This window comes from Protopterus annectens, chromosome 5.part0 (genome assembly GCF_019279795.1).
Source record: "Protopterus annectens isolate FY-2018-M chromosome 5.part0, PAN1.0, whole genome shotgun sequence".
Classification (NCBI taxonomy): Eukaryota; Metazoa; Chordata; order Ceratodontiformes; family Protopteridae; genus Protopterus; species Protopterus annectens.
The window spans coordinates 1,397,948,340-1,398,020,428 of NC_056735.1; positions in this window are offsets into that span (position 1 = coordinate 1,397,948,340).

Consider the following 72,089-nt stretch of genomic DNA (forward strand, 5'->3'; position numbering starts at 1 on the left):
TCCAGCAGTAAGCCATAGTAATTGTTTGGATGTAATATCTGTCGCCATCTGAAAGATGGACATGGCATGAATGTGGGCCCAGACCTACAAACAGTACACAGGTGAAAGTACCCTAGACAGACAGTGCATAAATTGTTACTGTCAAGTGGACACACGCTTGGAACTGTATATGCAGGTTAGCAGCACATTAGTTGGGTTTGTATTATGTAATACTGATGTCATCTGGCCAAACACTGGCAGACCACAAAAGTCACAGGTATGAAGTATTGAAAAACTGCTGATGTCCCTGCACAAGCCAGCATAAGTGGAATGCCCCAAATATATCTGTGAGTCAGCTGCAAGTAGCTTCCATAGAACACATGCACCCAGCTCACCCCACCATCAGCCACAGGTACCTCACAGGTCTTATCCCTGCTGTTGGGAATGAGTACAATATGACCCTCCACCTCTGTATGGAAAGAGCCACAGAATGCAGCATGCTGAAGAGGTGTTCCATGCAGGTGTGTCCATAGCTGTAAGCATCACCCTGCCAGCATCCACACCACTGGATCAGTAATGACAGAAACTATTGACATTAATACCTTGCACACCTACCCTGTCACTCCAGGGGAATATAGTGGCTTGCAGCCTGGAACTGTAGGAGTGACACAATGCAATGGCCTGCTACAGATGGCCTGCATCACTACCAAATGCCCTACAGTCCTCTGTCAAAGGCTTGTGTCTCACCCATGCTATATGTTATCTCATGGACTCCCAAATAACAACATAACACAGTCCACAGAACCCAAATTCAAGGCCATGTCGACAAATCCCAGTAACATGTCCACCATGTCATACTGCATGAACTGTGGACCTACCCCAAAATATGGCTGGGATGAAATGATAACTACAGGGAACTTATCAGATAATGTTTGCATAATGTTTGGAAGAGGATAGAATAACGGGGGGGGGGGTTTGGAGCATGGACGCCATGGAGTGTGTGAAATCTGAAACTCAGCCATGTGCACATACTATCCCTGCCTACAAACACAGGAATGGATGGCTACAAACATGCTTGTAAACCATAATGTGAAGGGGTAATGACCAGAAATATGAGCCCTGCCTCTGGGTAACCTGTGTGAATCTGTACAGCTGTGACGTATGGCCCACAGCAGGATATGGCCATACTGTCACATCGATGTCAGTACAATCACAGGATCCTTAGCCACCACTGTTCCATGGTGCTGAACCATTTAAACAGACCCATCAGCAAGTGTCTGCAGCTTCCCCTCCAGAATGTCTGCAGACCACAATACTGGACACACCTTCATTCACCCTGTGTTCCCCAGGAAATAACTGCAAGCAAATATACCTGACAGTAGTTGACATAAAACATCACAGTGTAAAATAGTACATATGTCTGAATATCTCTGCTAACACCAAAACCATGTAGCAGAAACAGCACAGACACAATTACCTACAGTAACCCTCTATCCTTTGCCCATTTTGAAACCCATATTGTCAACAAATCTACAGATATCCTGCAGAAACAGGTTGCTAGCTGTAGGTGTAGAACACAAAAGCCTGCACTGGAGTACAACCTACCTGGAATGGATTCACACATTCAATACAGAACGTCATACTGGGCAGGCTCCCACACTTGGAGAAACGCAGCCCATGTCTGACAACAAAATAATGAAAGGTCATACTGGGCATGCTCCCACACTTATATGAAGCCCATGTCTGGCAAGAACATATACATATCTGGCAGTCACAGATGTTTGTTCACACACTCCACATTGCACACCAGTCATGCTTTGCACACACATTGGATAGGAATACACTCATATAGTCAAGGACAACACACTATAATAGGCCAAACTTACACATACATAGATGTGTGGAAGAGAGTGACAGACAGTGACAAAGAGCCTCCCATCATGAGGCCTGTCCCACCCATCACACATCCAATTGGCTAAAACCACATAATGTGCAAATGTGAATCATTGTAGACATTTGCCTCTGGTATCCCTCAGCACTATAGTGTCTGAGGTGCTTGTGATAACTATGTAACATGACTGCAAAAGTTATTATTCATCTAGCAGTTGTATACATGTACCTGTTAAATTTAAACCTGTGTGTGACTGAGTATTGTGTGTCTGCTTCCGGATAAATGGTTTATGGCCCATGCACACACACTGCACTCCCCATTGCCCGACTTTGGCAAACCTCCTGGTGTAATTCACCTTAAAATATACCTTTAGTGAAAAGAGTAACCCTATAAGCTCAGTGGCTCATGCTATAACTGTGTAAGGCTATAGTGTGATGTATTAGTTAGGTGTTCTAATCCCAGACATGGCTACTGTCAGGCTGTGTATGTGTGTGTGGTTGGTTGCGTGTGTGTGTGAGGGGATCAATGCTTTTGTGGCCATTCACAGTCACTACACTTCCCATTGCCCTACTTTGGTAGGCCTGCTAATGTCATTCACTTTGAAATACATCTTTGGGGAAGGAGTAGCCTGGTAAGCTCCGAGGCACATGCTACAAATGTGTAATGCTGTAATGTAATGTGGTAGTTAGGTAGGAGTTGTAATCCGAGACATGGCAACTGTGAAACTTTGTGTGTGTTTGTATGTGTAGGTATCAATGCTTTTGAGGCCATTCATGGTCAATACAATTTCCATTGCCCTACGTTGGCAGGTCTGCTGATGTCATTCGCTTTGAAATACACCTTTGGGGAAAGAGTAGCCATGGTGGGTCCTATAACTGTGTAATGCTGTAGTGTGATGTACTAATTAGGTAGGAGTTCTAATCCCAGATATGGCAAATGTGAAACTCTGTGTGTTTGGTTGTGTGTGTGTGTGTGTGTGTGTGTGTGTGTGTGTGTGTGTGTGTGTGTGTGTGTGTGTGTGTGTGTAGGGATTAATGCTTTTGTGGCCATTCACAGTCACTAGGCACTCCTAAAAATGAAGAACATTGATATCTGTGCAGTAACAGAGACCTGATCCAAGGATCCAGAGAACACCCCTGCAATACCAGGTACAGCTCTTACCACACCTGTCAACAACCAAACCAGGACCAAAACACTAAAGGTGGAGGAGTGTCCATATTCACCAAGGATATTCACACCACCAGGCTACTTTGCCTAAAATTCTCCTGGTGCAACTAACACTAGATAAAACTTCAATCCAAATTTTATAACTTGCTACACATCTCACACCATGCCCCAAGATTCCCACTACACCTTTCTAAACATATTGGAAAATATAAAGATACAACCAAACACCCTAATACTGGGTGATTTCAACTAAACTACCATTAACTGGGATAACTACTCATGTACCAACACCTGTGCCCAATGGTTCTGGGAAGTCATAATTCCCAATGCCTTTGATCACCTAACCCATAGTCCCACTAGGGGGCTCCAATATCCTAGACCTGGTCATTACCAACATGGGAAATTGATGCTCCACACCTATGGTCACAACATTGGTGGTCAGTTGCGACCATAATCTAATCACCCTTGACATCCACATCATTACCTCACACCTCAGTACAGAAACCTCTGTAAAATACATCTCCAAAGCCAACTTCATGCTACACAAGTCAGACGTGACAAACTTCATGACATCCATGCTAAGTGGAACTGAAAGGTCGACTGTGAATCCTACACTAAGGCACTGTATGAGCACATCTACTCATGCATGAATCATGCCATCCCAAATAGAACCAAGATGCTCCTCTCTAAGAAAAGGAAGCCAATATGTTGGTCCCCTGTCATAAACAAACTTTACAACAAAAGGAAGAAACTGTTGCAGAAAAGAGGAAATTCAAAGGATGCACAAAAGTCCCTTACCAGCTTCAGTAAGAAGCTGAGATCCATCATAAACTCCTCTAAAGCTAGTTACAAAAATAATATAGCCAAAGATTCCAAAGACAACCACAAGCCGTTCTATAGCTATGTCAGGAATATAAATGGCAATGCTCAGATCTGCTCTGAGCTACAACAGGATGGCATTAAATATACTGATCCCAAGGATATTGCCAATACCCTGGCAAATTGATTCAGTGCCAACTGCACCCCCTCCCACCCCCTAAAGGGGCCATCTCAATACTGCAAGACTGCCAGATTCCAGTAATAACAGCCACACAGGTAAAAAACTCACTCTACAGACCTAAAAAAAACAGCATCCATGGGCCCAGACAACATCCCGGGATGTGTACTACATGAACTACAGAATGAATTGGCACCTCACCTATGTGCCATTTGTAATCATAGCCACACCTCAGGCTTCATGCCCACTGAGTGGTGCACAGTTGCAATTATCCCAGTCCACAAGGGGGATCCACCTTGGATCCTGGAAAATACCGCTCCATCAGTCTGATGAGCCTGATCTGCAAGGCCATGGAACATATTATCATGGAACTTATAAACAAAGACATTGGCAATCTGCAAACACTGGTCCCCACCCAGGTTGGGTTTGTGAAGGGCTGATTATGTCTGCTGAACCTAACTGACATCTTTGAATCAGTCTCCAGAGCTGTGGACAAGGGTAAGGTAGTCCACACAGCCTATCCTGACATCAGGAAGGCCTTTGACATCATCCTCCAGTCTGGAATCATAGATAAATGTACTAAGCTGGCCATTAATCCCTATGTCACTTGATGGGTTGCAAATGGCTTATTGACAGAACCCACACTGTAAAAGTAGGCGACTTTAAATCCAGCTCCAGACAAGTGACACTTGGAGTACCTCAGGGTTCAGTTCTGGCACCCTCTTGTTTGGCATATACTGCTCAGAAGTACAGACCAACACTAAGGGACTCTGGCTAACAAAGGTCGCAGATGACTGCAAACTGGGAGCCAATATTGAATCCCCAAATGATGTGGCTATTCTATAAAAGGGCCTTACAGAAACAGATGCTTGGTGCAAGAGCCATGGGCTCAAGCTCAATGCTAAGAAATGTATAGTTATCCCCTTTAGGAAGAAACAAGTACCTGTGAAGTACTGCATAGGTGGCAGTACACTAAACACTGAAACTGTGATAAGATACTTAGGGACACAGGTGGACAGTGGTCTCACCTTTGATAACCACATCACCACAACAGTCAGGAAATCTGCCTATGTGGCACACCTCATCGCTAAGGGCTTTTCATCCAGAAAAAGGAGGTCATTGTCCCACTGTAGTCATCTCTCAGTAGACCCAGTATAGAATATAATGCCTCATTTGGTATGCACCTCTCAAGACATCTGCAACAACTAGAAAGGCTGCAAAAATACCTCACTAAAAGAATAAAAGGCCTAACACAGATGCCCTATACTGACCCTCTGAAAATCATCCAGCTATACTCTGTCAAATATCGTCTACTCAGAGGTGATCTCTGCTTAACATACAAGGCCATGTCAAACCCAGAGCTGTTGGACATGCTACACGTAAAGAAATCCCAATCCCTCAGAGCCACATGCTCCAGGGATCCAAACCTTGTCATCACAATGAACAAAGCATGCTGGAGGGATGGGTTCCTGACCCAGAGACTCCCCAGACTCTGGAATAGACTGCCCATGCATGTCAAGCAGAGTGCCCCTTTGGCCCTCTTCAAAAGGAACTTTGATGATTGGATGGGAGATAGGAAATTCACCTTAGGGATCACGTCAGTCACCCTGCTAGACAGGGGGTCCAGGGAAGTAAATATCATGGGAAGAAATAGCCAGGGAATTGTCATAACTAGGCTTGTATATGCACTAGAGTCAATAGCCTAGTACCAACCTATGAACCTATGAACCTATGAACCTATGAACTACACTTTCCATTGCCCTACTTTGGCAAGCCTGCTAATGTCATTCACTTTGAAATACACCTTTGGGGAACAAGTAGCCCAGTAAGCTCCATGGTGCATGCTATAACTGTGTTATGCTATAGTGTGATACACTAGTTAGGTAGGAGTTCTAATCCCAGACATGGCAACTATGAATCTCTGTGTGTGTGTGTTTGTTTGTCTGTGTAGGGAAAAATGCTTTTGAGGCCATTCACAGTCAGTACAATTTCCATTGCCCTACTTTGGCAAGCCTGCTGATGTCATTCATCTTGAAATACACCTTTGGGAAAAGAGTAGCCCAGTAAGCTCTGTTGAGCATGCTATAACTGTGCAATGCTATAGTGTGATGTACTAGTTAGGTAGGAGTTCTTATCACAGACATGGCAGCTGTGAGATTATGTGTGTGTTTGTCATCAGTATCCTGTGTGGAGGTAGCTGTGATTGTGTAATAAAAGGACTAATTGTGGAGTGGGTTTTGCAAATTTCGCATATGGTAGGCCTATTATATGTCACAATGTCCACCTTACAAGGACAACAGATGTCAAACAGCAGAAAGGCTGCTGTAGACAATCCATACCCCTACATGTGACATCATGAATTGGGGAATAATATAAGCAACCCTTGTATTACTCAGAGAACACTCTCCTCCCATGTCTTATACACAAACATACTTGGCTAAGCAACAACTACTATGTAGGTAGTTCCTTGCATATTGACAACAGATAGTAACTATGGTGTGAGTGCAGTAGACTACAGAGGACATGGCACCCTGTCCCATCCCTACAATAGGCAAATCATTTCATGCAGTGGTCCTTTGCTATGTTCCCCACTGGACACCTGCAACAACTGTAGATTCATCAAATGTAACCCACAAAGGAAATGCCATGCCTTATACACATGTCCTGTATGGACAGATGCCACTAACACCAGTGTATACCTGTATCATGCTGTCAATATAGGTGCAGGGTCAGCCTGGTTTCCATTGCCAGGTCTCACAACACAAGGTCAGGAATGGCACATCAAATTATAACAATCTGTCCACACAACATGCCCCAGACACCCCAGGTACATTTCCACATGTCATAGAACATGCATGTGGGATGTGTGTACATCCCAAACACCATCCATGTTATGGAATATAGAATACATACATGGCAAGCATTGCACAGCACTGGCCACCCACAATAGTAACCCAGATGAGTGGATGGCAAATACAATACCCACCTGTGTCGGCCAATCCAGAGATTACATCCCTGAGCCACACTGCAGACCATTGTCATATTGCCTGATGCCAAGGTATACCCTTTGCTTAGCCTTGTTCAGTCTTCTGGCACAGTCAGAAACTACACACCTGTGAAGCAATGCACCCATGCAAGTCAGTGCTGGCAAACTTGTGTCTGTGTGTGTGTGTGTGGAGATCAATGATTTGGATGCCATTCATACTCACTACACCTCCCATTGCCCTACGGAAGCATGCCCTTTGATGTCAGACACCTTGACATACCCTTTGCCCATATATCAGCCTGATAACAGCTGTGATGCATGTAATACCTGCGTAATACTGTAGTGTATCAAACTAGTTAGTTAAGAATTCTAATCCTGACCCTGCCACCTGTGATAATGTGTGTGAGTCCCTGAGAGGGTGTGGCTGTGTCATCCTTGACACCTGCTCTTGTGGACAGGCACATGTACTACACTTACCTTATCCCTCCTTTATCATTGCTGCTGATGTCACTCACCATCAAATATACCACTGGACAGTTCTCCAACATGTAAGCTTTATGGTGCATGCAATAACTGCATAGAAATGTAATAGCAATACATAGTCAGGCAGGTGTTTAAAACCCCATACTGGTAAGTGTGTGACACAAACATGCTTCACTTTTACACTATTACTCCCTCCCTGTCTTACTTTGTCTCTGTCCATGTCTCTCACTCCCTCTCTGGTGGATGTGGAGAAGTACACCTGCTTTGCTTAGGCAGCAGCTTGTGTTATGTAAGTGATGCTCATGATCAGCTGATGGCCTGTGCATGAAGTGCAGTCCCTCACTAGCTGATTGCATGTGAAACAGCTGTGGTAACATTCCCATAGTCAATTACATGTAAACACACTTTTATAACTAGGAACATCATGTGGGTGTTGGCCCTTTTCATTCACTGTGAGCAGGACTTCATATTGGTGTTTGGCAAACAGTATCACAGATGGTAGTGGGATATACCTCTAACAACATACACTGTGGAGACAGGCCAGCAAACAGGAGGGGGATGTTCCAGACATGACTACAGAATATGTCTTTTTCTTCTGCATTTGAAGTAATGTTGGTTTAACAGGGTTTGTGTGGATATGGCTGGTATACATGATTTAATACCTGTCATGACAGTGTTATGTGGTTGAGGAAACTCCCACCTGTACGGCTATCTGCAGACTGGCCAGTGTTTGAAGTCTTATGTATGTTGTGTTACTCAGAGATTACCTATCTTTAGAACTGCAGAAGCATGGTCTGAGGATTGCAGTCAGTACATGGTGACAGCCATGAGTGTTACTGACTTCATATCCCTCATAGGACATATGTCACAACAAACCCTGTTACACCAGTAAATGTATGAGGTTATCACAGCAACATGTAAATATTGGCCCTGTGTTTGTGCCTCCAGCCACAACTCCGTCAACCTTTGTACATATGTCATGCAGTAAGAGGTGCATATGTTCAGTACACCATTATTTATTGACATCATACTTGATAACAAGACACTGAGATAGCAGACTGCTAGACATGTTATGTATAGTAGGGGTTATATTTGAGGACAAAATCTGGACATTCTGTCATAGTGTGTACAGTAGTAAGATCTGTGCACTTATGGTGATTGTCGACAGTGTGTGTATGCAAAAATGTACCTTGGCCTGTGTACAGACTGTGGTAGATGTCATTGTTCTTGGTCCTGTTCTATCTGATGTTGCATGCTGCTCCAGTGTATGGTACCCTATTGGCTTACATGTTTGTAGGGCCAAACACACATGTACCATGCCATGGTCAGGCATCAGAATACACTGTATTGGCCCAGTATATGCGGGGTTAGTGTGTGAGTGGCACATATGAGGATGGTGTTGATCAGACAGTCCATATAGTATAATATTAAGCACGTTTACCATATGTGGCTGTGGCTGTGTACACATTGGTTGTGGGTATGCGCTTTCACACAGGTGCCATTTACTCTGTGCTGTGACATGCCTGTACAGTCTGCTATATTTGCAGGTATATGTGCATTCCCCCATAAGAAATTTAGGCCAGTGTTGTGGCAGTATGCCTGTAGTTTGCACAGTACTTTGTGACATGCCTAGCAGCTCAGTGTACTTACCAAGTGTGATGTTATGTCCAGATATTTGTCAGATGTACTGCTGCCGGGCCACCATAACTGTCATGTATTTCTGACAAAGCAGTAGGATGCTGTACAGATGTATGTCACTAACTAGTGGATAGTATGGGGGGCATGTGACCTCTGCTCCACCAGTTATTAAGTGTCAGGATAGACAGGCGTGTGTGAATGCATAAACTGTGTGAACATATATATTCCAGTATTTACGTGATATACACATTTACATAGCTGTTAACATCCACATTGTCAGGCCTGGTCCACACATCTTGCACTAAGGGGTTCTCTGTATACCTCTGGATGGCCAGAGTGTGTCAGACTGTCCAAATTTATTGGTCATATCTCTGCTATATTCCACATGACCATTATTATGATATCGGTGGTACTGTAAGCCAACCAACAATATGAAAAAAACCACTGGTAATGAAGAAAATCCACAGCTAGAAAGTTAACAGGAACCAGGCAACGGCTGATGAGTTAAACTTTTATTGGAACATCCAAAGTTCAGGAAAGTGAACCAAACATCCGATTTTCAGATAAATAAATCAAGCGCTTTCGCCCGGGCTTTCCCAGGCTTTATCAAGATAAAAACACCTATAATTTTACTTCTTTATATACATCATTGCTAATTGATTAATTGTATAATTAATACTTTTAAATGACCATTACCATTTAAAGTGCTGAGTACAATTTTTGCAATGTTAAACCATAAAGACTATTTTCAAAAGTTGTTTTAAAATAGAATTGCTGTACTTGATTTACTACAAATTTGTTAAATATGTATAAAAACCAAATTGAAAATATAAATACAAAATGTTAAAAAATGTATATTTGATATAAAATATATACTAGCTAATATAACATACTAGGGTACTGTGCATTAATCTAATCACTAAAACTCAAACAATACATCTGTCACTCAAACTTTTATGTTATGTATAGTGTGTTATTTCAAAATCATTATAAACAATACTTTAACATAACCAATATAAAACACCTATTGGTAGTTGTTAAAAAGTAACAATTAGAATAAATAAATAAATAATTTATTTCATTGAATATCAACTATAAAAAATGCCACCCTAACAACGAAGAAATTTATGTAATAAATAATAAACATTAAATCTGTTTGGAGATGTCACTAGATAGATTATACATCACAATAATGAAAACAATTAAAAGATTCCTATAACGTTGCTCTTCTAAATTTGAGAACACTGCTAATGCTTATACAATCATTAAGCCCTGGTAGTTTTGAAGCATTTAATTTTATTTGCCAGAGCAATTCCCTGTACTCAAGGGTTGTTTCCCAATCACCCCCTCTTATGTTGCTATTAACTTGTTCTAGTACTAGGAATTTAAAAGACATTTCTTTGCACGTCCTTGAATGTTTATAAAAAGCATTAGTTTCTTTTTTGTTCTTGATCTCATAAAGATGTTCGTAAACCCTTCTCTTCAGTGTTCTCTCTGTCTTGCCCACATAAAAGCAAAAACAATGTTGGCAGAACCCCAGGTACACCACACCTTTACTATTGCAATTGACGTGACCTGGTGGAAATAAACTAGTTTTTCTAGACTTCAAAAATAATCCTTTCTTGTTGATCATATAAGAACATTGTTTGCAGGCATTACATTTATAAGTACTCTTTAATGGTTGAATATTGTGGACATTAGTCATGTTATCTTTTTCAAACAGATCTTTAAGATTATTATTCCTTCTTCTTATAAATTGTGGTACACTTGGAATAATTTTATTAATATCATCGTCGTTAGATAAAATAGGCCAATATTTAGAAATGATATTTTCTATATCAGCACTGTTGTCGTTAAAAGTGTACAAAAAAGCATAGCCTTTTTTATTTTCAATAGTTTGTTTAGATCCCTTATTTTGAACAAATTCTTCTCCCAGCAACGGTGAAAATTGATTATTTCTTTTAGAATGGATTTCAGTGGCCAAGGTATTGAATAAATTAAGAGGGTAAGCTTTCTCCGTAAATAACTCCCTAAGGTAGTCTATTTCTTTTTGGAATAAGTCTTCGTTACTACAAATTCTCGAAGCCCTTATCAACTGCCCTTTTATGATGCCCTTTTTTTTAAATGATGTGTGGCCACTGTTAAAATGTAAAAACATATTTGAATATGTGCTTTTTCTAAAAATACTTGATTCAAAGCAATTTGATTTCATGTTTTTCTCTAATTTCACATCTAAATAGTTTAAATAGTATGGATTTATTTCATATGTAAATTTCAAAAAATCAGTGGAAGAATTTATATAATGCATAAAGTTTTCAAATTCATTTATATTCCCCCTCCACAGCATACATATGTCATCCAAAAACCTCTTGTAGTGGACAATATAATGGGCCCACTTAGATGGAAAGATGAATTCTGGCTCCCAATGGTGTAACACAATATTCGCATATGCCGAAGCACATGGTGTCCCCATAGCCACCCCTTTGTTTTGTTTGTATAATTCTCCATTGAAAATAATAAAATTATTGTTGAGAATAATGCTCATAAATTCTACTAATAAACCTGTAATGTTCGCACTAAAACTTGATAGTTTTATAAGCATTGTGTGGAACCAATCAAGCCCAGTAGAATGTGGAATGCTAGGGAACAAATCTATGATGTCAATAGCAATCATGTGTTGTGTTTCTGAAAAGAATTCTTTCTTTATTCCACTCAGAAATTCCCAAGAGTCTTTACAAAGACATTTAATTGATGCTACTACATTTTTAGTTGAAATATCTATAAATTTCCCCAAAGGCTCTGTTATGCTCTTTGCCCCAGCCACTATGGGCCTAAATTTTAAAGGTTGGAGTCCTTTGTGAACCTTTGGTATGCCAAGTATAATAGGTGTTAAAGGTTTTTGGACCAGTAAATAATTATATAATTGTTCGTTAAGAGCCCCTTGCAAAAGGTGGTCCTCTAAACTATATTTGATCTTAGCATAGGCAATATTTTGCTCATTGGAAATTTGGGTGTACTGTTCAGTATCATGTAATAAGTTGTAAATATAAGCTTCATACTCTTGTTTATACATAAGTACCACCCCCTTGTCCATTTTCATAACTCTGATGTCTTCATTTCTAAGGTATTCTATTAGTTTATATAAATCTTCGGAGAAGTTATTAACTTGGTTGACTTTAGTACTCTTGTCAAGATTTCTAAATTCATTTTCCACAAGTTCTTCATAGATTTTTAGAGCTGGATGGAGGGGCGGGTTAAAAGTGCTAGTTCTCTGAAACAAGTCACGTTCATTTTGCTTTCCTTTAAAATAAATATTTAAATTGAGCTGTCGCATGAACAATTTCAGATCTACAATTATTTTGGTAATGTTGGTAGGGCAATTGGGCACAAAATGAAAGCCCTTAGTAAATAGTGTAAAGTATAAACCATCAATTTCTACATCAGTGTAATTGTAAATAGAGAAATTACGCTGTTTAACAACCTTACAAGTTTGTAAGTATGTAATATGTTGATCTATTTCTGGGCCATTTACAATAAAGGGATTTGAAGTTATTGCCTCCTGAATCTGTTCCATGCCTGTGCTGATTGATTCACTTCCCGGATCCCTTGTCTTCCTTGGGCATAGTGAAAAACCTGATTTGTAGTTTGATTACTTTTTTGGGCCAACCTTTCACTCCTTCTCGGGGCTTCAGTAGTGTGACTAGCTTCATTATTTTCACCTTCTGCATTGTTAAACCCTTCACTATTGTTGGGCTTGGTAAACTGCATTTTACCTCTCCTAATGAAATTATACGCAGTGCCATTCTTATAATCCTCTAGGTCTCTTTCAAGTTTCCTAATTTTTCTCATGACTATTCTGTTACAATATTCATCCACTTCTTTAAATGAATTTCCGTAATCTCTTTTGGCACTATTAAAGTTGGTACTACTAACTATAGAATTGTTCAAAGAGTTAATTTCAGTTAGAAGAGAGGAAGCTCTACCTTCATAGTCATTTACCATGAGTCTTAACATTTCTAAGCCCATTTTGTTAAACAAAGCAGAAATATCATTAAATAAATTACTACCTGGAACAGCATTATTTGGTAACTTATTAAAACGTAGACCCTTAGGTATGCGTTCTACCCTAATACATTCTGATAAATATTCAATTTCAAGTTGTGCTGTTTTGCATGCATAGAGTTTGTTATTAAGATCTGTGACTAATTGCTCCACATGAGCGTTGTTACTATTATTATGAGATTGCACAGTACCTTGAGCAAACGAAAAATGTTTGCTAGTCCATTTGTTTAAATTAAATTTGTTAACTTTCTAGCTGTGGATTTTCTTCATTATCGGTGGTACTGTACTATGATAACCTTAGGATGTCTGTCAGTAACTGATGACGTACATGTCAATAGAAGATGTGACCTCCCACACATAACATTTCTGTTAAGACAACCCCTGTTACAGTAGCAACAGTCTACATTTATAGCTGCAATACTTACATGACATCCCCTTGCACTAGGAGGTTGCGACTATTGGTGCTGAGGTATGACTCATGACTCCACTTTATGTTCTGGACATATGGTAAACATATATGTGTGTGTATATATATATATATATATATATATATATATATATATATATACATAGAGAGAGAGAGAGAGAGAGAGATCTATATATGGCCATATATAATGCAATATACAGATGTATACAACAACATGTATATGAATATATTTGTGTATGTATATATACACATATATCTACATATATCTACATATGTGTATATATATATATATATATATATATATATATATGGATTTAGGACATTTCACCGAAAGTCAAATTAGTGTTAGTGTGCACTTTTCACTGAAAGCACAATTCACCGAAAACACATTTCATCGAAACATATTTCACCAAAAGTTGTATATGGCCTTGACCTCATTGTAGTGTGACCCTGGAGTTAGTATATATAGTAGGGGGTGTGGGGGAGCACTGCACCCCACACTGGGGTGTGTGGGGGGTGTAGCTCTCACATATTTTAAATGTTTTGAACTATATACATGCATACTTGCAATTGCAATATATTACTCTTATCCAAACATGATATAAATATGTAGGGGGCTACACCCCCACACCACTCCTAGTATATATACTAACTCCAGGGTCACTCTACAGTGGGGATAAGGCCATATACAACTTTTGGTGAAATGCATTTCGGTGAATTGTGTTTTTGTTGAATTGTGCTTTTGGTGATTTGTGTTTGGTCATTTGGGTTTTTTTGGGTTTCGGTGAAATATCCTAGATACACACACACACATATATATATATATATATATATATATATATATATATATATATTTATGTACACACATATCCTTGTTATGTGTAAACATTACTGTTGTGTATACCTTCCCAGATGTATCACACCGTATTTATCTGATATGTGTATATTTAGATATAACAACATTCGTGATTCAACAGTATTATCGCTAACAAGTACTACGCCATTGTAGATGTCATAGCAGTTGTTCCATACTATTCAGTACATGTACTGACAGATATATTAGAAATACAGCAACTGTTTTCACAGCTGTGATGGCGTAGTGGTTAACTGCTGTGTCTGTAGTGTACAGGGTCCTGGGTTCAAGACCTGCAAGGGCTCATTATTTTGTTACTGGGCAGAACAAGAGCTGTTGGGCACAGAGTGGTTAAGGCAGTTTTGAGCAGCTTTAAGTAGGTTTTTGCAGGTTTTTGCGGTGGTAACATACAGTTAAACGCACAGGCTTTTACCAGTGTGCAATGTGCTTAGCAGTTATATTGCAGCAAAGCTAAAATCTGCTAAGCATGGCTCAGCCCTGGTTACCAGTGCTCACATTCTAGTCTGATAAAATAGCAGGGTAATGACTTCTTTAATAAGTGTATTTATTGCCATGTACATAACATGCATCTCTGGCATGTAGTGTATCATTACCTTACTACTGTTGACAGTGCTTTCCCAAGTAAGAGTAGATTGCAGATTAATACTGGAACCAAGCACCCTTGCATGCAAATATGAACTCTGAGTCCTCACTGTCGTGTTCCTGGTGTGTGAGCTGTGTCTCACTAAATATTGCCTACTGGATAATGATCTGACATGTAGAAAATTACTCTAGACTACTGTGTGTATAGCACATGTCAGTGAGGGCTGCTGTCATGTAGTAATGACATACCTATCATGTCAGGCATCTATCTGTCAACACATTCATCCTAATGCATAGCTAGTTAGCTAGCTGATGTCTGCCTGACCTTTGTACAGATGTGCAGATGTCAGGTATCCATTTTGGATATTTACAGGCAATCTATGCTTGACTGACACTGACATGTCTGCCCAGCTGTGTTATGAATGCCACAGCTAGGAATCCACACCCTATATGCTCCACATGCCATGGATACCTCAACTACACTACCACAATCAACAGAACATGCTTGGGTACAGGTCTCCAAGACAGACACTGACCATGTTATGTAATATATGTTGCATACATGTCAACTGGAGCACCTCACTGGCCCTCAGCAAGAGGCACCCAGATGATTGGCTGATGCATGTTGCTCTCACCCTGAGGATCAACCCTGTGGAATCTGTTGATAGATGGCCTGCTGGAACATGGCTGGTGGCATGATACCACTGTACACACATCCCCTACACTTCCCATCTCTCCATGGACAATATCCTGGCACACACCTATGAACACCTGCACAGATGCACCCCAGTACTGACAAATGTGTATGTGTGCATTACTGAGAATATCAGTGTCTGTGTGTTTGTAGACCTGTAGTTGAGAATACCCTGAGGCCCTTCACACCCACCAACCCCCCCCATTGCCATAGTTAGATTTGGCTGCTACTGTACCAGACATTACATGTACTTTGTTGCACTCTTCTCCCTAAGTGCTACCTGGGCCTTGCAGTACCAGCACAACACTGTTGTACAAATGGGTTGATAGGCATGGAATATCCACTGAGTTCTGGCAAGTGTGTTTATGTGTGCATGTGTGTATATATGTAGGGAACAGCATTCTGAGGCCACATTCTCCTATTACAATATGTATTGTCACACAGTATTAGGGATAGTGATGTTGCTGACCACAGAAGAGGCATGACAATACATCACGCTACTTTGCCTGTGGCATGTGCTTTAGATGCATAACCTGTAGTAGAACACTTGGGATGGACAAGTGGTTGTATTGCAGTCCTGATCAATGTGTGATGGTGGGTATGTCAGAGTGTTATCATGAGTTTCAGTGCATACAGTATCCACTGTGGGGTGTGGCTGATGGGTATACTGTCTTTACACCATGGTATCGCCAGTACATGTCCCATTTTCCACTGTATGTGGACCACTGACACCATCAACCATACAGGTAACTGATAACACTATCCAGCCCAGTTATGCATGTGCTGTGTGCAACTTATCAGTAACACAATGGACACACTGACAAGGTAGTTAGCACTGATAAGCCCAGATCTCTAAGATGTGTGTCTGACTGTTATGTGTTTGTCAATGTGTATATGACGGTATGTCACACTACGTATGGTCCATAAACAGCCAGTACATCCCTCATTACCATACTGTACTGGCCTGGGGATATTCTTCATGTAACATGTAACCTGGAACACACCTCATCCTAAAAGCTGTGTGGTGTATGCAATTAAAGCCACACACATCAGTAGCACTACATACCTAGGTAGAGGTCTAGTCCCAGTGTTTCCAAGTAAGAGTGTGTGTGTATATGTGAAGGAATCTACTTCCGTTTGCAGAATATACATGTCCCAGGAGGTCATTTGTCTGAGAACTGCCTGGCATATGCTAACATTTCACAGGTATCATCCTGTGGACATACATTCCATGACAACTAGTGGTAGATGTATAAATGCCCTCTTCCCCACTGTATAGGTGTGCAGTGATACTGGGGTTGGTATATATATATATATATATATATATATATATATATATATATATATATTTATATATATCTGGGTGTGGCTCTTGTGGACACAGCCATCATCACTGCATTTACTGTTGAGAGTATCCCCCCACTTAGCTGGCTGTAATACTGTACAGTTCATGTTAACAGGTTAGGTAGTTGTCTATCATACTATCTGCGGTTCTACAGCACCTCTCACCCTCCAAAGGGCAGGGCTGTGCCATCCACACCAGCACACCAATGTTTACCAAGCTGAGGATTGCACTACATTGGGGAAGGGGACATATACCTTGCCAGTACCATTGTCAATGACATTAAACTAGCAGACTGCTTATTCCCCAATGTGTTGTTATGTCTATTCTGGCTTGGTGGCATTACATAGGCTACAATGTGTTCCTTGCACAGGTACATGCATCCATGTGTACAGTATTGTGTGTGTATTGCATCAACACCAAAGCCTCTGTGTGTGTTATACACAAACATGTGGTGTGTACCACCCAGTACACTTAACATTGTCCACTGTAGAAGGGCTGCTAACAGCAGCCACCATGCACTCATCTGTATACACCACCCCCAGACCTATCAGCTATTTGGCATATGCAATAACTGTTATACAGACCTGTGACTTGTATTCACCTGTACCCAGGATATGGCACAGTCAAGGTGTCACCACAATGCCATAGCCCTTGTAGGATATGACAGCAGACCATCCTCCTTGGATGGGGAGGGGTGTTTGGTAGTCGGAAGCCCATGAGCCCCCTAATGGAAACAGTGGGACTGAGGTCCCCTCCCATGGGCAGTCACCACTGCACCTTCATGGCCCCAAAGGTGGCTGTGCTTGGGGCTAGGTAGCAGGGGCAGGCTGACCTTCTAGATGCGCCACACGGCCCTCAAGCTGGTGTAGCAGATCTCCACACTCCCCGTGGAGCTCATTACGCACCAGACCCCAGACCTGATGATGGGTGACAGTATCCTGTCTGCACCCGCTCCTGGGGGGGTGAGACCCATCCCCTGAGGCGGTTCCACCCAAAGGTGGTGCAGGACCAGCGGACAAGGAGGTCCTGGGGTGGGCCCCAGATGTGCTGGTGCCCAGTGCCACGGCCAGATGAGGTGGGAGAGGTGAGTCCACAGGGACCGGCCTTCCCAAACATGCTATGGTGTTTCAATGTTAGAGCATATGACGGTTAGTAATAGTTAATACATTCCAGGATTAGGTATAACGGTATACATAGATATTCCCATTAACCCAAAACACCAGATATGGAACAGTTGCATAGCAAACAGAACACATGCATATATGGAACCACAGTGGCCATTGCAACAGCATGCAGGTACATTGATGGCAGCATGCCATCAATGTGGGAGTATTTCAACATGGCACATGCATAGAACCAAATTTAAATATTTATCAAACAATAGGACATATGTTCCAACAATAGATTTAATTGTACACATACCCATTGAGTTGTGTATTTAGATTATTGTTGCAGATATGGTGGGGGGAGAGAAAGAAGTCAATTAACATAAAAGGGTTCTCATCCAGGAAAAAAGTGGTCATTGTTCCCCTGTACTTGACACTCATTAGACCCTTTATAGAGTACAATGCAAATTTTGGAATGTACCTCACAAGACATCTGCAGCAGCTGGAAAGGCCACAGAAGTACCTCACAAAGAGGATTACTGGCCTCAAACAAATGCCCTACACTGACCACCTCAAAAAACTCCAGCTTTACTCTGTAGCATATCACCTACTCCGAGGTGATCTCTGCCTAACATATAAGGCTATGTCAATCCCAGAGCTGTTGGACATGCTACACCTAAGAAATCCCAATCCCTCTGAGCTGCATGCTCTAGAGACCTAAACCTTGTCACCACAATAAACAGGACATGCTGGAGGGATAGATCCCTGTCCCAGAGACTTCCCATACTCTGTAACAGGCTACCCAACTATGTCAAGCAAAGTTCTTTATTAGCACTCTTCAAGAAAAATCTTGATGAGTGGATGGAAAATAGGAAATACACCCCGGAGATCACATCTGTGTCTCTGCTCGACAGTGGCACAGGAAAATAACTTTATTGGGTGGCATAAGCCAGGGAACCTTGTTGGCTAGGCTTACGTAGGCCCTTGGGTCGATAGCCTAGTACCTACCTATGAACCTATGAACAACTTGTATATCCCTGTAGTTCTCATTACTTTCTTAGTCAGTGCTGTAATCTGTACCTTACAGGTATTATTACACTACTCTATGGCCTTAGTTTGGACAGTGGTATGGTTGTAGACAACTGTATACATGAACTGTGTTTTACCTACACGTCTTGCCTGGTATACCTGTGGAGGTATTGTTTGTTAACACTACCTGACTGTTTCTACACATAGTCCCAGATTCCAGGTTGATTTTATGCACATACCTCTCGATCTCTTATTGCATCCACTCTGGGCATGTCTTGACAACATGCAGGTGACACTGGGACATATTTTTACTATTGCCCTCATAAAGCTTTGGTGAATTGCTACAATGACAGGATTGTTTTCATATACATTTTCCAAATATTTACAGGTCTGACAGTCAGTTATATGACATTAAATGCTACCTAAATGTAAGAGATCATCACACGGATATGCCGGGGGGGGGCAGGGTAACAGGCAGCGGATATGGGCCAATTATCTGGACATTCTGGACAAATCTGTACAGTTGAGGGGTATGATTCTGCATACAGCTTACTACCACTCCCAGGATTTGAACCAAGGGTGCGTCTGCTAAACATAAAACAGTGTACATCAAAGTTGAGTGTGCTATATAGATATTGCTGTGTATCCCTTCTCTGATTTCTGTCTATAAGTCTCCCATGGTTTTACAATCTGACCTTGTAATTACAACACTCTTATAAAGGGTTTCCTAGACAGTTTTATTATGTAGCACTGTGTGGATGACAGTGATGAGTCATACCTTATTATTCAGAGAAACTGCAACACTAACACTGTCATATAATACCAGAATAAACAGTACCAGTCCAGGGTTTCAATCTTTTATTTCTAGGCACAATTTTCATATTTGACAGACCCATGGGGGAAATGTTTGTTAACACTACTTGAATGTTGCCACACATATTACCAGATTCCACATTATTATTATTATGCACATACGTCTCACTCTGTTACTGCACACACTCTGGTCATAGCTTCACAACATGGGGGTGGAGATGGGACATACTTTGCTTATTACTCTCATAACAATTTGGTAAGTTGCTAGAGTGGCAGGTTTGTTCTTATAGATATATTTCTGACAGTTATGATGTCTGACAATCAGTTGTATGTAATTTTTTGCTGCCTAAACATCTGGGATCATCCCACTGATTTGCCAGGTGGACAGGGTGACAGGCAGGGGAATTACATAAATTATCTGGACTTTCTGACAATATCTGTACAGTTGTGGGGTATGATTCTGCATACAGCTTACTACCACTCCCAGGATTCGAACCATGGCTGTGTGTGCTAAAAATACAACACTTCGCATCTCAAGTTGAGTGTGCTATTTGGATTATGTTATCTATTTTTTCACTGTTTTCTGTCTATGTCTCTCTCAGTTGTACAATATGACCTTGCGATTATAGCAGTCATATACAGACATCCCTACACATTTTATTTATGTAGCACAGTGTGGGTAACAGTGCTTAATACAACAGTACTATTAAGAGATTGCAACACTACATTACCATATGATACCAGAGTAAACACAAGTAGTCCAGGAGTTAGACCTTTATTGCCAGGCTGTTACCCTTTTATTTATAAACAACCTATATGAGACTCTTCCTGCCATATTGTCTGGTTTATTCAGTACATGCCATACACAAAATAGGTTTTATATTAGCAATTAACTTTCTACTACTTTTAGATTTATTTCTTATGACAGTACATGCAAGATTATTACTAACCTGCCTCATGACACAGCCTCTGCAGCCTGCAGGCATGGGCTTCCTGATTGATAGCCCACTTGTCTGTCACTGGCAAAGACATAAGATGAATATTTAGCCATACCTATCCATAATATACATGAGCTGGCAATTAATAAACAGGTAGTAGGATGAGTACTTACACACGGCTGGGACATCACCCAACTGCCTACTTTCTTGGATCCACTGATCCAAAAGCTCCCTCTTCCTTCATTTCAGGTTGGTATAGTGATGCCTGACCTTCTCACCAGTTCAAGCGATGCCAGTGGCACTGGTGAGGTTACGAGTGAGACTATTTCAGGCTTCCGCTGTATACTGGGAACCCTGGTACTGGCCCTGCAGCACTATCTGTTCATGGTCTTTAACGAGGAGTCCTGCCATGACTTTGGACTCCTGGATGCCCCAGCACTGCACCCAGAAGTGCAATCCTTCTCCCACACTGGCCATAGTGCCTATAGGAGGAAGCTGCAACCAGTTATGAGATGTATTCCCACCTGTGGGGTTTAAATAGGGCTGATTTTCCACACTTTGCTAAGATTGGACGGTTTTGAAAATGCTAAGCTATGAGCAAACCTGCTTACCTAAGGTTGGCATTGCTTAAAGGGTATACCAATGGGCAGATTGATTTAGCTGGCCTACACATTGCTTATACCTAGTAAGCATGGGTGTGCAATGCTTAGCATTGCTTATTTTTAAATGTGCACACCATTTGCTGTTTGGCATTGATTTATCATTCATTACATGCTATATATTTGTTTAGTATCCACGATTCCTGTGTATGTACACTGTATGAGGTCCTTGTGTTTATTGGGGTATTTCACCACTTTATTACAATGACACCTCACATCTGGACTTAATGCAGTACTTCAGTTCACATATTTATGTTATGTAGTAGGTTATACAACATAAAACTGTTTATAGATTCCTTTCACATGTAAATTGTGATTTTGTTATAGTGAGGATCTGTTTGGGGATACCTCAGTTTTATGTACCGATGTGATGGCTTATTGGTTAACTGCTGTGATTATAGTGTACAGGAATCTGGGTTCAAGCCCTGCAAGGGCTGTTTATTTTGTTGCTGGAGAGAACAGCGGCTGTTGGATACAGAGTGATTAAGGCAGTTTTAAGTGGGTTTGCATGATGGTAAACAATGCTAACGTCCGGTTAAATATCCTTACAGAGAGTTAACATCAAAATTGCTTAACCTGTGTGTGCATTGCTTACCCCCATGCAAACAGGCTTAAACCTACTTACTACTGCTTAAAACTGCTTACTCCCACTTACCCCCACACTAATTTAGACAGAAATGAAACATAGGTCTTGGGAAAGTGATAGATTTGGACACGCTATGGATTTATCATTCATTACAGATTAAACCTTCATTTAGTATCCCTGATTCATGTGTACGTATACTGTGTGGGGCATTTGTGTTTATCTGTAGATTTTACCACATTATTACAATGACACCTCACATCTGCACTTAATGCAGTACTCCAGTTCACAAATATATGTTATTTAGTGGCTTATACAGAAAAACAAATGTTCATAACATGATTTCACATGGAAAACGGAATTTACTACACTGAGAATCTAACCGGGAATGACTGCTTGCAAAGCGAATGCTCTGACTGCTACAATATTGCAATACTGCTTCAATTGAATGTATCTTGATATTTATCTTCTTGTGCTATTTAAGCTACAGTATGCGTAGCTAAGCAATGGGCAAACCTGTGCACCTATGGTTAAATTTAATCTGTTTGATAAAAAAAAAATCTCTATTGCTATTTTATCTAGGAAGGGACAGGTTTCACATATCGCTGTGGATTCCTGCATGCATCTGCACATTTGGCAGATATCCTAGCAACCCCCCATACCTCTCAACCTCTTCATGCACATTATCTGGACAAAGCTTGACAACATGAGGTCCAACTACGGATATATTTTAATTATTGCTTGTATAAAGTTGGGAAAGTTGCTAGTGTGACAGGTTTGTTTTAATATACGTTTTCTGATGGATTTGAATTCTGACACTGAAATGTATGCCATTATTTGCCGACTTCAATCCTGAGAGTATCCCAGTGATTTGTCAGGACACATGGGGTGCTGTATGGGCAACAAATCTGGACATTCTATGATCTGTACAGTTTGGAGGTATGTAGCCTCCTGTGAGTGTTCCTGCTCATTGTAATTGCCGAGTGGCACTTCCTGCAGTTTTTTGTCTGAAGATGTTTGGGCATGAGCCTTAATGAAAGCACTTACAATAAACATTTTTCTATTTGTTTTCTCCTATCTTTGACTATGCTTTCTTTTATTTTTATTTCCAAAAGGATGGAGAAGGGTGACATGGCTGTGAGTAGGGTGTGTTGATAGATTGGAAAATAGAAATAAAGGGGGGGACATAGTTTGCAGCAGGTATGGTTGTTGTTTTTTTTTATTTTGTGGCTGTTGACAGTGGTTTGAGTGTATGCCTCTCAACCACCCAGATTTTTGCAGAATGCCAAGATGAGGGGAGGGCTTCCATATAAACCAGAGCTGAAGAAAAATACAAACAGGCAGAGAAAATCAGCTAGCAAGAAAGGGAGAGGGAGGCCTCTATCAAAGAAAAAAAAAGCTCTTCACCTAGTAGTTTGGTGCAAAGGATTATGGGATAATGTTTGTTAAGGTGGTAGTAAGATAGCCTGGTGAACTAGGTAGTATGCTTATGCCTGTCTTTGTGCTTGTTGTCATTTTGGTATAGACTTCATGTCTTTTAGAAATGTGTGCTAGCATGGCTCTTGCTGTTCTGCCAGCTTCCTTGGTTGATAGGAGCTATGTTTAAAATCTGTCTCTATTTTTTATTTGTTTATTTTTTTTTTTTTATTTTATTTTTTTTTTTTGGATCTTTGCCAAGAACATGGAGATTGGGTGGTCAGAGTGTCTCTCATTGCACTGTTGGGGCCTTGGTTCGCATTTCGGGTGTTTGTGGTGGTTTTTTGGGGAGAGAGGTGGACTGGGAGTCCGTGTTGAACATGGGCCCCTGTGTCTGTTTCAGCCTGCTTGGAGTGGTTCTGCACAGTGGAAGAAAAGTTGCAAATGCTTTTTGCGGGCTTTAAGGTGCTTAAGAGTAACATTTGTGCACTGCGCATGCGTGGTGTGGTAGCAGTTATAGGGGGAAGGCAAGCTGTGGGGATAGGGCAATACTTTGTGGTTGTGGAAGAGTATAGCTTTCTTCAGTTATTTTGGCATGCCTTTAAATTGAAAGGTGCTATTTTAATGTTATGTGTCAGGCAGTGGTGCTTAGATGGTCCAGATTTTCACAGTATGTCCAGAGCTACAGAGACTCTGTGCCTCATATATTTTGTGCTGTCTCCAATCTCATTAAAGTTTTAGTAGAGCTGTGGGAGGATTGGAGAATCTCAGTCGTGAAATCATCTCATACAACTGAGTTTCAGGCTTCATATCCATTAGTAAATGGAGGGAGAATACATGTTTCACCTCTGCTTCATCTAGTGGCTTTCTAAATTATAAAAGCAATATTTAAGAGGTGTCCCTAGTGTGGGCTTTTGTTTCCCTAGTCTTTCAGCTTTTCTCCAGATTTCTTGCACTGAAGGGTTGAAAGGTATGATTTGTTCCACATATGTTGTGTTTTTCTGGAAATCACTGCCAATCATTGGGGGCTGAATTCCCTGGTTAACAAATGTCAATAAATAAATTAGATGATCTGTTACAGAACTCCAGGGGGAGCAAGTTAGTCAGTATATTGCTTTTGGTTGGGCTGTTCATCAGTACTTCATTTGACTGGGAGTAAGTGGGAATTCCATGTCTGGTGATGCCACTAAAGTGGACTGATCCAATGGCATACAGTATTTGAAGTTGGTTCAGTCATACCTTACTGTACTGACTGACAGTGCATGGGACTTTTTGGACTGGGACAAACAAACACAGTTATTGCCAAGTGGAAAGGACAAGGTATTAAGAAGACAGCACAGCATTTGTATATATGTAATAGGAATAAACACACCAACACTTATTTTCTTAACTTATTTGCAGGATGGTAAAGCTGTTGAAGTAATTAACATTCTGTACTCACTGTAGCTAGACTTATTTAGAGAAACAATGTGAAAGATAGCTAACAGTACCTGGGTTGCTTCATCAAGAGTCAGATTTAGATGTAAAAAGTCCTATTTTGAAATAGAAAGAAATATAGCCTTCAGAAAGCATTATATCTTGAACTTTAAGGTACTAAGAGTAACATTTGTGCACTGTGCATGCGTGGTATGATAGCAGTTTTAGGGGGAGGGCAAGCTGTGAAAGATAACTAACAGTACCTGGGTTGCTTCATCGAAAGTCAAATTTAGATGTAAAAAGTCCTATTTTGAAATAGTAGAAAGAAACATAGACTTCAGAAAGCATTGTATCTTGAACTTTAAGGTGCTTAAGAGTAACATTACTCTTCCACAATCACAAAGTATTGCCCTATCTCCACAGCTTGCCCTCTCTCTATAACTGCTACCACACCACGCATGCGCAGTGCACAAATGTTACTCTTAAGCACCTTAAAGTTCAAGATACAATCCTTTCTGAAGGCTATATTTCTTTCTACTATTTCATGTCACTGAAGTAATATGTATTCAAAGAGTTTGAGAGCAATATCTAGTAAGGTTGAGAGGTGGGGTAATGGTTTTGGTGGTGGTCTCATAGAAGCAGGGTTGTGACATTCCACTTGTGTAAGAGGTGGGAGGCATAACAGGGTTGCAGGGCACAAGTTGTTTGAAGTGAGCTGCTTGGGTCGGGTAGTGGATTGGTGATATACCTATTTCAACAGGCATTGTAGCTACTTATGTTCCCCCCTCCCTTTCTGGCATTGCAATTTTCATAAGGGTAAGGGGCTTATCTTGTTTTTCTTTTGCAGATGATGGAGATGGAAAATTTCAGACAGAGATAACAAAAGTACAGAGTTTGCATCAGCTAGTGGCCTGAAGGAAGTGCACTCGGCAAGTGATATGTTCTGCTCCTGGATGTTCCTGACATTGGAGCAGAATACAATGAGGTCACAAGTAATGATACAATTTTAGGTGCTCATTTAGGCAAATCAGAGTTTGCATGGTTTGGGATTAGTATGGGTGCAGGTGTGGTTGAGGTTCATTAGGGGCATGGTGAAGCAGGTGTTTAAGTTTCATTATGAGGAGTTTAGGGAAGCCCACAGGTGGGGTGGAGTTACAACAGCTAAGGTTGGGTTGGTTTTGGGATCTGGCTGAGTCATTGGATAGCTAAGCAAGCCCTGGGGCAAGGGAGGGAGTTCTTTTAAACCCTTCACCTATTGCTTTTAGTTAAATGAAAGGTTTGAATAGGGGGAGTATGTTGATAATTTAAATTAATGGATGTGGTTGGGGTTCAATGTTTGATGGAAGTAGGAAATGCAAGCAGTAAAGCCTTTGGCGGCTTTAATGGACTTGTGGCTAATGACAGGGAGCAACTGGGTGTTAAGCTTCATTATGTATTACTTCTCATTGATTGCATGGTGGTTTGGTTGGAGAAGAATACTGCCTTGGCCTTGCCAATTTTGGTTTATTTTCTCTCATTCTGAGAAGTAGAGCAATTTTGGATGGGAGATGCCTGACCGTGATATGAGCATAGGTGACATCAGTTGATCAGTCACTGCATTGAGATAAGAGACATCAGGACATTTGACTTAGTTAATGGGGCATGATGGGGTGCCTTTTGAGAGTAGGGTACTTTTTGTGAGTAGAGTGTAGGTTTTTGCACACTTAGGGTTGGGTATGTATTTAGCTGACAGACAGGAGGGCATGTTGGTTAATTTTGAGCTTGCAACAGTCTGACTTTTTAAGGCTATCTTTGTTAAGTGTATGTTGGGACAACTGGGGAACAGGGAATTTTCAGGGGTAGAGAACAGGTTGTCCTTTCATGGTTCAAAGGGAAGACTTAAGGATTTTTCTATTGAATCAAGGTGGAGGGGTCAATTTGTAGGAATCTTTATCTCCCATAGAGGAAGAAAGAGATTGTGAAGGCTTGGTGGAGTAGGAATGCTGGCTGGGTAGGTTATCGGGGTTGTTTGATATTCTTTCCTTTGAGTTTCTAGGAGGTGGTATGTTATATGTACGACTTTTTAAGAGTAGGTAGGAGTAGGTAGGCTTTGATGGAGATTTGTAGGTATGCGGGATTTTTGGGGGATATGTGGGGAACTGGGTGTTTCCATTATCTAGGTAGAAGTTAGAAGGCTTAAGCAAGGCATTGTTTTGGGATTCATAGCAGATGTAAGCCATGGTTTGTTTCATTACCAGATGCGAAGGTAACATATCAAAAGAAAGGCTTTTAGGGGGTAATGCAAGGACAAGCAGCAGATTAAGGATGTTGTTGTGCTCTTTTGGCTCCTGAAGTTTGTGTGTTGAACAGTTTACTTGGGTTGCTTGGGTGAGGGTTAATAAGTTGGTGCATGTTGTTCTAGCATTATGGTGTCTTTTAGAGCAGTTTCTTGGTATGGCCTTTTGGAAGATAGATTGGGTTGTTCATGAGAATTTGCATTTACAGCTGTGGCAGGAGGTACTGGGTTGGGGGAATACTTTGGGGGGGGGGGTTGGTTTTTGGCTTGTTGGCCAGCAGAAGGGAAGGATGATTGGAGGAAGGATGTAGGATATTTGGAGTCAGTTTCAATTTAGCTGGCATTGTAGGTTTACTGGGGAAGTTGTTGGGGAATAGGGTTCATTTTCATCTGGTTAATATGGGAATGGTATGGGTTGTTTGTGCTGCTAGACGAGGTTTGTCAGGTTGGGTTAGAAGGATTAGATGCTTGCTGCAGGGGTCTGGGGCAGCTTGTATATGGAAGGCATATGATAGGGCATTGCTAGATAAATATGTTTGTTGCAACAGCGTGGGGGAAGGAGTTTGCTGGGAAGGATTATTGATTTATTTAGTTCATGCTTGGAACAAGGTAAGGCAGTTCAGTTGGCCAAGGAAGATTTCATAGTGATTAGTATAGTTGCATGGGTGACAGGGCTATGTGACTCTACTAAATCTTGGATGGTAGTTTGTATGATTGAAGGGCTGGGTAGGTTTGATACTGTGAAGATTGACAGACATGGGCTATTGACAAGATAGGTTTTGTTGCGAGGGTTGGCATTGGTAAATGATGTTCATTGGGTTACAGTCTATGTGGCATTTGTGTTATTAATGTATTTAAGTCATTAAGTGGGTGGTTTGTTGGTCAGCAAATGTTTTCTTGCCTTATAATGGATAATTGGTATGATGGCAGGATTGCTAGTATATTGATTGTTTAGAAAGGAACTCTTATTTTTGATCATTATTATATCTATTAGGCAGTACAATGGGGCTGCAGTTAGGCATTATGGCATGCAATTGACCTTGCTTTGTTTTGGGTGACATTGGAATTCTGGTGGTACATTTGGCAGATAATGACCTGGGGATCATTATAAAGCTACTGTTGGATAACTGAAGATTTGTTTAATTTACAGAGGTTATAAAAGGTTATGGGTATTACTTTTGCATTGGAGAGGGATCATCAGTTTAATTTTCAGCCACTTAGGGCAATTGACTGCTTTTGGGTATTTATATGATAGTGCTTTGGGAGACTGATGACAGGGATCCAGTTTGGTTTAGAAATGATGGAGTACACCAAATGATGTTTGGCTTCATCCCTTTTTAATATGTGGATAGGTTCATCTTGGAAGATTTTGTTGGAAGTTTTGGTAGCAAAGAGGGGGAGCAGCCTGGTCTGGCTGTTGGGAGGAGAAGAGGGGCAGGCTTGTCCCTCTTCTGTGACACCTCTGGTGTTTGATGTTCATTGCAATGAGTTGGGAAAGGAAAGTGAGCAGTTGGACACTACTCGATAAGTAAAATAAGTGAGCTGAGGTAAGGACACTGCTTATTTGGTTGGATGTTTCATTCAATAAGTGGGAAATGAAAGTGAGAGATGGGACACTGCTTGTTAAGTAAAATAAAAGAGTGAAGGTAAAGACACTGCTTATTTGTTAACTGTTATATGGATATTTATTCTGTGATTAATAATAGTTATATGGATGTTTATGTTGGGATTAATAAATAATATTGTCAATAAAGTTATGTATGTGTAGGGAAGTTTAATAAAGATTGTCAAATGTCATTCAGTGTGATATGTTTATTAAAGGGGATAGTCATAATATATTTTTTACATTTCCAATTTAAAGTAATAACTTTCCTTACAATAGCTAAAATTGACCATAACTGAGTCACTTGTGTTCTTGGAATAACTTCTGGAACTGCAGCATTAAACAATATTAATGATTTTTTATTATACATTTATCTGACCACAACACTTGTGAACATTTTTTAAATTCCTTCCAAAATGGAGATATTATTTCATGTTCTAGCATCATATATAGCCAGTTTGCATCTATATTCTCACCACATCTCCGGCGATTAACATTTCGTACTTTATTTGTTATTGCAACCTTATGAGGACTTATAAAAGCTCTATGCAAGTATTTCCAAGTAAATAACTTCCAGTACAGTGAAGAAGATGTTTTGTTTATAGTTTTAAGTAATAATGCTTTATCTTCATCAGTAAACTCTTCATTATTATTTCTTATAGAGTAATCCCAAAATTTTACTTCTACAAAGAGTAATCCATTCTTAACATCATATATGTTTTTGATAAATATTACTTATCTTTAGTTATTTTAATATTGATATTAAATAAAAATTCTAATATTTTGGGACATTCTTTACAAGAGAGTCTAAAGACATTTTTAATTTATCATTTACACAATCTGTACAGCTTTGTAGACCTAACCAGTTATTCTGTTTTAAATTATATATGGCTAATAAATATTCTCCTGAATGTGTTTTATTACCATTTGTGAACTAATGCAAAAATATCTACATACTGTTTTTAAAATCTAGCATTTTTCTTACATTATAAATTGTTAAACCATCAATGGTGAATGCTATGGGGAATAGTACGACGTCAAGTTTTTTTTTTTTTATTTTATAACTATTATTTAGATATCTCTTAAATTTTGACAAAATACAATGAATCAAAGGAATGGAGAAGCATTTATTTTCACCACTCAAACAGTAGTCTTTTAATATCCAATAAAATGTATTATGTATAATTTGCACATTCAGATCAACCAGTAATTTACTATTACTTAGCAATTTTTTTCATGGATTAACTTCCATTTAGAATCATATGAATTATTAGCTATTGAGATGTAATTTGAATACTAGCTGCTAAGATGAAATCCTAAGTTTGTGAGGGAACCATAAAAATTTAAGTAATATAAAAATTATTTAAAAAAATATTAGGAGATAAGATTAAAGACTGAACATAAAAAAATGTTGGTAATATTATCATTTTTATTAACATAACCCTATCTCCCATAGTGGTAATTGTTCATTCCAATTTGAAATTAGTAGTGTAAGCTTATTAGTTATATTTGTGTAATTTACTAATATTGGTTCTTTACTACTTGACATTATAGTAATTCCCAAATATTTAATTTATTATCCCAATTAAAATTTCTATACTTTTTAGATGTGAATTTAGATCTTTATCAATTAACAATGTATTGATTTTGTTATGAATGAATTTCAATCTAGTAATATTTTCAAAACCGTCCATGGCTTTAATTATACGTTGTAATGATGAATCAATATTACCAATAATTAGTAATCTATTGTCTGCAAATAATTATATTTTAGAAGAGTAATCCTTGTCAGTTGAAAACCTTTTTATATTTTTATTAGATCTAATATGATTTGCAAATGGTTCAATACAAAGGGCTAATAACAATGGAGAAAGTGGGCATCCTTGCTTTGTAACCTGTACAATTCTAAATGATTTAGACAAGAAAGAACCTACTTTAATAAATACAGATGCATCATTATATTACATCTTGATTAAATTAATAAACTCTACAGAAAAGTTATATTGTTCAAGAACTTTAAACAAATAATTCCAGTTTACAGAATCAAACATTTTATCCAAATCTAAACTTATAATTGAAAATGCTCTTTTTTTCCATTAGCAAAATCTATCAAGGTGTTAAGGCTAATAATGTTATCATACACTCTCCTGTTTAATATAAAACTTGTTTGATCATTGTTAATAATTCTAGGCAAAATATGATTTGATCTCTTTGCAATATTGACATAAACATTTTATAATCTACATTTAAAAGTGAAATATGACAATACAAAGAATAAAATTTAGGGTCTTTATCTTGTTTTAGTATTGTTGAAACAAGCAAGAATCTCCAAGACGGAGGTAAACCTGACATATATTTAACATCATTGAATGCTTTTAACAAAATCTTTAATATATTTTCTGGTAATAATTTGTAAAGTTCAGGAATTAGTCCATCTAAACTTGGAGGTTTATTAATTTTAAGATTTTTGATTTGATCACTGATTTCCTTAAGTAAAAAAATGGTGATCAATACTATCTCTTTGTTCTTTAGTTAGCTTATAGATGTTTTTTTTAGGAAGCTCACAAGACTATTACTACTTATCTAATTATTATTATTATTATTATTATTATTATTATTATTATTGTTGTTGTTGTTGTTGTTATTATTATTATTATTATTATTATTATTATTATTATTATTATTATCTATTTGCTTGTAATGATCTCTAAAACACTCTAATAGATCTGTTAGACCAGTAACTGTTTTATTTTTACTTCCATATTTATAGCAAATCTCCTTAATATGATTTAATTTATTCATTTTCTTTGATCTAATGGCTAATCTATGTAGGGTTTTAGGATTTATTGAACAGGATTGCAATTTTATTTTTTCAAGGTTTATAGAGATTTTATGATTAAGAATATCCACATAATCTTGATTTAAGATTTTTAATTCTAAAGTATATTTTGATCCTTTGTTTTAATTTTTTACTTTAAAATATTTATTTTAGTTTATAATTATTTCAATTATCTATCCCATTCCCTTATTTTACAAGCATACCACTTTTTAATTTTACCATTCAAATATGCTTTCAGAGAATTCCAAAGAATAATTTTGGTAACTTTGCCATTATTGTTAAACTCAAAAAAGGTTTTAATTTTGTTAATAAGCCAGTCTTTAAAACCCTTAATTTGTATACTATATGCAGGAAGTCTTTTACATAATATTAGTTATTAGACTTCAATGTGAGATTAAAAGTAATTGTGTTGTGGTCAGTCAATGGACAGGAAATTATTAATACCTATTCAGTTTTAGAGTATAAGTTATTAAAGATAAAAACCTTGTCTATATTTGTTTGAATGCCAAATCTTAAAGAGTAATATGCATAATTAAGAGATTTAGATAGCATTATTCCGTAAATGTTTCTCAAATTCATTGTATTAATGAAGTAATTAATATTGCAACTGAGAATTTTCTATTGGTAGAGTTTTCTATTGGTAGTAGTGTCATTCACACAATTAAAATCTCCTGCTATAATTACTTCACCTTTTGTATAAAAGTTATAATATTGAATTACTTTTTAGAACCTTTTGCTCAGATTCCAGGTATCCAGTAGAAGTTAAATGTATAACATTCTTTTCCTATTTCTATTACAAGCAAACGTAACAGCTCATTCTTATTTGATTAGAAATAAATTAGTTTTGATATATTCAATGAATGTTTTCCATAATATAAGTGTGCCTCTTTTTATTTTGTTCTAAAGTGAGACCCAAGTAGAATAGAATAACCTTTTAAAAACATTCTATCCACATCTTCGGAAAGCAAGTATGTTTCTTGCAAAAAACAATATCCACCTTATGAAATTTCAAATATTGCAATAGAATCTTTTCACTGGGTTATTAAAACCATTAATGTTCAATGACATGCATTTATAACCTGCCATTTATATTAGACAAAGCTTTATATATTAATATGACATTAGACAGAAAACATATATGGACATTTCTTTTTATTCCAGTTGTTTTATTTCTGTTACTGTATTCACTACTTCTAATATAGTTTGTTAATATTTTGATTTTCATTTAAAATCTAAACCAACTATATTATAAGTACTAAATATAGTAACAGAAATAAAACAACTGGAATAAAAAAAATGTTTTGGAATTGGGATCTTTAGAAAAGGGTAGGAGCAAGCTACATAGGAAAAATGGGAATTGTGGGAACAATACATACAGGGGAGGAATGAGGCTTAAGAGAAGGTAGGACTTAAATGAGCTATGTAATGTTTGAAAATGATTAAATAGATTATAAGTGATGTATAATGTTTGCAATTGGGAGTGTGTCAGTATGGTTTGTGATGTAAAATGCTTGCAACTAGGATTCATTCAGAGCGATTTGTTTTCATTTATATAAATTATGATTGCTTATGTCATAAGGGATAGTTTATTAAAGATGTTTCTTTTTTATAAAAGGGGCAGAAATTGAATAATTTATATAATGTTGTTTAAGTTATATGATATATAGCGATATATGTAAAGTATAATATTTGTTAATGTCAGTTTGTTAATACAGTTTGATTACTTTGCATACATGTAAATATGCCAATGTCACATATGGGGACTTAGGAAGCCAGTTATTTAAAAATAAAATCACGTTGTCTCTTTCTTTCTTCTCAGGTATTCTATAGATTCTTATATTATTTCTCCTTGACCTACTCTCCAGGTCTTCTATTTTTTCTGTAAGTTCAAAATTTTGTTTAAGAATAAAGTCAATGTGGTTCTCATTTTCAGCCACTCTCCCATCCATGTCATTCACCATTTGTTCAACTGCTGCCATTTGCAGTGACTGTTGCTTAATCACCTCATTTAATAACGCCATCTGTTTCTTGGTTTTTTTCTTTAAAATTAGCCATTTTCATTTCCAGCTTATCTATTTTTGATGCAAGTTCCTGGATATTAGTTAGTATAGAGTGTAGTTCTTTTTTCATTATAAATTCTTGTATAGTTTGTTTCAAGTGACTCATTATAGTAATGAAGCAAAAAACTGTTCTGACAGGAAAAATGTAACAAAATCACCAGCTAGATTTTTCTATAAAAATCTTATAGACAACTACATAAATATTAATCTTCTAGTGAACAAGGTCTTTAAAGTGATTTTTTTTATTAAAATTAATCCTGTCAGAATAAATCAAATAAGCAGAGCAATGTTTCAGTGCTGTTAACAGCTGTACATCTTGGTCATGACCACCAAGTCACACTTTCTTTCAGGGACTAAAATGTGTAGTTTAATAGAGTGCCATGTCACCTACTAATCCCAGTGAAAAAGGCATATATGCAACTGGTAAGCTTATCACATAATCATCTGAATCTTAAATCAACTGATTTACAATAGTGATATAAATTTCATTGTCATATTAAAAATAGTGTACTGAAAATGTTTCTGAATATGAAAGTGAATTAAGAAAATTAGCTAAAGGTTACAAAAATGGTAAGACTTTACTATAAGTGCTGAGAACTAATAATGCATAAGGAATAAGTCACACATACAAGACATTATTATGAGACTGTAATCTGACATTTGAAATCCTCTATTATTGCTTTAGCAGGGAAAAGGCATAATTTCACAAGATTAGAAAAAGCTGAGCATGTGGCAATAGTATGTAATGACATTAAACATCAGCAAAATCAGCAGAGGTCTTCCAGTATTAGTGGAAACTAGATATTATAAGAATTGTTGGTCTCTTCTCCATAATTTTGCTTAACAGTTAAGATTTGCAGAAGTCTAGCTTTCTGATTGGAGGACTGCAAACCGTAATTAGTGGCTGCCCAATAGAGAAATTTTGATGGATTTTTCTTGCACTCTAATCAGAAAAATGGCAAACCTCCCCAAAAAAAACAAACAAAAAGAAAAAAAAAACATGTACTGGGTTTCACCGCAACCTGGCAAAATTATGGGCTTGTTTTCTTGTTTTCTAGGTTTTGTTGGATTTAAAGCAGTAATGAAGAGCTCTGCAAATATTTCATCTAAAATCTGTAATTCCTGCTGTGGGCCGTAAGGGAGAAAAGGAGTACTGAAAGGACACGGAATCTTAAGTTATTACTAACGCAGTATAGTTAGCATTGCTCTAGCGTTAGTTGAAATGTATTGTCTAAAACATTAATGCAGTCAAATGAGGTATTGAATGGATATTCACGGTTTTAAAAATTGACGTAATATTTAGATATTATTAGCTTTTAAAACTGAAAATATTTTAATAGGACAGAAGAATAAATGATCCTTCTAACTATATGTAATAGTGCTATTGTGCAGATGGAAATTAAGTTCACTTAATTTGAAATGCTAAGTGATAACTTTGTACATTAATAGAGCACAGCTGAGGTTATATTGTTATTATTATTAGAGTATAACAGAACATTCCATTGTAGTGGTACTTTAATCTTTAGAATGGTTAATAAATCTAAGTTGTGTAAATTATTGGAAGGGGAGGCCTGAGACCAACTTGAGAACAATTAGTGTTTTTGAAGGTTGCATAAAAATCCTATTATTGGAATGCACACAACTGATCAGGAGGTGTTGGTTGTGCTCAACAGTGTCTGTTTTGTTGTCCTTGGCTTTAGTCATACATTGGGAGTAGGATGATGTTTGATATTTATGTCATGTGAATGTGATTTCTACAACTATTTCATAAATGTTGTAAATATGTTCATGCATGTGTTAAATGTGATGTTTTGTTTGAATATTTTATTTATAAAGGAAAACATTTTTTTTTGTTTTGGCCAGGAAGTGGGTGTTTAACTACAAAGGTTGGGGAGGGGGTATAAGATCTTAATAAGGGTTAACTGAAACTTCTTCTGAAAGATCAACAAAGCATTTGTTGCAGGAAAATGAGAGAAGAAAAGGTCAGAATTATTTAATCTATTCATACTTCACATGGATGGGAAACCTCTTCTAGGGAAAGATAATTCTCTGAGACACATACCTATTCCTCCAATATGCCTAAATTATGTCACAATCAAAGGTTAAATCCATAGATGAATTAATTCTGATGCTATTCATTTCATGGATATACAAAAGATCTATCAGAGTGGGATCCATGTATGCCTTGCACTGAGTCTACACTGGCCATTAAACGTTTTTAGGGAAGACATAATATCATTTAAGTCATTGAAACAAGATCTCATATATCATTTCTGAGACTCTTAAAAAAGAATGTTGGATTTTCAGTGGTTCATTGTATGGGATTTTTCATGGGCAATTGGAATTTATTCAACTTGGATTTTGACAGATGTATTAAAATGGATGAATATCAGAAATGTAATAGTATTTTATTTAGCATTTATGAAAATATTGATATGGTATATTTTCTTGTTGGGAAACATTTTTAGGACACATCAGATATTAATATACATTTAACGAGCAACACTTGCAACTGCTTTTCTTACAAAAGACACAGCTTCTTTCAGGTGATAAGGAAGAGAGGACTGGTAATTTTGATAGCACATGGGGTAACAGTGTCAAATTCAAGAATATTTTCTTGATACTCATGGTAGATATTTGGCATTTGGAAGGTACTACGTTTACTTTAGACAGTATAAATCACTCCCCTGAAACAGCATTGATTAAATTAAAGGTGATGATGGTGGAACTGGTGGGCTTTTATGATGGCTTGATATTATTTGTGGAAGATTTCAACCTCATAATATCAGAAGAAGATATGCAGGGAGGATCTAGAGAACTTTGACTTGCAAATAATGTGAAATACTTAGACTAGCTTCCATCAGTGATATTTCTGGAGGACTTGGCATCCTAAAGAAGGCAGGGGGGATCTCATTGCACATTTGACTTCAATGCATATTCTAGGTATTCTAGAAAAGATAGGATATTGGCTCCTAAGTTTATACTAGATTAATTACCACTGGGACCTTCATAAGCATCCCAAAAGTATTCTGCAATTTTATGTCCTTTTATTTAATGGGGTATATGTAAGCTATGGCAATTTTTATATGCCATCACTGTGTATTAGAAATGTTGGTGCTAGACCTGGGATGTATTCCCTATTTCCTATCCACTGGTCCAGATATCTTTTGAAAAGGGTTAGGGAAGAGCTTTGCTTCACATGAAACTTGTTCTAGAGAAAGGTAATTCTCTGAGACACATACCTGTCCCTTCAACATGTTGAATTTATATCACAATCAAAGGATAAATCCATAGATGAAGTAATTATGATGCTATTCTTTGCATGGATATATAACAGGTCTATCGGAGTGGGATCCAAGGATGCCTTTTTATGCTAGGCATAGTTCACCTCTCAATAGTCTATAGAAAACAAAGTATACAGAAAGGGCTTTGAAGCAATCTGCATAGGACATGCTGTTTATGCCCTGTATTCATTGTGTGAGGAACCGCTACAGATGTTCCAATTGTTGTATGTGTCTCTTCAAGTGCATATCAAAGGGGGCATTATACTCAAATGCTGGGCCTGGTGAGGGCTGAATACATGACTTCCTTGGACCTAGATGCCATAACCTTGCTTATAGGTTGAACAGCATATAATTATTTCCTTACTACCTTTGAGACATGTTGGTTGAAACCCCGGTTACTATCTACATCATCATCATCATCATCCCTTTTTTTCTCATTTTCTAAATGGGGTCTGGGTGTCATGTTAACTGTCACCATCTTTCTCGATTCAATACTACACTCCTCCCCTTTTTGACACCCATGCCTGAATGTTGCAGATCTTCTCTCACATGATCCATCCACTTCATTGCTGGATGCCCTTATTTCCTCTTACCTTCTTCCTGTCTGTCCCAAATCTTCACCAGATTGTCTTTTACTTTTCTGCACATGTACCTAAACCACTGTAATTTGTTCCCTTTGATCTTTACTGCAATTGGAGCTACTTTGTATTCTTCTCTTATGCCGTCATTCATTCATCTGTCCCACAGTGTGCTTCCTACCACCCAACTCAGGCACTTCATTTACATCACCTCTAGCTTCCTGATCTGCTTTGCCTTTACTGCCCAGGTTTCTGTACCATACAGTAGTACACACCATTGTTTTGTATACCTTACTTTTCAATTTCTACATACACACCCAAATCCCTGATGGCTGGCTCTACTTTTAGGGGTGTTATCAATGAGGTAATTTCCTAGGGTGGCTGACTTCCCTAAGGGTACTATTTATTATACATGTCTTAGCATGAGTTTTAAACAATGACTTTGGCACCAGTCATTTTTCGGTGTTAGTCCTTCCTGTAGGATGTTAGCATCTTAGGGGAATTATATGACTGCTTCTAATTTGCAGTCATCTGCAAATTTCGTCATCAAGAGGACTTTGAATTTGGCCTTGACTTCAGAGAAGTAGATGCCAAAAAGGAGCATACTGAGCACAGAGCCATGAGGAACTCCACTAATGACCAGACTCTCTGTGGAAATGGTTTTCTTATCCTAACTTCCTAGGCCCTATCTTAAAGCCACCTGACTATCCAGCACATAACAGAGGGGTTTATGCCTATATCTATTAGTTGGTTTACAAATGCCCAAGTGGGGTATTGTATCAAATGCCTTCGATGGGTCAAGGTAGGCTGTATTCACCATTTTGCTTTCATCCATTGTCTTGGTGACCTTCTCAAAGAAGTCCACCAGGTTCAGAAGGTATGATCTGCCCCTGAGGAAATTAAACAGGGTTGGATCCAGTGATTGAGACTCTTCTATGTCCCTATAAATCATTCTCATGATAATTCTTTCCATGGCTTTGCACATGAGACTAGGCCGACATGACTCTGCAGTTCCTGGGGTCCTTTGATGGCCTGCCCTTGTGCATAGGGATGACCATTGTAGTACTAAAGTTGTGTGACTAAAGCCTATCCAGAGGTTATGCTTAAGCAGTGACTCTAGTGGTCCCAATAAGTCATGCTTCAGGCTCTTTAGGAGACATCTTGGGATATTATCAGGGTCCATCAATGCAGAGTTTTTGCCCTTAAGAGTGTGCATCCAGGACCTGATCCCTAGTAAGGAGGACAGTCATGCAGTATGATCTATATTTATAGCACATTATTGCTCTTACTGTCAGGTCTTTCTTTGATATTACTTGACCTGGCTTTGGATAGTAGGTGGAACCAGACAGCATTGCAGTTTAATAATTCCCATTTCAGTTCCTTGTATTTTGGAAATGGTGGTTAGAAAATATAAAACTGCAAGGAAGTATGCTTAGCTCCATTCCTGTGTAAATTAGATACAGAGATAAATCTAAGAATACAATGAAGATACATTTGCTAAAGTGTATGTATTATTTCCACAGGCAAAACAATTTTGCATTGGAAGAATTGTAGGAATGCTTAGACAGATGACAGGAATATAAACAAGAGGAGTATACGTTTACAATATAAAAAAAGTAGAAACTAAGATCATGGGAATATTCAACCTATATTAAAAAAACAAAGATTATATTTGGAAAAGTCAGCCAGGGCACAGAAAGGATTACCTTTCCAACTTAGATGACTTTGAACAGATCTATTGATCTATCTAGAGATCCTATTGTAGGTACAGCACAAAATAACTGGAACTATATCTTGCTAATAGTCTGCTGGTATTTTCTGTACATTTATGCAAGGGAAAATACATCTCTTTGAGAAAACCACATTTAACAAATTTGTGTAAATCTGTGAATTTCATAGATCACCCCTACACAGGTGGAAGTATTGATGGTGACAGTAGAATTGTAAGATGGAGGTAGGCTATGGAATGTCTTATTAAGACTAAGTCCCCCCAGGACTGGATGCTATAACTTTATCAGGAGGAGGCCAGATGTTATTAAAATTGCTAGAAACAATTGATGAAGGTCTGTAGGTACTGGATCTTTCTTCCACATAGCAGTAGTGTCACTGATACCAAAGGATGGCAAAACTTCTCTCAGCATAAGTTAATATAGAACCATAGTGTCATTAATGAAGACTGCAATACAATGTTAACACTATGTGCTGTTGCTTTTGGATCTATGTAGATTTGCTTCAGGCAGGCAGATCATTGATAACATTTTTAAAACCTTGTTAGTAATACAAGAACCAAACATGTTTGATAAGCAGCTGCTGGTGGTAAGCTTGGATGTCAAAAATAATAAAAAAAAACATTCAATATGACTAACTGAGGCTATATATTTTGGGTCCAGGGGCTATTTGGATTTCTGCAAAAGTTTATACTCTAGTAAAAGAAGATGGACAGTGGTGCATGTGCAAAGGTAAAGGTACATTTAGATCTCTCAATTCAGTTTTGACTTCATTTGGCACCTACCAGGTTTGCCTATATGACTCATCATCCCCTTCTGTTAACATTGCACCTGGACATGATGCTCAGTAATTCAAGTACAGAAGGTGTACTATAGGAGAAAAGAAATAAAGTTGACACTGTATGCTGACAATTTGTTGTTTTATTTCTGGAATATAGAGAATCATCTAAATAAGTTGTTTAAAGTCTTAGTTAATGTTAACTACTATTGGTATACATGATTCATGTATACAAGATGCAAGCTATACAGGTGAAATGTATTTCCCATTCCTGATCTACTGAGACATTGTGAGATCATACATTTATTCAATATCTTGGTGTTTTCTTTTCAGATCTTTCATAAGAAGAATCGTGGTAAATTGTCCTATATTAAATTATGGTAATATATAAAGGCAAGATAGGCAAAGACATGGGGTTTGGATCTTGATTAGAAAATATAGACTGTCCCTAGATCTATTTTGCTTTTAATATCATGTACATTCCAGGCTACTCCACTTTTTTCGAGGATATTAAAACCCATCATCTAACTCTATCTAGAGAAAGAAAAAGCTGATTTTAACTAAAGATATTGGAAGACTGGGGTTTCCAAATTTATATCAGCACTGGCATATGAACCAAATACAACTATTTTGTGTATGATATTAGGATAATTAGATTACAAGGTAGAAACTGACATTATGGACTCTACTGGCAGCTGGGAGGCATAATTCAAGAGTGATTTTATGGGCCAAGAATTCAGAGTTCCATCCCAAAGCTTACAGAGCTATAACTCAGCCATGGAAAAACTGTGACATGGTTTCTGGAGGCATTTATTGACTTTTAAGATTAAGTTGCTGCTGCAAGATGGCTTGACCTACCTTGTTATCTGGTTACAAAGACATCTGTATTGTGGTCCAGTGATTGAAGTTTCATTATTTATTTCATGGACAATATTTCAGCAGAGTTATGACCTGAGAACACTAAGTTATCTAGTTTACAGAGGTTTAAGAGAGGTATATTACAATATGACGGCAGATGTGCCAGCAGAGAAAGAGTACCTAGTTGGGGTACATTTCTGCCAGAGGTCAGGTAGCGAGATTGAAAGATGACTAGTTTTATTAGTAGTATTGTCAAGTTTTATTAGAGAATCAATCAGGATGCAATTAAAAGATGAAAGAAATAGGGTAATAGAGAAGCGGATAATATATAGACATTGACAAAGGAATCATAGGATCCTAAGATATGTCACTCATTCCTGGAAAGTCAAAATTTTCATATAAAAATGCTTCCGCAAATATTTTTATATACCAAATAGGAAACTGATGGAGGCTTTAAAAATGCCATTTGGGATTCTTTAAAATTAGTAGAGTACAAAAACAGTTTAGGGATTGCTGGATAATCTTTGGACTGATTTTGTTATCATTATTGGTCCTTTGGAGGATGAGAGCTATACAAGGAATAAACAGGCATTGTTAAAACTGATTATTTTTGAAAAAAATCTAATCACCAGAAAATGGAAAAAATAGTATATCCTAAAATAGAATTTTGCTTTTATTAAAAAAAAAAAAAAAAAATGAAAGTAAAATCTAATGTATAAGAAATGCTAGTGGTTGATGGAAAGAGAAGTAAGTGTTGAAATATATATTTAATGTATGCATTTATTTATTTAAAATTTCTTAATGAGGGAGCTTTGTTTGGAGGTTTTATTTTCATTGGAGTCCCATGAATAGAAATCTCCAGGCAAAAACAAGTACATAAAACGAATGGAAATTTTCAAAGCTTTATTCGTAATGAAAGACATTATAACATAATAGATAACAAGAAAGCCAAACAAATTTAAAAAATGCCATGGTCACAGCATAACTTCATCACATAAACATATTTGAAAAAGAAAATATATATTAGATAATATATACATTTACAATATTAGAGTAGATGTACAATATTAGTCATATAATAAATCTAGGATTAACACTATGTGGATGCCAAGGCTCTTTGTTTATAGGGGCATTCTCCAGAAGATAGCTTGAGGTAACGAGAATATTTTTTGGAATATAACAGTTAGCAAAGCATAACCGACTGAGAGAAATGTGATGGTTTAATCTGTGCTAGTGTAGATTCTGTATAAATATGCAATGGTACATTCTGTTCTGGTTTCCTTAGGCAAATGCAACATTTCTGTTGTAGCTCTTTTCAAGTTTATGAAATTGCATAGAAGAAATAGAGGGGAAGATGTGAGAAGAGTACACAAGTGAAAGTAATGTGTAAAAGGTTGCAGTGTGGCTAACCTGGAAATATCTATTTAGGAAGCAAAACTGTCAAACCCATGGCTACTAGATTCAGGCTGCTTATCATTCATGGAGCTTCAACATTTTGGTATAAAGCATCAACAGCAAGCATGTCACATGAAAAAAAAAATGTTCATAGTCAGATGTACTGTAATCTCCACTGCCAAATAAAATAAAATGGGTAACCATACGTATACCTGAAATAGCAATTTTCTTTAGCATGGATGTACTTGGCCATGCGCTGTCATACTATCCTGCTGAGGAGTTGTGTAACAGATCCGGTATGTGTGCAGCTAAGTCATAAATATACTTAGTGGATTCCTATTGGAACATCGAATTTTCAATTGTTCGAATCAGTAAAGGTCGACCTTTAATGATCGAACAACTGAAATTTAGAATTCTTTAAAATCAACACTAAAAAAAAAAAAAAAAAAAGTAAAGGGTGTAGGCAGGGGGCAGCACCCTGCACTTCACTCCCTGCTACTTAAATATACCAACTCTGAGATCGCGCTACAGTGTAGGAAAGGGAAATCTACCCTTTCTGCACTGTAGTGCATTAAAGTGCGATCTTGGAGTTGGTATATTTAAGTAGCGGGGGTGTGGGGGGTGCAGGGGGGCTTTAACCCATTAGTGTACTTTTTTTTTTTTTTTTTTTTAATTTTGAAGTTATGGAACTTCGATCATATGGTGTCGACCATATGGTATTCGAAGTTTCGTAACTTCGATTTTGTAATAGGTAACCTTACTTAGTATCCCACAGAAAACTGCAAGATATGAAGAATAAACAAACCTGCTGCCTAAGGTGCACACACATCAGCACCACTTGAATGTAATGATACATAGTACAGTCAGGATCATAAAGCACAGAGGCAAGAGTCGTAGGATCACTACTGATATAATTGTTTTGATGTGCAATGATGTCACTGATCTGTCTGACTGTGAAGATCAGCTGAAATTGCAATGGACATTTGCTGAGACACAAAACAGATATATTATTTCCTTGATAAATGGGATGCACATGTGTTTGATTTTGTTCCTTATTGTTTTCTTACAGATTGTGAGCAGGAAAACTTGGTAGACTGCATTGTCAAGGGAGGAGGAGGTCATCATGATGATACAGAAGGAGGTGTGTTATTCTCTGAGGCCACTACAGAGCCATCTCACTCACCTTGAGAGCCTAGTGGCTGCTAATATGGATGCCATTCAATATCTATGTGTAGCAATGGGAGGGTATAGTGGGATTTGTGGTGGATGGAGAATACCATAGGGAGACCTGTGGTACCAAATGATGAGTAGTTTCTATCATCTGAGGGATCATATACCATAGAGGAGCTACACTGCTAGCAGGTGAGTGGTGGTCATCACTTTAGAGAGGGCTATAGCATGCTGGTGCAGATTATACAAGCCTAAATGGGAAGATCTGAATGCCTCTCTTCTACTAGTGAGAGAGTGTCTGTAAAGTGTGCTATTTGTTACATCCCCTCCACTATGACATGGCTCTATAGGCCACCCCAGTGCATCTGCCATGTCAACTCACCAGCAAGTGTGGCTTTAGGCCCTCCATTGGTGTCAGTGGTAGTAATATATACCTGACACTGGTATTTGTGGCTATGGGCTGTCTATAGAGTCAGTGCTAGAGTGTTGTAAAATATCTACTGGAGGCCTCACACACTTTTGCCTTGCTGGCTTCTGTCACTGTATATTACAAAGATGAACTGGCATTATTTTGGACATACTGGACTGCAGGCCAAACAGTTCTTCACTATATTTTATATATAGTACATGTATTTGAAAATAACTGCTCATAAGTATTAAGCATATCTAAAAAGGGTAGGACTGTGTGTCAAAAGGAAGTTTTGCCACCATGGTGGAATAACAGAATGACAAAACTTCTTAGGAAAAAGAGAAGGAAGCATAATTTATTTACAAATGGATCAATTTATTTAAAGAAATCCTTATCAGAGTCTGCAATCAACTGAAAAAAATGATTAGGGAAACTAGAGTTACATTTCAGGAATAATTAACCAGAATGAGGACAGTAAAATATCTATATTAATAGTGCTAAGAATACTGACAACAGGTTCATTCCCCTTTTTTAGTTTGGAACTCTTCTTAGTGTCAATATAGATATTGTAGAAGTTCTGAATGACTATCTCACCACATTAGCTTCAATTAAAAGTTGTGCTTTTGATGAAGTGTATACATCCTAAAATTATAAAAGATGTGGCTATCTCTCTTTTAAAATGGGTCAACACAAATAGTGGCTTTGATCCCAATATTATCCCAAGTTGGTTTATTTCTAGTCTGCCAGGCCATATAACACATCCATTTGACTTTGTCATTTAAAATGCAACTTAACAATAGCATTTTCCCTGAAACTTACTATTTTGCAAATATTGAATCAATATGTAAGGATGGATTCATATATCATAAGTTTGACATCCTGACTGGACAAGTGCTTTGTAAGGTATTTATTGTCACTGTTTAGTAATAATGTCAGTATTATTGTTACTGCTGGCCCCAACGTAATAGGTCAACAATTTTATGAGCCTGTTACTGAAGAACTAGACAATAGTATTACTGTCGGGGTAGTATATTAAGACCTTACCAAAGTATTTAATAGTATGGGACATATCATAACAGTACATTTACTGATAAAATTATGTTAACCTGTACATTATTGAATGGGTAAAGTGCTGATTAAGTCATAGATGTCAATGTGTTAAGGAACATGGCCATTACTGTAGAAATTTGGAGAATCTGAAGGGAATAAATTCAGCTATGTATTACTTAATTTTGTATGTCCATAATTACTTAGTCATTACATTTATTGTATGACCAAATATGCAGACTTCATTAAAACTGCAGTATACATAAAGTCTGCACTTGACCTATTGTCATTTAATTCACATATGTATGGTATGCCTAGGTGGTTCAACAGATATGCCCTCAGATTCTGCAAGCCTTGCACGGCATGCAGGATTAGTGCAGGCAATATGTCTGCCGTGCGATCCAGGAATAGCCTGTAGGGGTTTTGCATGAGCGCTCCTGCACGGACTCAGCCCCTATATGCAAATGACCCCATTTGCAGGAGAAATCCATGCAAATGAGGTGAATTTGCAATCCAGGAAGCTGGAAACCGGCCTTGCTGTACTAGTGTACTCTGCAGAAATGTACTCGTTTTTTTAACCGAGTACATTTCTGCAAATTCCAAAATGGAGCTGTGACAGCTCCAAATAAAGGCTGCATATCAGTCAGGAAGCATGCCAATGGCCAAGTATAAGGCCAGTGGCATTGAAAACAGCTTAAAAAATAAAAAAATGAACTTTTTTTTTTAGCCGATCTTGGCTGTTTATGCATAGGGCAGCGGCGCTCAAACGGGATCGGGGGGGTAAGAAAATAAACCTAAAATAAGCATTCTAACTAAAATCACTATTCTGCCATTAAAGTCAATGGCAGGCAGAAGACAACATGGCCAGTGAGTAGTGGTTGCTAAGGGGGAGGTTCAGTGAGAGACATGTAACTATGCATTAGCAGGCAATCCTATATAAATGAGGGGAATGATAGTGAATCTCAGTTTTCCCCTGCATGCTAGTCAGGTCCCACCAGCCAGTTCAACATTTTTAATGTCACCTCGAGGGAATATTGGGAATCCAAATGCGATTACTCTTAGTAAATCAACATCTTTAATACTTAGTGACTGGCTGCAACCAGACATTGGTTTGCAGAACAAGGTTAACCAAGCTGATGTTAGTGCCAACATTTCCAACAATAACATCAGCATTGTGGACAACCTCAAGACTTTGGATTATAAGTCTTTCAAGCTAAAGAAGTTACAGCTTGAAATCTCCTATTTCAAGGAATGCATCAAGTGGCGTCAGGTGTTGAAAGGGCTTCATACCTGGCTTTATCCGACAGGGCTGATTTCCAATTCAGCCTTCCAAGTTGAGCTCTTGAAACTGTTCGATCAACAAGGCTCGAATTTCTAGATGTGCTGGTTAAGCACTACCAATTTATGGTGGGCACCCTAGTGCAGGAGATCAAGGATGTGGATAATGCTACCAGGATGGACCTTGAGTTCCGTGGTACCAATTTGATTACCAGTGAGTTTTCACTAGTATCGACAAGCAAATGGAGAAATTAAAATCTTTTAAAATCAAAAAATTGAAGCGAGATGAGGATGAGTATAAAAGAGAGTATAAAAGGCTTACCTGGAGCCTCCCTCTTCACAGCAATGGAATGCTCGAGTGGAAGTTAATAACAATTTCCTGAACACACGGGCTAACAGTGACAACAGACCATCCAATACAGGAGAAAACAACCGCTTCTCCTGCTTAGACCAACAGGACTTGGTTGGTACAAGTGAGGGAAATGGTGGAATAACCCTAGAGGATACCCATGAACTAAGAAGAAGCGAACGGTTTCAAAATTGAACTGAAGCTGTTCACTCCCAGGCAAATACGAATGCGAGGTCAGCAGCTTATTATCCAAATTTTCACCAGGGACAGAAGCAAGATCGGGCAACCCAGAACAGTGGATGCAACGGGTGGAAGACCAACAGCAAGCGTCGAGGCCATAAAAGGTAACATCCAATATGGTGTTTGAAGCAAATATTATTTTTCAAAATCCTGTTTCCAACTGTAACTTGCAACCTACCTTAGGACAGCCTGAGTTAGTACGTTTACTACATGTAATAGTTAACTCTGGAGGTGATTTTAAGATTTTTAAGTACTCTGAATATATTGTTCAACCAGAATTAGTTAATGTCCTTTCTAAGGGCTTGACATTTGTACCAACTAAAAGAATGGACATTTGTGGTGTTTTGATTGACTTAAAGTTGTACTTATGGAAACTCAATTTAAACCTGTTGTTTAACAATGAGTTGAATGTAAATGCAGAGCTTAAAGTTCCCAGCATTTACAATCCACCCTTACATCCATTGTTGGATATATTTGAAAGGATGTATGACATTGTCCTTAGGTGTTTATCGACTAACAAAATGAATGGGTTCAACAATGTGAATAATCTAGGGAGTGAAGCCTTTAACATGTCAAGGGATGAACGGATTTTGATAGACACCTTGAGGATTGCTGATGTAAGAATTGTTAAGGCTGACAAGGGTGGTGGTTTGGTGTTGTTTGATCATGCAAACTACATACAGAGAATGGAAAAGATGCTTAATTTGTCTACATATGTGCAGGTTTCTCTAAACGAGTTGAACCAAGCATACAACCGTATTAAGGTGTTTGATAATGACTTGGTCATGGAGAATAGGATTGATCTAAATTTGGTAAATTACTTAACTATGGTTTCCCTTAAAACCCCTGTGATTTTCAGGATTCTGAAAATCCACAAATGCTTGATGGACCCTCATATGTGCCCAATTGTGGATGGAAGGGATTCAATGACATACCCACTGGCAAAATTTGTGGACAGTTTTTTGAAAAAATACGTATCAAGGGAACGCTTTATTTGCAAGGAACCTGGTCTTTTTTGGAAGCAATAAACAACCAGATCTTTCACCCTGATTTTAAATTTGCCACAATTGACGTCAAAGATTTGTACACCATCATCCCACAGGATGTGGGTATTGAATGTCTCGAGTTACTATTAGTAAAAAGAGGGGCACCTGCATCTGAAATCGGCCTAATAACAGAACTGTTGGACATCATTTTGTCCATCACTTTCTTTTTGTTCAACGGACAGTTTTATTTACAGAACAGTGGGGTGGCAATGGGGTCCCCAGTGGGGAGCAGTTTTCTAACCTAGTAATGGCCTTTTGGGAGGACCAATTTGTGCATAACACCATAAACAGATTTAAGGGTGAGATTCATTACTATACCAAATTTTTGGACAATATTTTTTTGATCTTAAAAGGAGAAGAAAGCACATTTTAGGAATTTATGACATACTACAACAACACAACGGATTTTCTGGTATTCACCCCTGTATTTTATACTGAAAGAATAGTTTTTCTTGATGTTGAATTAAGGAAGGATAATGCCAACAGACAGTATTTAGCCAAAATACATCGGAAGGACACTTATTCTAACTCCTTCCTCCATTAGAGTAGTGCCCACCCCCAACATCAAAAAAGGTCCATAGTAAAGGGACAACTGGTCAGGGCCACAAGAATGTGTACTACAGTCATTGACTTTGAGGAGGAATGTAGATTGTTATTGCAAATGTTCACAAATAGAGGATACCCTGTAGACATGCTGAGCAAGGAAGTTCAAAATAAAAAGACCAGTGGCCATTTTAAAGCCATTTTAGATAACAGCAATCAGGGGATGAGTATTGACGATAGGATACTTGTTGGAGTTGAAAGTAACCCAAGGGTTGATTATAGGTACGCCTTCATTACTACGTTCAGTTCAGATGGTGAAAACATTAGACAGATTTTGCAAAAAAAATTGGAATATTTTCCAAATAGATAAAGAATTTATTAAATTTGGACCTGCACCAAATGTAGTTTACAGGAGAGGGATTAATTTGAAAAACCTATTGGAACTGCCACCTCCAAAGATGATACGTATTCCAGGCATGTACAAATGTGAAGCCTGCTCTTATTGCAGGTTTATGCAAACAGGTAACCGATTTAACATCTTGGATGAAAAATTCATTTGTAAGGGCAGATTTAATTGCAATTCCACTATGGTTGTTTACTTTGCTTCCTGCCAGTCTTGTACGGGTTTTTATATCGGCAAGACTGAACGTAAACTAAGAAAAAGGGTGTACGAGCATATTTACCTAATTAGGAAAGCCAAAACAGACAACACTCTCGCAAAACATGTGGTAAAAAACCCTGGTCATTCCTTCACATTGAGGGTGATCGACCAAATTGAATTTGACATTAGGGGCGGTCCATTAGGCTTAAAATTGAGGTGAAGAAGCTGATTTGGCAGCTTAGAACCAGGGCCTATGTGGTACCAGGGTTGAACGATGTATGCTCTTTGACATGTGTCTTGAAACTGAGGAGTTTAAAACATTAACACAAGGCTAACACTCAGGTGAATAGACATACACTTTGGGGCACTTTTTGTGTTTGTTATATACACATACCCCCCCCCCCCCCATGCACAAATACATACATTTATGATATTCAACTGAAATTTATTCAGGTTGATTAGTGATATGTAATAATTTTTATGTACACAATAACAAATATTGTTTTTTGGATGTTTTAGCTGGCTTTTTCATGTACATTTATGTATTCTTTGTATATGTACATATGAATCTGAGTATTAAGTCAATAGGAAAGTATATACATTTTTTACACAATTATTTATACAATTTTTAGGTATAAGTGTTATAGAAATGAGAATTGTATCAGGTGACGGTGTCATGTGAGGTGACTGAAGATATGGCTATGAATTTGGTTTTAAATATAGCTACCATTCTTTTAACTAATGTCTGATGAAGTTGAGTGTAAGAATGCTTGGCGAAAGTGCTAACTTTAAAAGTTTAAGAATTACTGTTGCCTGTTTATTTTATTGTTGCTTTTTAGTAGTTTGTTTGCAGTTTGACTCTACGCAGGTTCACAAACCCAACAACAGTCTCAGGCAGCAGGACAGGTGTAGACAAACCCAAACAGAGCCTGTGCTATGGCCTCTGAATGATGCCTATGGGTAACCTCCCCCCCAGGCCTACACAGACAGATTACAGCAGGTCAGGCAGTGGGATGTTAGTTCTGAAGGGTTGGAAGTCAGACATTAATATGTAGGGCACCCAAAGCTAAGACCTGCAGTACACTGATATGCCTCTATTCAGTATGATATGTTAGAATACAGAATGAAATGGAGTACCTGGCATACCAGTACAGTCATAGCAAATGTGTGCAAGTGCCAGGTGTGCCCCCTCATCTTATGTAGACATGTAGAAACAGTAAGGTGTGCCTCTCCAGTCATGTGTAGAAATGTAGTAACAGTCAGGTGTGCTCCCTCCAATCCTGTGTAGAAATGTAAAAACAGTCAGGTGTGTCCCCCCACAAACATATGTAGAAATGTAGTAACAGTCAGGTGTGCCCACCCCCACTCCCATGTTGACATGTAGAAACAGTCAGGTGTGCCCCTACCCCCAATCCAGTGTATAAATGTAGTAACAGTCAGGTGTGCCCTCCCAATCCAATTTAGAAATGTAAAAACAGTCAGGTGCCCCCCCCCACAATCCTATGTAGAAATGTAGTAACAGCCAGGTCCTCCCCCCCACGCTTATGTAGACATGTGGAAACAGACAGGTCTGCCCCTTCCCCCAATCCAGTGTAGAAATGTAGTGACACTCAGGTGTGCCTCCCGATCTTGTGTAGAAATGGAGTAACATATATGAGTAGGTATAATACGAGTGGAGCACAGATGCCCAGAGGTGGCCAAGGTAGTAGGATGGGTTGTACCATTTGCACAATATGCAGGTCTGTGTGTATTAGGGTGGTGTGTGTTTCATAATGTATGAGAGTGGTCAGTATGTATGCATGTTGAGGTATGACCTGGTGGCCATTGCCCACTACTGCTGATGACAGGGACAAGCCCTCATAATTGCAGTGCCAAAGACAATCCCCACCAGTATAACACATGCTAGCAGTAAGCCATTGTAAATGAATGATGGTAATATGTGTCACCATATGAAAGCATGGCTGTTGGGCTAGACATACAAGCGGTACACAGGGGAAAGTACCCCAGACATACAGTATATATTGTGTCACTGTGAAATGGAGACACCCTTGGATTTGTACATATAGGTATGCATCACAGTAACTGGACCTGTAGTAGGGGATATCGGTGAAGTCTGCCTGAACACCTGCAGATCACAAAGGAGGTAGGACTGATGTATTGGGAATCAGCTGATGTACCTCCACATGCCAGCATAACTGAAATGCTCCATGCATATCTGTGTGTCAGATGCAAGTAGTGTCCATAGCACACATGCACCCAGCCATGCAAACACCACCCACAGGCACCTCTGTGGTAATATCCCTGCTGTGGGGAATGGGTACAGTAAGACCCCACCTGTATATGGCAATAGCGGAAGACTGCAGCATGCAGTACAGGTGTCCCATGCAGATGTGGCCCTAGCTGTAGGTAGCACCCATTCCAGCATCCACACCACCTGATCAAGACTGATAGAAGGTATTGGCATGAACACCTATCACACCTACCCTGTCACCCCAGGCCGGGGAATATACTGTATGGTGGTCTGGGACTATAGGACTGACAGAATGCAATGGCCTGACACATCTGGCCTGCAGCAACACCTAATACCCCACAGGCATCTGCCAAAGGCCTGTGTCTCACATGTACTGCCAATGTATGTTATGTCATGGACACCCAAATATGCAAGGCCACGTGGACAAACCACAGTAACATGTCCACAATGTCCCACTGCATGAACTGTGGACCAACACTAACACGCACCTGCGATGGGGTAATACCCTTAGGGAAAGTATCAGAGAATATAAAAATACATATATATAAAAAAAAAAAAAAAAAAAAAAAAATACCTTTCCTGTAACTAGTGTAGTCCAGATTCATATTTGCTGTATCCAGGATTGTATGTAAGCTTCTGAGCCCCCCCCCCCCAAGCTTTCTGTGTTGGAGGGAAGCCTTCTAGATTATCAGTGGGAGTGGTAAGCACTAGGTAACCTATCTACCACATAAGGTGTGGTTCTGGCCTAGAAATTGTAGTTATTGGCCGTTTGGGCAGTTTTTCCATCTCTCTCTCAACTTTCTGATTTAAAAGCCCACATTTGCACTTGTTTCCCCCCTTTCCTGTAACTAGTTTAGTCCAGATACAGATTCTTACTTTTAGCACTTGAATTTGCTTATTTGTGATCAGCACTTGTTCAGACCTTGTAAGCACTAAATAACCTACAAATTACTGCAGCGCTCAACCTTCCTCATTACCTAGAGGAAAACAGTTTTGGTACTTACTTTCCTCACTTGCTTAGAGAAAAACAGCTCTTGTATTCACTTTCCTCACTTATCTAGAGGAAAATAGTTTTTTATTCAGGCATGTCCAAGGGTCAGCTCCCAGTGTTCTCTCCTGTCTATCTGATGAATCTGGGCATCTTGGGGCAATGTAGAAATTGCCTCATGTACACAGACAACCTCTCCTCCTATCACCCAACACTACAACCTGTGAGAGATGCACTTATCTAGCCAAACTGGAGTTAAAGCTCTCTCCAATCAAGACTGAACTTGACAGTCAAGAGGAGAAGGTAAACACATGCACCACACCACACTCATCACATAGTCTCACTAAATCTACACCACCAAAATCCACACATAGAAACACAAAAACATTCATGGAGGCTCTCAATAATAATCTGCTCAAGCAACAGAGACCTCCAAAGCAGAAATGCAAGCAACCTCCACCCCCCAACACATCCCAAATGACACATAGCCCGCAGACTCAGTGTGCCACTCAACCACAGCCAATAAGGCAAAACAACGTACCCAACACACTAGTCATAGGCGACTCTATAGTCAGTCACACTGATGTCCCACTCACCAGGCTAAACAAGGAGAAGGTTACTGTCAGCTGCCTGTCGGGTGCCAGGATCCACCACATAACCCACGCACTCAGTTCACTCCACAACAAGTACAAATATGACTTGGTCATTGTCCATGTTGGTGTGAATGACCTGATACATACCTCCCTGGACTGCATGAAAAGAGACATGGAAGAGCTCTCTGATCTTGTAGCCCAGGCAGGTATGACCCTAGCCCTGAGTAGCATTCTGCCATCACCCAGAATGATGCCTCAGTACAAGGACAAAATGATCGACTTTAACAATTGGCTAAGCTTCTGGTGCCATTCTAAAGGGATCCAGTCTTTGTCTGCCTGAGATGACATGGTCGACAGACCACAATGCTTTGCCAGAGATGGCCTGCACATGTCACCCCTGGGATTCCGGATACGGGCTAAGGTTCTTGCTGCCCCTATAGTGCCTTTTTTAGGCAAGGTTCAAATGACAAATTCACCACCGTCACAGGAACAGGCAAGCAAAAACTGAGGGTGATTCTACTCAATGCTAGAAGTCTAAATCTCAAAATGCACTCACTCGAGGCACTCCTTAAAATGGAGAACATCGATATCTGTGCAGTGACTGAGACCTGGTTCAAGGCGCCAGAGAGCACCCTGCACTGCCAGGCTATAACTCATACCACACTTTTCAACCATGTAACCTGGACCGGAACACCAAAGGCAGAGGTGTGTCTATATTCATTAAGGATATCCACACCTCCAGGCTAGTTGCTCAGCATAATGCAGCCGAGGTTATCCAAGTGCAACTAACTCTGGGCAAAACTGCAATCCAAATTGTAGCTTGCTACAGATCACCCACCATGCCCCAGGATTCCCACTCCTCTTTTCTTGATGTACTGGAAAATATTAGGGTTCAACCAAACACCCTAATAATGGGCGATTTCAACTACCCCACCATTAACTGGGAAAACTATTCATGTACCAACTCCTTCGCTCAACGCTTTCTGGAATTCATAAACTCCAATGCCCTGGATCAACTTATCCACACCCCCACCAGGGGCAACAATATCCTAGATCTAGTCATTACCAATATGCGTGACCGGTGTTCCACACCTGAAGTCAACACCTCATTGGTCCAATCCGACCATAAGCTAATTACCCTAGATATCCACATCCTGCCTCCACCCCCCCCATTAAGGAAACCATGGTAAAACATTTCTCCAAAGCCAACTTCATGCTTCTTAAGACAGTAGTGGTGAACTTCATGGCACCCATGCAGATGGACAATACAGTTACGACTACTGAATCCTACACAATTGCACTTTATAAGCACTTACATGATTGCATGGATTGTGCTATCCCAAACAGAACCAAGACGCTATATTCCAAAAAAAGGAAGAGAATCTGGTGGTCTCCCGCCATAAACAAACTGTACAACAGAAGGAAGAAACTCTTGCAAAAGAGAGTAAAATCCCACAAGTAGAGGAGCTCCCTGGTCAGCCTCAGTAAGAAGCTGTGATCCCTGATAAAATCCTCCAAAGCTAGTTACAAAAACAAAATCACCATTGATTCTAAAGACAACCACAAAGCATTCTATAGTTATGTCAAGAATCTCAATGGCAACACTCAGATCTGCTCTGAGTTACAGCACAATGGCACTAAATATACAGACCCAACTGATATTGCCAACATCCTGGCATATAGGTTCAGTGCTAACTTTACCCCCCTCTCACCCCCTAAAGAGCCCATCTCTATACCAGAAGAATGCAAAGTTCCTTTAATCATGGCTGCACAGGTAAAAACCACACTCTTCAAAGCCAAGAACACAGCATCCATGGGACCAGACAACATCCCAGGCTGTGTTCTACATGAACTTCAGAACGAACTGGCACCCCACCTAAGTACCATGTTCAATCATAGCCTCACCTCAGGCTTTGTGCCTGCTGAATGGCTCACAGCAACAGTTATTCCACTCCACAAGGGGGAGCCACCACGGTCCCCGGGAACTACAGCCCCATTAGCCTGACGAGCCTGGTCTGCAAGGCCATGGAATGTATCATCATGGAACTTATAAACAAAGACATTGGTAATCTCCAAACTCTGGATCCCACCCAGTTCGGGTTTGTAAAAGGCAGATCATGTCTCCTAAACCTGATAGACTTCTTTGAAGCAGTCACCAAAGCCATAGACACAGGTAAGGTGGTTCACACAGCCTATCTAGATCTTACCAAGGCTTTCGACACCATCCCCCACTCTGGAATTATAGATAAACTCACTAAACTAGGTATAAATCCCTGTGTCACAAGATGGGTTGCCAACTGGCTCACTGACAGAACCCGCACTGTGAAAGTAGCAGACTCCAAATCCGACTTCAGACCAGTGACAAGTGGAGTACCACAGGGTTCAGTCCTGGGTCCTCTCCTGTTTGGTATCTACTTCTCTGAAGTACAGGCTAACACAGAAGGTCTTTGGCTTATGAAGTTTGCAGATGACTGCAAACTAGGATCCATAATCGAAACTCCTAACTATGTGGACAGCCTACAAAAGGGCCTCACTGAGACAGATGCCTGGTGTCAAAGCCATGGCCTTAAGCTCAATGCCAAAAAGTGCATTGTCATCCCCTTTGGTAAAAACTCTGTACCCATGAACTACAACATAGGCGGTAGTATACTTAACACTGAAAGTGTGATAAGAGACCTTGGGACACAGGCAGACAGTAGTCTCTCCTTTGATAATCACATCACCACAGTAGTCAGGAAATCCTTCTACATGGCACACCTCATCACAAATGGTTTCTCATCCAGAAAAAAAGAGGTCATTGTTCCCCTCTACTCATCACTCATTAGACCCATTATAGACTACAACACCCCTTTTGGTATGTACCTCACAAGACATCTTCAACAACTGGAAAGGCTGCAGAAATACCTCACAAAGAGGATTACCAGCCTCAAACAGATGCCCTATGCAGACCGTCTCAAAAAACTCCAGCTTTACTCCATTGCATATCGCGTACTCAGCGGTGATCTCTGCCTAACATACAAAGCTATGTCAAACTTAGAGCTGTTGGACATGCTCCACTTAAAGAAATCCCAATCCCTCCGAGCTACACACTCTAGGGACCTAAACATTGTCACCACAATAAACAGAACATGCCGGAGGGATAGATTCCTGTCCCAGAGACTTCCCATACTCTGGAATAAACTACCTATCTATATCAAACAAAGCTCCTCATTAGCACGCTTCAAGAAAAATCTTGATGATTGGATGGGAAATAGGAAATTCACCCCGGGGATCACTTCTGTGGCTCTGCTCGACAGTGACACAGGAAAATAATTTTCTTGGGTGGCAAAAGCCAGAGTACCTTTTTGGCTGGGCTTGTATAGGCCCCAGGGCTGATAGCCTAGTACCTACCTATGAAATCGGCCCCAGGGCTGATAGCCTAGTATCTACCTATGAACCTACCTATGAACCTATGAATGTATGCATAATATATGGAAGAGGTTAGAATAACAGAGGGGGGTGTGGGAGCATGGGCAGCATGGAATGTGCAGGGTCTGACACCAAGCTGCGTGCACACACTATCTCTGGCTGCAAACACATAAATGGTTAGCTACACACCTGCCCGTACACCACAATAAGGTAAATGTCCTGACCTACAGCCCCTACCTCTGGCTAACCTGTGCAAATCTGTACAGCTGTGAGGCATTGCCACAGCAAGATAAGGCCATACTGTCATGTTGATGGGTAGACAAGTATGGGATCCTCTGCCAGCACTGTGCCAAAGTGCTGTACGGGATACACAAACCCAGCACCAAGTGTCTGTAGCTTCCCCTGCAGAATGGCATAACTTACCATGAATACGTAGGTGTCTGCCCACAATACCAGACACAGCTGCAGTCACCCTTGTCCCCTAAGTCATCACTGTGAATGTCCATCTAACAGTACATGAGGACAGAAAATATCACTGTGCATAACAGTACACATGTCTGAATATCTTTGCTGACAGCAGTACCATACAGCTGAAGCAGTACAGACACAATCACCTACAGTACACACTATCTCCTGCACAGTCTGTCCCCATATTGCCAAATGATCGACGGATACCCTGCAGAAACAGTATTTTACCTGTAAGTTTACAGCACAAAGGTCTGCACTGCAGTACAAACTACCTGGAATCGATCCACACATGCAATACAGAAGGGAATACTGGGCATGCTCACACACTTAGAGAAATGAAGGCAATGTCAGTCAACAACATACTGAAAGGTCATACTGGGCATGCTCACATACTTAAGCAAATGAAGGCCATGTCTGCAAACAATAGTGGACCAGACATATGTGGCAGTTACAGATGTTAGTGCAGACACTCCTGAGTATGCACCAATCATGTTTTGCACACACATTAGATATGAATACAGACATATATCCAAAGACAACACACAATGATAAGCCAAAAGTAGATGTACATAGATGTGTGGAAGACAGTGATTGTCACAAGGGGCCATCCATTATAAGGCCTGTCCCACCCAGCACACAGCCTAATGGCTACAACCACATGAGGTTCAGATGTCACTCACTGTAGACCTTAGCCACTGGTATCTGTCAGCATTACGGACTATGTGGTCCAAGTGCTAGCTGTGCAACATGAATGTACAAGGATGTAGTCATCTAGCAGCTGTATACACATACCTGTGGAATATAACCCTGCGTGTGCCCACATGTGGTGTGTCAACCTCTAGATGAATGGGTTATGGCCCATGCACACACACTGCCCCCCATAACCCTACTATGACAAGCCCGCTGAGGTCATCCACTTTGAAATACACTCTTGTGAAAGGTGTATGCCAGTAATCTCCTATAACTGCGTACTGCTGTAGTGTGATAGACTAGTTATGTAGGAGTTCTAATCCCAGACATGGCAACTGTGTGTGTGTGTGTGTGTGTGTGTGTGTGTGTGTGTGTGTGTGTGTGTGTGTGTGTGTGTGTGTGTGTGTGTGTGTGTGTGTGTGTCTCTGTCTGTGTAGAGAGCAATGCTTTTTAAGCTAGTCACACTCAGTACAATTCAAATGCCCTACTTTGGCAAGGCTGCTGATGTCATACACTGTGAAAAACACCATTTGGAAAGTCGCATCCCACTAATCTCCATGGCGTGTCCTATAACTGCATACTGCTGTAGTGTGATAAACTAGTTAAATAGGAGTTCTACTCCCAGACACGACAACTGTGTGTGTGTGTTTGTGTGTCTCTGTCTGTATAGAGAGCAATGCTTTTTAGACTAGTCACACTCACTACAATTCAAATACCCTACTTTGGCAAGGCTGCTGATGTCATACACTGTGAAATACACCTTTTGGAAAGTTGTAGCCCAGTAATCTCTGTGTCATGTCCTATAAATGCATATGGCTGTAGTATGATAAACTAGTTAGGTAGGTGTTCTAATCACGGATGTGGCAACTGTGTGTGTGTCACCATCTGTGTAGGGAGCAATGCATTTTAGGCTAGCCACACTCACTACAATTCAAATGCCCAACTTTGGCAATCCTGCTGATGTCATTCATTGTGAAATACACCTTTGGTGGAGGAGTACTCCAGTAATCCCTGTGGTGTGTCCTATAACAGCTTTGTGATATAGAACTCTGGTAGGGGTTGTATTCCCACCCATGGCAGTGGTGGATGTTTTGTGTGTGTTTCTATGTCTGTATAGGGAGCAATGCAATTTAGGCTAGCCACACTCACTATAATTCAAATGCCCTACTTTGGCAATCCTGCTGATGTCATTCATTCTGAAATACACCTTTGGTGAAAGAGTACTTCCGTAATCCCTGTGGTGCATCCTATAGCAGCTTTGTGCTGTAGTGTAATATAGAATCCTGGTAGGGCTTCTATTTCCCACACATGGCAGTTGTGGATGCTTTGTGTGTGTTTCTATGTCTGTGTAGGGAGCAATGAATTTTAGGCTAGACACACTCACTACAATTCAAATGCCATACTTTGGCAATCTTGCTGATGACATTCATTGTGAAATACACCTTTGGTGAAGGAGTACTGCAGTAATCTCCATGGTGCTTCCTATAATAACTTCACACTGTAGTGTTATATAAAATTGTGGTAGGGGTTCTGTCACACACATGGCAGTTGTGGATGTTTTGTGTGTGTTTCTATGTCTGTGTAGGGGGCAATGCATTTTAGGCTAGGCACACTCACTACAATTCAAATGCCCTACTTTGGCAATCCTGCTGATGTCATTCATTTTGAAATACACCTTTGGGGAAAAGTATTCCAGTAATTTTTGTGGCATGTTGTATAACTGCGTAGTTCTGTAGTGTAATAAACTGGTTAGGTAGGCGTTCTAATCCCAGACATGGTGTGTATGTGTGTGTGCACACATGTATGTGTCTGTGTGCACGTGTGTGTCTGTGTTTGTAAGTCATACCCTGTGTGGAGGTGGTTGTGAGTGTGTAACAACTGGACTCAATGTGGAGTGGGTTTTGCATGTTTCTGCTATGGTGGCCCTAGCATATATCACAATGTCCACCATACAGGAATAACAGATGTGAAATAGCCAAGAGGCTGGGGTGCAAATCCATATCCCTACATGTGACATCAAGGCCAGGCAAACAAAGTTATCAACCCTAGTATCACCCAGAGAACACTCTCAACCCATGTATCATACACACACACACTTGCCTAGGCAACAGCCACTATGTTGGTAGTACCTTGCATATTGCCCACTGATAGTAACCATGGTGTGATTGCAGTGGGCTACAGAGGGCATGGCGCCCTGCCCATCTGTCCAATAGGCATGTACATGCCGACAGTGCACCTTCCCCATGTTCCCCACTGGACACCTGCAACACCTGTGGTGCCATCAAATGTGACCCACAAAGGACATGCCATGCCTGAAAAACATGCCCTGTATGGACAGATGTCACTGACACCAAGTAATGCCAGTATCATGCTATCAATGTAGGTGCAGGGTAAATCTGCCATCCATTAACAGTTTCCACCACATGAGGACAGGACTGGCACATCTGATGATAATCTGTGTACACAACATGGGCCAGACACCCCAGGTACAGTTCCACATGTCACTGTATATGCATGTGGGAGGTGTGCATATCCAAGACACCCCATGTCATGGACTAAGGAACATATGCATGGCAAGCAATACACAGCATTGGCCACACACAATAGTCACCCAGGTGACTGGATGGTGAATACAATACCCACCTGTGTGGGTAAACCCAGAAACTACACCCCTGAGCCACAATGCAGACCAATCTCATGTTGGGTGATGCCAAGGTATACCCATCACCTAGCCTGGTAAAACTGTCTGGCACAGTCGACCACTACACACCCATGAAGCAATGCACCCATGCATGTCAATACTGGCACCATGCGTGTGTGTGTGTGTGTGTGTGTGTGTGTGTGTGTGTGTGTGTGTGTGTGTTGTATGATGTGTATGATCACATTCACACTCACTACAACCTCCATTGGCATACCAAAGCATGCTGTCCAATGTCAGACACCTCCACATATCCTTTGCTCATATAACCTCTGTATGACCCCTGTGGTGCATGTGATACCTGCACAGTAATGTGTTGTGGCAATCTCACTACTGATGAGTTGTATTCCTGGCCCTGCCAAGTGTGTCAATGTGTGTGCATCCCTGTGAGAGTGTGGCTGTGTTGATACTGGCACCTGTTCATGCAGACAGGCACATGTACTACACCGACCGTATAGCTACCATATCGCTGTTGAAGATGTCACTCACCATCACATATACGTTTTGAGGGCTCCTCACCAGATAACCTATGTGGCGCATCCAATAACTACATAGAAATGTGATAGTACTACATAGATGTTAGGGGTTTGATACCCTGTGCTGATAGGTGTGTGAAACAAACATGCTTAAGTTTTACTCTCCCACCTCTCCCTGACTTTACTTTGCCTCTGTCTGCCTCTCTCACTCCCTCTCTGGTGGATGTGGAGACCTACACCTGCTTTGCTTAGGCAGCAGCATGTGTATTTTAAGTGATGCTCATGATCAGCTGTTGGCATCTACACGAATTGCAGCCCTTCTCTAGCTGATTGCATGTGGAAAAGCTGTGGTAACATTCCCATTGTGAATTGCATGGAAACACACTACAATATCTGGGAACATCATGTTGGTGTTGGGCCTTTTCATTCACTGTGAGCAGGAACTCGTTCTGTTGCTTGGCAAACAGCATCTCAGATGGATTGGGGATTTACTACTAACAACATACACTGTGGAAACAGAGCAACACACAGGAGGGAGATGTGCCTGACCTGACTACAGACTGTAAGTTCTGCTATACTGCATTTGGAATAATGCTGGTTTAACAGGGTGTGTGTGGATATGGCTGCCCTACATGTTTTAATAACTGCCATGTCAGTGCTATGTTTATGAGGAAAACCCATCTGTAGGGTCATCTGCAGACTGAGCAGTGTGTGGAGCCTTTTGTTTCATGTGTTACCCACAGAACACCTATCTGTGAATTGCAGAAGGTAGTGTGTGGATTGAAGTCTGTAGATGGTGACAGCCATGAGAGTTACTGACTTCATATCCCTCATAGGACATATATTGCAACAAACCCTGTTACAACACTAAATGTATGAGGTTATCACAGCAATATGTCAATATTGGCCCTGTGTATGTGCCTCCAGCCACAACTCTGTCAACCTTTGTACATATGTCATGCAGGAGGAGGTGCATATCTGCTGTACACCATAATTAGTGACATCATATCTGATAATAAGCCAGTGAGATATCAGACGGCTACACATGTTATGTATAGTAGGGGTTATATTTGATGACATAACCTGGACATTCTGTAGTTGAGTGTACAGTACTGAGGTCTGTGTACATAAGGTGAATGTCAACAGTGTGTGTATTGTCAATATGTACTGTGGCCTGTGTACAGACTGTGATAGATGTCACCGTTCCTGGTCCCATTCTATTTGATGTTACATGCTGCTCCACTGTATGTTACCCTATCGGCTTACATGTTTGTAGGGCCATACACATACATGTCCCATACCACAGAGAGGCATTTGACCACACTGTGTAGTGGCCCAGTATATGTAGGGTTAGTGGGTGAGTGGCATATATGAGGATGGTGTTGAACAGATAGTCTATAAACTGTAATATTACACTAGCATACGATACATGGCTGTGGCTGTGTTCAAATTGGCTGTGGTTATGCACTTCCAGACTTATGTATCATATTCTGTGCTGTGACATGCCTGTAGAGCCTGCTATATATGCAGGTACATGTGCAATCCCCCATAGGAAAGGTAGGCCGGTGTTGAGCCAGTCTGCCTGTAGCCTGCACAGTGCTTTGTTACATGCCTAGCAGTTTAGTATACTTACCCATTGGGATGTCATATCCAGATACTTACCAGTTGTACTGCTGCCGGGCCTCCCTTAACAGCCATGTATGTCATACAGAGCAGTGGGATGCTGTACAGAAGTATGTCAATATCCAGTGGATGGTATGTGACCATGGCACCTCTGTACTAGCAGTTATTATGTGTCAGGACAGACAGGGTGCATGAATGCATAACCTATGGGGGCAAATGTATACCAGTCATTAGGTGTTATACCCATCTACATGGCTGTTAACATCCACATTGTCAGGCTTGGTCCACGTCTTGCACTAAGGGGTTCTGTGTATACCTCTGGACTGTCCAGAGTGTGTCAGTATGTCCACATATATTGGCCAGTATCTCTGCTGTAGTCCACAGGAGCATTACATGCTAGCAGCAGTACTGTACTATGATGTCCTTAGGATGTCTGTCAGTAGCCAATGGTACACATGTTAAAAGCAGATGTGACATCCCACACACACCATGTCTGTGAAGACAATCCCTGTTACAGTAGCAATACTCTAGAAATATACCTGCTATACACACACCTGACATCCCTTGCACTACAAAGTTGGGACTATAGGGGCTGAGATAGGGCTGCACTCCATGTTCAGGACATATGGTGAAAATAAATGTACATATAATTATCCATATATATATATATATATATATATATATATATATATATATATATATATATACACATATACATATTGACATATATAGATGGATATGTATATGTACATATAAATACATATCAACACCCAGATATATACATATACAGAGCAATATATGTCTACACATATACAGATAGGGATACATATGCACATATACATATGGATATCTACATATATATTGACAGTAGCAGGTATATCAGAATAGATATGTATGCACATATAGTTATAGATATCTACATATATACCAACATAACTAGGCATATCTGTACACATAGGATGTGCATACATATATAGCTATATACACATATATCTATATATACATATACATATATCTATATATACATACATGTATATATATATATATATATATATATATATATATATATATATATATATATATATATATTAACATATGAAGAAATGTACACATGGCCATATATATGTAGCACTATACAGATGTGTATACAGACATATGCATGAGTATACTTGTGTATGTACATGTAGACATATATAGACCTTTTATATGTATACAACCATATTCCTGTCATGAGTAAACTCACGGTTGTGTATACCCTCCCAGATGTATCTCACCATATGTATCTGCTATGTGCACATTATGACAAAACAACATATGTGATGCAACCATCATATTAATAACAAGGACTACACAATTCAGGAACTAAAGGCAGTTGTTCAATACTACTCAATATGTGTATTGACAGCTATATTGGTAAAACAACTGATGTCTTTACAGTGGTCATGGTGTAGTGGTTAAGTGCTGTGACTTCAATGTACATAGAGTTACTGACTTCATATCCCTCATAGGACATATGTTGCAACAAGCCCTGTTACAACAGTAAATGTATGATGTTATCTTGAGTTCAAGACATGCAAGGGCTGTTCATTTTGTTGCTAGGCAGAACAAGGGCTGTCAGATACGGAGTAGTTAAGGCAGTTTTGAGCAGCATTAAGTGGGTTTGCATGGGTTTGCGGTGATGAGCTATGGTTAAACATACGGGCGCTTACACAGTGTAGGCATCGCTTACCAGTGTGCAAATCAGCTCAGCTGTTATATTGCAACAATGTTGATACTTGCTAAGCATGGCTTAGCCCTGGTAACCAGGTCATACCACCTAGTCTGATAGTCTGTAATACGTGCATGTAATACCATGTACAATACATGCGCCTATGTGCTGTCATTACTGTAGCAAAGAGTTTGAGTGTCATGTGTGGGACACAGGCATATATGAGGCCTGTACAGCACTATCTATGTAAATGTGTTACATACAGGTATAGTAGCCCAAGGTATGTGCTGTCACACTGGCATGTAGTGTATCATGGCAGTACTGCTGTTGACAGTGCTAACCCAGGCAAGAGCAGAGTACTAAATGTAGTATTGACAACAGGCACACCTGTGGGCATAGTTGAACACTCAGGCCTCCATGTCATATCCCTGGTATGTGAGCTGTGTCACAGTATGTACCCTTTACTGCGTAATGATCCATCATGTGGAATGTAACTGTAGACTACTGTCTGTACAGCACATGTTAGTGATGGCTTCTGACATATAGTTATGGCATACATATTGTTGCCAGATTTCTATCTGTCAGCACACTCATGCTACTACATAGTTACTTGCCAAGCTGATGACTGTCAGTCCCTGTACAGATGTGCAGATGGCAGGTATCCAGCTTGGATATGTACAAGTAACCTAAGCTTGATTGACACTGACATATCTGCTCAGCTGTGTAAGAACTGGCACATATAGGAGATGCCTAGGTACACAGCTATGACCACCTGCAGTGATGCACCCCTGTACTGACACATGCGTACGTGTGCATAACCGAGTATAGCAGTGTCTGTGTGTTAGCACACCTGTACTTGGTAATTCCATGAGGGTCTTCACTACCAACACAACACCCATTGCCATAGTCAGTTGTGGCTGCTGCTGTATGGGACATTAAATGTACCCTGTTAAGCTCCACCCCATACTGGCTACACGAGCCTTGCAGTGACAGCACAACAGTGTTTTACAAATAGGGTGATAGGCATAGGATACCCATTGTGTTCTGACATGTGTGTGTAGTTGTGCATGTCCGTATATCTGTAGGGTATAGCATTCCGAGGCCACATACTCCTATTACAATACCCATTGCCACACAGTAGTACAAATAATGTTCTTTCTGCCCATAGGTGAGGCATGACATTGCAACACCCTACTACGCATGTGGCATGTGCATTAGATGCATATCCCTGTAGTACCATTGTTGGGGTATACAATGGGTAGTATCTCAGTCACAGCCAATGTGTGATGGTGGGTATGGCAGAGTGTCATCATGGGTTTCAGGGAGTACAGTATCCACTGGGGGATGTGGGTGCTGTGTACACTGTCATTACACCAAGGTACACCCGGTATATGTCCCATGTACCACATTATGGTTACCACTGTATCCATCAACCATACAGGTAATTGATACCACAATCCAAGCCAGTTATGCATGTGCTGTGTGCAGCCTACCTGTAACACATTGGACACACAGTCAAGTTAGTTAGCAATTGGCCCTGGTATCTCAGATGTGTGTCTGGCTGTTATGTGTCTGTTAATGTGTATATGATGGTATGTTACACTACATATTGTCCATATAAACCCATTACATCCCCCATTAGCATACTGTACATGTCTGGGGATGTTCTGCATGTTCATAGGTTCATAGGTTGGTACTAGGCTATCGGCCCTAGGGCCTATACAAGCCTAGCCATAACAATTCCCTGGATATTTCTTCCCACAATATTTACTTCCCTGGACCCCTGTCTAACCTGGGACACACCTCACCCTGAACGCTGTGTGGTGTGTGCAATGTAACCCACATGCGTCAGTATCGCTACACAGCTAGGTAGGGGTCTAGTCCCAGTGTTGCCATTAACAGTATGCATGTATGTGGATTGGTCTACATCAAGTTGCAGGGTATACATGCCTCGGTGGATCACCTGTCCATGTGGCACTGGCAATAACTATTTTAGTAACTTGTGACGTGTTCAACTGTACCCCAGATATGTCACAGCCATGGTGTCACCACAGTGCCATACCCCATTGTGGAATATGACTGCAGACTATCCTCGTGCTGACATGTACACCTACAACACAAATGGATAACATTATAGGGACTGCAATCAACCAGTGTTACTAACAGTTATAATGCATCATTGCTGGATGGCTACACTACCTGCCATCTATGCATTACACTTTACTCCTTACAACATGTGACACTGCAGTACTGTGGTATACTGTAGTGCAGTCACCATGTGCATCAGAACCATATTAGCCTGTTCCTGCATTGATGGTATGGATGACAGGGATGGGGCACAGGTATCATCATATGCACAGGATGTGATGTTGGTTTGCCAGAGGTTGAGGATGGGCCATACATTTGACACCGTGTATGAGGGTGAGGGGTGTACTGTGGTTAGCTGGGCATGGTGATGTCGTGTGTGTAGGTATGGGGTAGTGCTAGGTGTGTTTACATAGTGTGTGGGTATGCATGCGCACAGTTCTCCCATGTGGCTGCCCTACACAGGTGTTTATGGACAGCTGCAGACCATACCTAGCAGTGTGTGCAGTTCACTGCCTCCGGCCATGGAGACGTGGACTGTGCCTGCCAGGGAGTCCATGGGCATGTCCAGGTACAGGCCTCAATGTGCCACTCTTACCTGACGATGACAAATGTCCACTGTTACCAGGTCCCTTCTGGGACTGGCCAGGATCATGTGCTCATGGCATGCTGTGGTTTGATGTGGACAGTGCCCCCCCCCACAGTGCAGGGGCTCATACTGCCACTACAGGAGCCCCTTGGTGTCCTAGCATGTCCACGTTGACTACTAGCTGTTGGTGTTGCTGGCTTACATCTACTTGGCCGTTGACACACTCCCACCACACGTTCAATCATGGACAGACCATGATCGATGAGGGCCATCATCTCACCAGACCGTCTAGCCATGAACTCAGTTAATCAATGTATGGCAAAGCCAGTTCACAGGCGTTGTTATTTTCAGATGTGAGAGCAGCCCTCTGCAGCCCCAGGCCCTGTCTGTGGTAATGTTCTATACATGCCTGCGCTGCCATGATAGCCTGAAACATGCACCTGCTGGTACCAGCTATGTCACCTCTGCAAGGGGCATGTTGTCCAGTGGCCCTACTACAAGCACCCTGGGACATCTGCCTATGTGGTGCCCTGCCAGACATCTGGCTATGCCTGCTGTGACTGGACACAATAGGCATGGTTACCACACTTTCCTGTGCATTGCCACCAAATGCCAGCTGTCCCTCCACTATGGCCACTGGTGATGGGGTGTGTATAGGCACTGAAACTGTGCACGGGATTGGGGTGGCTAAAAGGGGGATGTCAAATGTTAGTACAGTATCAGCCCCTGACAACTCCACCTATGCCTCAACATTACTATCATCATTTTCGGTATCTATATGGACACCAACATCAGATTGCATGCAGAAGGAACCCTGTCCCACCTCGTCACCTGTGGGGGAAAACAATAAACACACTTTAAAACCTGGACAGCATTGCCTAAAAGTACACACACACACACACACACACACACACACACACACACACACACACACACACACACACACCTCCATACCTGTCCATTGCTTTACAGACAGTCCCACGTATATGTCCATGTGGTACCCCATCCTGCATCCCACTTGTTAACATACACACATTGATACCACTCATTAACATATCAGTCCTCTAAATGCCTACACAAGCGGTCATAACACAAGGCCTGTTTCTACTTTACCTGTCTGACCTGTGTGTAGTGGTTTTACATGGCCTCACTGCTGTCATTCGGTATGCATCCTCTGTATATCCGGACATGATGAGCATGACCCCTATATGTGTGGGCTACTATGTTGTATCCATAATATCACGCACTGGTGTGTCATGTGTATGTAATGCTCAGTACATGCCACATATGCTGCTCCTTCAGCTTATCATGTGACAACTGTAATATTTGGATACACTCCCTGGTGTTGACTAGTACTTCCCCAATGCATCTGTAGTGCTGCATATGTGTGTGTAAGTGACCTCTCTGCTGAATGCAATATTAAGGGTGTATCTGGAGTCTACCTTCCCTCTGGATGCCTGTTCCATGCTGCAGACAATATTATACTATCAGCTGTCCTGTGATTACACACATGACAGGCATTCCTGGTGTGTGATGTGGCAATCCATGTACATGTCCTGCATGATCCCAGAGGGAGGTACTGCTGTATGAACACCCCACAATCACACATGTGCATACATGGCCAGTCACACAAACACACACACACACACACACACACACACACACACACACACACACACACACACACACACACACATGCACACAAGTATCCTACAAGAATCAACCTCCCTCCACTTCACCAGAGTGACCCTACAGACAAAGTGACTACCCACCAGGATGCACACACACACATGCAGGTGAGGTTACACAATGAAAGTACACACAGACCTCCTATTACCCCTCTGTCAACATGCATAACATATGGTACCTGACAGCATGCAGTGCAGCTATAGTCAATCCATGCTGGCAACAATATACATGTGTGTGATGCATGTACTGTGTCACTAGGTGAAGCCCCTTCCCTGGATACCACTGCACCCATGAGCACAGTATTTCTGTGCACCTGTTCTGCACCCTGCCATGTACTGTGCACCACACCTCACAGGTGTATGACCCATTGTTGAATGTGTACTACTGTGTCGGTTATGTCAGCTTTAATGCTCACAGCCCCTATGTTTTCCAGCAACACATACCTGGTATGATATGTGGGCAGATGTCATTTGTGAATATCTGATGTCTGATGCACAGCGGACCATGTATGACCAATCCAATGCTCTTTCACTGACAACCATCAGAGCATACCGTGGCTATGGGGGGTGTACACATTCAGGGCAAGGTGTTAGATGTCCATTTATACATATGCAAACTTAAATGGCAGCTTAGGTTGGATGCCCAAAACTATCCAGGAATCAATGACAGTGTTAGCATTGCCCCTATATTGAAGTTAAAAAATATATTGGGAAGATAGTTGGTCAAGCTAACATTGGATTAGTTTAGGTTAGTATGTCAATTTGGTTTGCTTTATTTACTGTTTTTATTTTTATATGTATGTGGTGAATAAAATGACAATGGTATTATGAATTTTAAATACATATAGAGATAATACATTAATTATTTTATAAATAATTTTTATACAAATAATATGTTGCATGTATTTTAATAGGTTTGAATGGAATATGGTTATATTGCTTCAAATAATTTGATGGGAAATCAATTGTTTAACTGGATGGATTTATATAAAAATTAATTTTTGTAAGTTTTTATTGTTCTGATGAAGTCCTAATGTGTGGATGAAACCTAGGTTAACAATTCTGTGGACAATCTACTTTTACAATAAAATGTGGACTGGTTTGCTGTTCTCCAGGTGCTTTTTTCTTGGATTTTGTTGGATTTGGTTCTAAGTTGGTTGGTGCGTTCCTTGTATGGAGAACATGGATTCCACCACCGATATTATGGAACAGATTAATCTGCAGTTGTTGGAACATACTGCTCAGATTAAATCTCTATCTGACAAACAGCAGCAATCTGGCCAATTCAATCAACTATTTGGAAGTTTGGGGGTACCGCTTACCCAACCCACCCAGAATGTAGATAGGTCAATATCTAATGGAAATAATGGTACCATGAATATGGTTAACAGTTCAAACAATGGATCTAAAACCCCTGAGATTAAAACAGTGGTAAACTGCATAGATTGATGGAAATGTAATAAATTCAGTTTTCAAGCTGACAATGAGGACAATGAAAAAGGTAAAAATCTTGTTAACATGTCGCTTTCTGAACGATTAAAAGCATTTGAGGCCAAATTATTTAATCTAAAGAAAATGCAATTAGAAAATACATATCTACTCAGGAACATTGAGCTGGTGCTGGTGCCAAAGGGACTGCGAATATGGTGGTATCCTAATGGAGTGGACAATAATGCAAACATGCTTAATGATGTGCACAAACTGTTTGACAATACAGGTATTGCCCTAATGGAGATCATGGTAAAATACAATGGTATGAAAATTGAGCAATAATAGATCTTGAAAAGGAGAACAAACACATTGTGAATGACCTGTTATTTGACCGGTACATTACTAATTATAGTAATGTTTTGGACAATGTAGAAAATAGCTGTAAGGCTATTTTTACAAGATAGTCAAACAAAATAAAAAGTGATATGAGGGAATATGAGGCTGAGAGTGTTTACCCACTTTCCAGAGGAAACCAAGGTTACCGAGGCAACCAGGAGAGTTCGGCCAATGAGCAAGTAGACCATGATGACGAAATGACGTCACAGGAAGAAAATTTAAATTATGGTCGGCAGGCATCAAACCCTTTAGACAAGGGACCCAGGTGGTTGGAGAGGCTGTGGAGAAAAAAGCAAGATGCCTACAAACCAACCAGAGAAGGAGAGAGACAGTATGTGCAGCAGGGAGCATGACCCAAAACTTGGAATTATTCAAAGAAGGCATACAATGGGTATTCAACGAGGCAGTGACGATAGAATCTACACACAGTTTCCCTCAAGTAAGTAATGCTTTACAATTCCATGTAGGCCAGAAGACTGGGTTTTGCAAACATCTATGTAATGATAGTTTTGATGGGACAGTCAGCTTGAATATTAAAGACGCTTGCATTAAGAATTTGAATAATACGTCCGTTAGCACGCTTTTGAGGGGAACTAAGTGTGCGGCGGTGGATACATTGACTGACATTAATGCTTATTTGTTTTGGATAAAAAACAATTCTAACTGTATTAATGAATGGGTCAGTAATGAGAATTCAGAACCCAATGTGTGTGCAATATTTGAGCACTTAAATGTAATAAAATTTCTGGGTATTGAAAACAATAGTAACAGTGTGTTGAATCCCGATTCAGATAGCTCTATGAGTTCAAATGAAAGTCTATTAAAGTTAAGTGTATACTCAGTATCTAAAATGTTTGAATTAGAAAGTGAAGTGATTTTGTCTTCTAAATAAAAATGGGGGTGGGGCATTCAGTTAAATGATGAAGCAGAGTCTACACCATTAAACAGTATAGTGTATTTAACAAATTCTGAGGTTGAAATGGAAAGCAAATGCTTGTGCAATGATGTGATTTTGACAAGTATGGAATTAAATCAAAATGGGGAAGGGGCAGTCAATTCAACAACAGAGTAGAGCTCTTACAATTACATAGTATGGAAGATCAGCAAATTGTTGCATATTCTGGTGGGACAAATTATTGGCCAATATCTGAGGGCATGATTAATGATGGAAATGTGACAATAAATCAGATTCCCGAATAGATTCACGAAATGTTTAATATGAATGTTTTGAAAAACCCTAAAATAATCACTAATACTTTTGGTGACTATAAAGTGTATAATTACTGAAAGATCAAATTAGATACTGGGCATGCAAATTTATTATCAAAAGGCTTTACATTTGTGCCATGTAGAAAGGGGACACTTTCAACAATGCTAATTGATTCAAAACTATTTGTTCATAAAATGAACATCAGGATGTGGTTCCCTGACAAAGGGACCAATTATGAACAAAGTGTTTTGGTTAAACCTAGTAAATTTAACCCTCCAGCTAATCAAATGGTCAGTCTATTTGAAAAAGCTTGTGAATTAGATATAAGGGAACACTTCAAGAGATTAAAGAATAATGGGTGCATGAATTTGGCCCGGAATGAATACAAGTTATTAAGTGAGTTGGCTGATAATAAAGGGGTGCGAATAATGAGACCCGATAAAGGCAATGGGGCTGTGGTGATTGATATAAATTATTATATAGATGCTATGATGAGTATGTTAATGTAAGACAATTATGTGGAAAGTAGTATTAACAAAATTAATGTGGCATACATGAAGCTTGATTTAATGATTGAAGATACGCTATTTCAGGGGCAAATAACCGAAATGGAATGTGAGTT